Here is a 72089-nt window from a genome sequence, read left to right on the forward strand (position 1 = left end):
TATATGATCTCTGAATTCCTAAAACTGAGACTAAAGCTCTCCTTTGGCAGGTAAGAGGCCCCTGGCAGCCTCAGAGGAACAGGGCTTGTGGGCATTTGCCTTGGGAAGAAGGAAAGCTCCGAGGGTGTTGGCAGACAGTCACAGACAGTGTAGGTTCTCTGTGCAAAGTATTTTATGTGTGCTCCCAGGTGCCTGTGAACCTGGTGGCTGGGTTGTAAAATGAGTTCTGAGGGTAAAAAGGAAATCACAGGAGTAAGAATCTTTACTAAGATCATTTCCTCCATCCACATGCCCCCTTATATCCCCAGATGCTCAGGGCACAGCCATCCTTCCAGGCATGGACCAAATACTGCCTAAAGGTTCTGTTTTTCCTCCCTGGTATTTACAACTTTGTCATCTTATAGAAGCAATACTACCCTCCACGAGAGATAAGTCATATGTAGGGTTATAAAACGAGACATGAAAATGGTTCACCAGAGTCCTGATCCCCTTTCACCACTCTCCCTACTCACTTTCCTTTAGGTGAAGCAGTTCAAGGTGCATACTTCTGGGTTGTCTTGGTGCATCTTTATTAGCTAGGGAGGGAAGTGTGCAACCCAAATGCCTAGAAGGACCAGGCAGTAATATAAATATGCTAAGCGGTTCATAGTCAAGACGACATGCCCTGTCTGCAGGGGCCAGTCACAGCCCTGCTCCCACAGATTGCTGCTTCCTAGCAATGCAGACTCCCAGCACTGCCAGATGCTTCAGTTTCTTAAGCCTAGCCCCAAATTCAGACATTCTAGTGAAAGCTTCTGACTTTAAGATGTTGGCAATGAATTCTAGATTTTTGGAAATTTTGCATAGGCTATCTAAGACATTGGTAAGCCAGATACAGCTCACAGGTTTACAATCTCTGATTTATGGACAGATATACATAAATGAGGGCATACTTTATGCATGTTCTATGATTTGCTTATTGTCTCCAACTCCATACTGTTGGCAGTGATCTTTCTATGTCAGCTCCTATGGATCATGTCATAAATTTTAATGGTTATATAGTATTTTCTGATATGAATGCATATTTGCATTCTCTTTGTTCTATTGATAGGCATATAAGTGTTTATACTTTCTGAATATCATAAGGTATTTCAACAAATCTCCTCTTCTATGTGCCTCTGAAATGTATATGTGTGAAGACTCCTTAGGCTGGATCACTAATTACTTTCTATACCAACATTTGCCATCCTGTCTTATTTCCTTGAATGGATGTAAAGATTAGGAATCACATTTTATTCCTTCATGTACTCTTCTCAGTATTTATTCAAGTGTACAACCCCTGAATGAATGACTAAATTAATGAGCTGAAACAATAGGTCACAAAAATAGAACTCAGAAAACTTGATTTTTACCTCTGATTTTTCTGAGTGATTTTAGATAAATTACTTTCCTTATCTGAGCCTCTATTACTCTATCTGTAAAATGGGCCTCATTCATTAATTAAACAAATTTTTAAAAAATTTCTATTGTCTTTTTAATTGATACATAATAGATTCACATATTTTCAGGGTACATGTGATATTTTGATATATTCATATAATGTGCAAAGATCAAATTAGGGTAATTGGGATATCTATCACCTTAAATATTGATCTTTATGCTAGGAATGTTTGAGTTATTCTCTTCTAGCTATATTGAAATGTACAATAGATTATTGTTAAGTGTAGTCTAATGCAACAAATTTCAAATATTCATTGAGTCTCTCATATGTGTTGGACATTGGGTTAAGTGAGGGATGCAGCAGTTACATGGAAGTCATCTTCTGAATCTGCTCTGAGTTCTTTCAGCTGTAACCTTTGATGCTTTGGTATCCTGCCATGCCTCTCCATCCCAAACCCTAAGCAGATTTGAAAATGGAAACAGGGTCACACTCTCCTAGCAGCAAGTGCTAAGAGCTCTCCACTGAACATGTATACCATGGGGATTATTAAATGCTATGTACTGACAACTGCTAAGGGCAAAATATTCATAAGCAGGTTTCACTGTCTAAATGTTAGGCTTTGGATAATTTCCTCTGTCCTGTGAAAACTCATTATGGACTCTTTTCAAAGAGCATGGCTTCTACCAGTTAAGGCGATGGTAATTGAAAGGCATCATCTCTTTTTTTTTCTGCCAACTGGAAAAGGGAGGGTGTCCCAGCTTTGCTAAACCTTATTCCCAGAGGTCAGAAGGGAGTGAAAATAGGAAAAGTGAAAACAAGTAGGACTAAATGCAATAGGGAATAAGGCAATAAACTCATTAGCTGTCAAGGAAGGGCACAGGGGTGTCAGCATCTAGTGGTATAAATAAAATCGCATTGAGAAAGAAGGCAGTACAGTTTGGGGGTTTAAATCGCTAACTCTGGAACCACATAAGCATCGATTTAATTTCTGTTCTAACAAAATTTGTATTAATTGTACAAATTTTAACCTGTAAGCTGTCCCAATTATCTGTAAAATGGTGATAATGCCACCTAATTAATTGGAATATTGGGTTCATTAAATGACTGTATCTATATATAGTTTAGCCTAACCTTGCCTATTAATCATCAATAAATTATTTTTATTATGATAGAAGATGCAAATGATCTACTGCCTAGTTTTGTTTCTAAGATGGACTAGTTTTATGGCCTTGGAAAAGACATTTTCTTTTTGGGGGCTTCTGTTTTATTATCTCTGAAAATGGGGATAAAACCTGCTGTAGCTACCTCTAAGAGCTATAGTGAGACCCCAAGAAAAGGGGTAAATGACTGTAAAAGAATTTTATAGCCTCAAAGATGAGTTGGCAATTAATGCAATGACCCAAGTTACACATTAAATAAAGTTACAGATTGGAGCATTTTCCCAACGTTTGAGATTGATAATCATCCCACAGTTTCTTTAGGGAATAAAATGTAGCAGCTGGGAACAGAGCACATGACAACTTAATTAGATTTGGTTTTTGGTCCATTCTTTTAAATATTTGAGCATCTACCAGGTAGCATTTAGGTGCTATGAAGTACAACAGTGAGCAATAGGGACTATGACTTAGTTCTCATGGAGACTAGAGTCAAATGGAGGATAAAGCTGCTGATTAAGTTATCACACATAATATTAATAGAAAGTGAAATAAGTGCTATGCTTAAAAAAAAAAAAAAGGAAATAAAAAAACCCCAAAACAAAAACAAAGCAGAAGAGAGACCTAATTTTGATTGAGGGTTCTGGGTGTGTGGAGGGTCATGGTATTGCAATGAGGTAAAGCTTGCATGTATGTGGTTTTTAATCCATCACCCATGCAACCCACACAACCACTGTCTCCTTTCTAATGGTGATTTCATTATTCAAGAAATTTCTATTTACAAGATGATACATGGAAAAGAGCTCTAATTTTCCATTTAGATTAGATGTCATTTACTGAGACTTTATTATGTACCAAGTGTTCAAAGCACTTTACAAGTATTAATGTTTACTTCCCCCAAAATTCTATTTTTAATCTCCATTTTGCAGATTAGGAAATAGAGGTACAGGTGGCACAAGTTCATGTCATAATTCTTCTTTTAGGGAGACTGAACCTTGGGAAATGACTCAGAGCCTCATTTCTCTTTTTCGTATAGTAAAGGTAAGAGTCCCAGCCAACATCTTAAGGTTGGCCCAAAGATCACATAGGATGATAAAGGTGCTTCTGTATACTGAATATTTTTTTTTAAAATGGGCTTATAAGGGGTCATTATTTGGGATGCTATGTCCTATGTATCCAGGACATAGGTTCACAGGTTCATGTTGGATACAGCAAAAATACTAACACCATTCCATTAATATTTGCAATAGTACCTTTTGCAATTTGTCAATTCTTTTTTCTTCTATTACTCTGTTTCTTTTTTCTATTTCTATATATTTATGCCATGGTAATCCTGGATCCCATTCACACTCTTTTCTGGGACATTTGAAACTGCATTGATAACTTGGTAGAGCATTTAGCATCATTGATTTTGTGCATGGAGGTGACTTTTATGGGGGATGTCTTATGTTACTGCACAACTGGAGTTGTATAGTGACATGATTCAATGAACAGTGATTCAATTCTTTACAAAATACCCCACATATAACTTCAGCCCATATCATAGGTGAAAAATAAAGGTAATGAGGATTCACAGTGATGACTGCGCAGGAAAAACCTCAGCTAGGGGCTGAAGCAATAGTCCTTTCACCGATGGCAATAGAACTAAATCCATACCTCCTTAGAAATGGAGCAGAATACAAAATGATAGCATCACTGGTAATATAATTTGTGCCATCACCAGTGATTTTTCAGGCCCCCTTCTGAGACAGCATGAAGACCTTCAAGTCAGACATTCCCCAAATCATCCCAGCCTCTCCCATGAGGTGGCATAAGGAAGGTAGTGTTAGCTGTAGGTTCCCAATCTCAAATTTGCTGAGAGAGCAAACAAAGGTGCCTTCCTCTGGGTCACACTGCTTGTCACTATGGTTCTTCTAACTGATCAAGTGGTATGGCAGAATAACTTCCGTGTCCTAATTCCTGGAACCTGAGAATATGGAAACTTAGATGGCAGAAGGGACTTTGCAGATGTGATTTAGTTAAGGATCCTGGGATAGGTTACTCTGGATTATTTGAGGGAGGCAAGTGGGTCAGAGTAAGAGGAGGAAATGTGACAACATAAGCAGCATCTGGAGTGATGCATCCTTAAGCCAAAAAATGTGGGCAGCTTCTAGAGGCTGGAAAAGACAAGGAATGGATTCTCCTCTCGTGCCTTTGGAAGGAATTTAGCTTTGCCAACCTCTTTTATCAAGCCCTATAAAACTCATTTCAGACTTCTGACCTCCAGAACTATAATATAATAAATTGTGTTGTTGTTTTAAGCCACTAAGTTCATGATAATTTGTTACAGCAGTAATAAAAAACCCATGCAGCTGGTGTGCAGTTACTCAGTCTGAATCTGAGAGAATTGGGCAGGTGAGTGCAGAGGGAGCTCATCTGTTATTCAGAGAGGTGGGAAAACAGGACTTAACTCCAACAGTGTTTACAGACTGTGATGCTGCCATCCCTAGGTATGAAAGATCCAAGGAGATGTCTGTGTACATTGCCTGGCCTGCGTTTCTGCCAATTTACACACTACAAGCTGGTTCTGATCTGCCAATCAGCTCTTCTCCTGGTGTTCTAACTGCTGAAATCAGCAGGTTTCCCCTACACATGGCAGTAATTTATAAGCATTAGATTTCTCATCAAGACTTTTCCTTGGATTTCTAGCAGTTGCAACTTTCTGGATAGGCAGAACTCCAACTAAATCAAACTTAGGAAGAGGATTGGGATCCTCTTGAATCCTCTTCATTTTTTTCCCCTTAAAACTTTAAGGTTTTTTTTTTTTTTTTTAATTTACAGAAGGCATTTCTATTCTTGCAAAAGTTTTAAACACAAATACATAAAATAAAACATGAAACATCCACTTTCATACTCCCTCACCCGTTTCACTTTTCACATATATTATCTATTTTTGGTACATATATCCTGCCTTCTTTTTTCTTTAAATTTGTTGGTACATACAAATCTTCTCATTACCACTGGTTTTATCTAATCCATGAAGTGAATTGAATGTACCCTGATTTACTTAGTTCCCTATGAGGGACTTGCAAGTTGCTTCTGATATTTCACTACTATTTGCAATGAATCACTTATAAACATCTCTGAATCTTACAAGAGTACTTCAGTGGAACAGAGCCCTATAAGTAGGATTTCTTGGTCAAAAGGTTTTATTTTTCTTAATGATAGATTTTGCCAAAGGCTTTCCTAATTTACATTCCCATTAACACTATTTGAAAGCACCATTTCTCTGTACCCTAAAGTTTATATTTTGTGTATGATTCATTTTTTTAATATTTTTCAATGACAAATACACTCTGTTGCTTTTATTTGCATTTCGCTGGTTAGTAATGAGCTTAAGTATCTCCATATATGCCCATGGACCATTTATTTTTCCTTCTGTGTGAATGGGATCCATTTTCAGTGGGTTCAGCAACAAAAAGGTGGTGGCAATAAATTGTCAGATAGTGTCTGAACTGGAAATCAAAGCACTGCAGCCCAAGGCTTAGACCCCAACACTTCCCTGTGACGTTTATACCACAACCAAGAGTAGCATGCATACCTGAGAAAATGCTGGGTCTATTTCACACCCTCCAGGAGAGAGAAAACATCAATTTCATTGGCATTCTTGTTCTTATACCACACTATCACTTTGTAATCTTTGGCACATGCCTTATCTCTCATTCTCAGTTTCTTCCTTTATACAAAGAAAAGACTAGAGAAGGGAACAGATGTGGTTTATTTTGCTCTCAAATTTGAAGGTTCTAAAAACATTCAGAATGAGCACCAATCTCCTCTAAGAGCCAACCTTTGGCAAAATTATCAAGTCAGCTTCATTGAGTTTTCATAAGTCTCTGACAAAGACCTAGATAGAAAGGAAAAAATACTATTCAAGGCAGAGCAGCCCCATGGAAGATGGGATGTGGGGCATGGGAGGAACAGAACTACAGCAAGGGCACGACCCATCAAGAGTCACATAGAACAGAGCTGGAGGGGACAGCCAGGGCCAGAACACAGAGGCCTTTTGGACCATGTTACAGACTTCATTCTCTTCCCACAGGGTAAAGAGCCACTAAGTAGGTAGGGCATTTTAAATAAAGGCAATGATTAACTCAATTTGCCTTGCAGGGATGTCACCTGGCTGAGAAATGACTTGGTTGGTGACCCAAGAAGATTTAGCAAGACCAGTTAGAAGGCTACTGTTAACCAGACAAGAGAGGGTGGTTGCGTGGATCAGGGGGGCCGTGTTGGAAATGGAGAGGAGATATTTGGACATAAGAGATATTTGCCCTTTGTAAGTTTCTTAAACTGACTGGGGAGGCAGATACAAATGAAAAGAGAGCACAAATTGCCTTGCACTCTTAAAGCAAACATCTCTGATGGCTATCTTCTTCTTTCAACTCTCATCCCCCAAATACGGGGGATATTTCTAGCAACTGGCCCAGGGTGGGTATACAGCAGACATCTATTCAGTAAGTGGATTATATGGCTAAAAGAAGGGTACAGGGCAGCAAGGAATCACTGCTCCTCAGTGAAGTTTCATGGAAGAGATGAGACTGAAAATGGTCTTGAAGAGGTGATAAGAACACGATCACCATCTCTCCTGATCCTCTTCCACATAATCTAGCTCTGAAAGGCACTTACTGCTAGTTTGAAAAATTTATCCCTACTTTAATTTCCTAAACTAACAGAGGGGCTAAATGACATTCAAAATTGAAAAATACATACATGACAGAACGGTTATTTGAATCCACGTCTAATGGCAAAGCCCTCAACTCAAATGGCTCCGTGACCTGACTTAAGAGCCAAGGGAATCGTAGAAGAAAAAGTGCAATTAGCTTGACTGAGGCCTGCCTCAATATCCTTGTATCCATAGTGTGTTTTGTATTTTTTATTTCTTCTATATATGTGGTATGGCATACGTGTTCCTCTCCCAACTACAAGGACCCAAATGCTTCCTCCTCTGTCTGGAGACAGCACAGCATAGTGGTTAAGAACACAATAGGAATCTGATCTGAGTTTTTCTATTCCTACCTCTGTGACCTCCTTGGGCAAGTTATTTAATGTTTTTATCCTTGAGTTTCAACATTTGCAAATTGAAGATAATAGCAAAACATCCTTCATAAAGTTGTGAAGAGTTGAGCACCTGGCACAGGGTAGGCATTCAGTACATGTTAATCATTCTTCTCTTTCTCCAGGCTGACCCTATGGCCATCATTTGAAAGATATTTATTGAATGTCTACTATATTCCGAACATGTGTTAGGTATTGCCAATAGAAGGGTGTTCTGATGATCTATTATGGCATAACAAACTATCCCTAAGACTAATGGCTTAAAATCACAGCATTTTATTATAATTCATGATTTGGAGGGTCAGGAATTTGGGCAGGGTGTGGCTGGGCAATTCTTCTGGTATTCAGTTGGCAGCTGGGTTATTCTGAAGGGTCCAAGATGATTTTATTCACATGCCTAGATCCTTGGTGAGGGCAGCTGGAGGACTGGGCTTAGCAAGACTTTCTCTCTCTGTCTGTCTCTGTCTCTGTCTCTCTCTGAAGTAGTCTCAAGGCTTCATATACAGAAAAACTGCAAGATAAGATAACACATGGCTGGGAGGTGGTAGAACCAGAAATTAAACTCAAGATGGATGAATCCAGAAACCACTACTCTGTATTTGCAACTTAGCTGCACTATTTTAAGATTAATGCCTTTCTGGGACTATTTTCTCTGTTTGAATATCATCCTAAGGTCTTCTTAACAGGGGTATATTAGTAGTAGAATGAGGAAACCTCAGTCTGAATGCACTTCAGTGACTTCCAAGCCACAAGGTCTTGGGTTAGCCACTTCCCTTCTCAGCTCTCATTGTCTTCATTTATTAAAAAAAGGCATCTTCTCCCCTGCCCATTTCTTAGGTTCACTTGGAAGGCTATATTTGTAGCAAAGAGATCATAGAGAATCAGGAGACCCTGTCTCTAGTCCTGATTTACCTTAACTTACTATGTACTGTTGTACAATTCTTTCTCCATTTATGGAACACAGATTTACCAGTTCATGAAATAAGCTTTATAGGTTCCTTCAACTCAGATTTCAAAAAGGATATTGACAAAACATCATGAACAAATGGAGTCCATGAAGCTGAAAGAGTGCATTTTTAAGATTACATGAGATAAATTGTGCTAAGTGTGTCTTTGAAAAGGGCTGACCCACCTTCCCTTAACATGAACATCCTGTGACTGGCCAGAGCCAGGGACAGCACCCATGGCCTGAATTCGAATAAACCCAAGTGTCCCATATAGGACTGACTACATTGGTGACCTTAGCCTTGTACCAAGGTATAATCAGCCAACCTGTTAACCACTAATCATCTCCACATACGACTTGACATCACAAATACCAACCTTTTAAAATCATTGTCTGACCCATCTGAGTAACATATTTAAAAGTAATCAGAGAAGTCCAAGGCTTTAAGCTAGATAATGAATGGCGAAAAGCATTTAAATCCATTATAATAAATAAAGGACTCATCTGTTTATCTACTTCAGTGTCCTTGGCATTTAGAACAGGGCCTAGCACATAGTAAGCACTCAGAGATATTTGACTGAATAAAATGATTAATGTTTAATGGAAATATCACTGAGTTCTACCCATTATCCATGTAATGGGCCTCTTTAAATCCGTGCTTAATAGCACCAACTGCCAATTACAAAAAGACTCACTTCAAATTATTTTGTCTGCTTAATTAGTTATGCTTAATTGATCCTTAATTAAAGGAGGTATCATATAAAGAATTTAGATTCTAGGAAAACTGAGGCCATGAGCCAAGAAGGGCCCATCAAAGGTTTATTGCCCATGAGAGGCAGCCCACAGAGATGCTGGGTGACCTTGGATTCATTTCACCTTTTTGGTCCTCAGGTGCTACATCTGTGGAATTGGAATAAATTTAAAGTTCACTGAAGTTCTAAAAGTCTATGATCTTAAGAAACATCTTATTTTGCTGACATACAACATTATGTGACAAAGATTAAGTGAGATCCTTCTGCTTGAAATATGAAGTCTGACATAACAATGAAAAAAGATATTAGCCTTGGGTTGTCACACTCAAGTTTTAGATTTAGTTCTCCCATTTGTTTATAATACCTTAGGCAAGTTGCTTTACCTCTCTAGGCTTTATTTTTCTCATTTGTCAAATCACCCACTTATGCTAAAGGTTCCTGGGAAGATAAAATTAAATAAGAGAACCATCAGTGTCTTCTGCCTGGAACAGTGTCTGGCTGTATGGCCCCTTAGAGGTGAGTTTTCTGAGTCTTCTCACGTTCCTGATGAAGAAACTAAAACCTAGGAAAGGGGAAGTGATTTATGCAGTGTGAAATGGGAAGTTCATGAAGACCTGGGGAAGATGTCTTAGTTTTTGATTCATTTGATGCATTTGTTCATCGAGCATCTTAATAACAACAGCTAACATTTGAGGACTTATTATAGGATAGACACTGTACTAACAAATTTATATGAATTATTATGTAATTCTCAACATAACCCAAGGAGGTGGGTCCTATTATTATTCTTGTTTCACAGATGAGGAAACTGAGGTTTGGAGGGGTTAAATGGCTTTCCCAAATTTACACAGCTAATAATTGATAGAGCCAAGAATTAAACACATGGAATTTACTACCTTCACCACTAACTTATCCTGATCTCTAACACCATGCTAAGTGCTGGAGGTGCAAATTAAGACACAATTTGGCATATTTCACAAATTGCTCATCTTATATGAGCCTCAGTTATACACAAAGAAGCAGTTATGTGATAAAAGGGCTCCATGTTGTCTGAGATCATGGGGAAGGGAGTAAGAGCCTACGTCATGTAGACTTCCAAGAAGTTCTGTCTAGGTTGTGGCTTAAAAATGCAGGGAAGAGAGTGGGAATGGGAGAAAAGGGTGTTCCGGGCAGAAGGAACAGCGTGTGTGAAGACCTGGAGAGGAGAAAGAGCACAGCTTGTCTAAGGAAGTGCACGAAATAAAGTCAGGATGAGCCAGACGACAGGCTGGAGAACAGCAGGGGCTGTGAGGAGGAGGCCTCGTGAGCCCTGGTTTGAGGCTTAGACATCACTGAGGGCAGGAGGAAGATACGGAGGGTTTCAGATGGAGCAGTGGGCAGTGACACAGTGTGACTCATGCTTTTGAACCATCCCTGTGACTGCAGTGAGGAGAATGGAAGATGGGTGTAAGACCAGAGACTGGGAGAGAGGTTGAGTGTGCTCTTTCTCAAATTTCCTACACAAAAAGGGGCTTTGACCTTGGTATCTACTGACATCTGCCTGAAAATCTGTTGCTCTGGGCCCACTAGGAACCCAGTAATCATAAATCCATACCCAGATAATTTCACCAGTGTTTACTGAGACAATATTAGAGCCCCACTTTTTTTGTTGCTCCCTATTTGCCCACAGATGTGAGAGCTGCCTGAGCCCATGCAATGATTTGTTGTGAAGCCATTGGCCAGGTGGCAGTGTCTTTATTCCATGCTATGTCCCCTGTATTGTAGACAAAAGGAAAACTTCAGGATGAGCCTCTTTGGAAGCTGACAGATAGGAGACCAGACCCTGTTTGGAGGCATTTAAACTTATTTCACAGTTAATACAGCATTTGGGGCACATTTTCCTACTTTTATGCCAATTTTATGTGTTTCTGCCACACGGTTGGAAGCCAGGATCATAAAAAAGGAGGAAAATGGTACAAAAAATAAAAGTAAATAAGCACATTCTGCTTTAATGCTCCCAGGAGCACCAAGTCCGGCAAGTTTATGAGATAGAGAAAAAGAAAACTATGCCACTGTATGTAAAGGAAAGAAAATACCATCCCTTTGTCTTAGAGAACATCAAGCAAAAATGGAGAGGAAGTTCTGGCTTGAGAGCAGGCAGAGCAGTGTTTAGTCCAGAATCTATCACTGTTTGTTCAGGTGGTTTGCTGTCAATCACACCACTATAGATCTGCTTCTCACTTATAACATACAGAGTTTGTACCGAATGTTCTTCAAAAGTCTTAGTTCTACAATTATGTTCATCATCGACTGTGCTAAGCACAGGGGATCTGGGAAGATACGTGAGACCTGTTTCTTATTTTTTTTTTAATTTCACAATATTATGGGGGTACTAATGCTTTGATTACATAAATGACCTTTGCACTACCCGAGTCACAGCTACAAGTATGCCCATCCCCCAGACAGTGTGCACCCCACCCATTAGGTGTGAATTTACCCATCCCCTCCTCCCCGCTCACACCTGCCCAACACCGGAGCAGCTGGAAAGGAAGACCTGATTTCTGATCTCAGTGAACTGAAGTACACTGTATAAACAAGACTAACTTTACCTTATCACTTTTGGAGCAGGGATGTCTCTAACTACACTGCTGTGAAACAGACTAAAGCCTTTCTTAAAAATTGAATAATGTGATTTTACTTCAATTTGTAGACTACCAGAGAAGATACCCTCTATACATCTGTTTATACCATATAAATTAATTTAAAATGTTATTTGATTTAGCAGAAAATGAAATATGGCTATTTGGGTTTAATATAACATTTTTATGGTTTTCCATAATACACTTTTAAGTAGGCAAAAACTGCTGTGTTCTATTTGAATTTGGGCTTAGGTTCTACCACCCTGGCTGTGAGTCTTTAAGAAAATTTATTCTCAGAAAAATATTTTTTTAACTACAAAATGGGAGCAATTATACTACTCACCTCATGTATTTGTTGTGGGGATTAAATCCAATAAAGACATAAAACATTTAGCACAGTGTTCAGGAAAATAAGTGCAACACAAATAGGTAATGGATGCATAGTGTGAAAAATTAAGTCAAAGAGTTTGAACTGGGCCTTGAAGGAGGAGGAAGATCTAAACAAAAATAAGGAAACAAAAATTCCAATCAGTAGTTAACGCAGATGGATTGCTAACTCGGTCCCAACCGGCCACCACCTCTTGGATTCATACTCTTTGTAATATGACTTTATATTTCTTCTCATGAAGAGATAAGTCTATTTCCCCACCTCTGGAGTATAGCTGGCTTTGTGATTTGCTTTGGCAAATTGAATGTGGCAGAAATAATGTTGTGCCAGTTTCATGCCTAGGCTTTACACACATCTGCCCATCCCTTTGGAACCCTCTCTCCACTGTAAAAAGTCTAGGCTGTCAGCCAGAGGACAAGGGTTACGTGCAACAGAGATGAGTGAGCCAAGCCGTGTAAGATGAGGTCCCAGGCATCTGAGAGGCCCAGCTAGAACCACCTCGCTGACTTTACTAACCTCAGTCACATGAGGTTGTGAGCCCTGCCAGCCAAGCTCAGCGCAGCAGAACCACCCTGGAATCCCACAGACTTCTGAGCAATAAGAAATGATTGTTGTTTTAAGCCATGTGGGATTATGTTAGTTTGTCACACAGCAATATCTAACAGTCACTGTGTTGATGACGGTGGCGGTAATAGAGGAATGGGAACATGGTTTCAACCATAGGAGGAGGTTAAGCTGAATAAAGCGGATGTCACACATCTCTGAGCTAGAGAATATTATTTAATAGGTTTTGTGACAGAAATAAAGACAAGTTATAAAGTATATTAAAGTTCACACAAAAAGAAACAAAGAGCCATTTATTATAATTTGTATGGAAGCAAAAAAAAAAAACTATAAATGAAAACACCATATAGTAGAGTATAAGGAAAAGAACAAGTGATGTTTATGACAAATGGCACTAAAGATGAATACCTTTAATATGTAGAATTCAAAGACACCTATCAAGAATGAATGAAGATGGTGCTTGATCCTAGCTCTAATAGAAATAACATCTATGATCAGTAATAATACTGTATTTAGAGTCAGTATAGTTTAGAAGTTGAGAATATGGGTTCTAGAATAAAAGAGATAGTTCTAACTAATCTTGGGTCCATCATTTATTAACATTGTGGACAAAACCTAATAATTCAACCTCCCTGACCCCTGTGGCTTCATCTGTAATGGTGATAGTACATTAATCAATAAATGTCTGGGTTGTAGGAGTTAGTCATTTGTCTCACTTTCAACTTACTCATTGCTCTTTGAAGATGCAGTAGCACCTGTTGACATTTCAAATTCCCAATTTGTTTTCTCTATTTTTTTGTGCCCTAAATGGCTGAGGAGGGAGACTGTTCTATTCTGTGTATTAATGTGTTTAAATGAAACTTAGAACCGCCATGGGCAACAATGAATAAGGTCCTATTCTGTGTGTGTGTGTGTGTGTGTGTGTGTGTGTGTGTGTGTGTGTGAGCGTGCGCCCACCCGCATGCATTTCTGCTACAGTTTCCTTTGTTCTGAGCTACTTTTGTTTTCACAAGTAAGAGTACACTTGAACACAAAGTATCCTTCCCTGTAAAAAAAAAAAAAAGAGATAAGCAAAACCAGAAAACAAGCAAAATATTAATAGTTGGCAGGATATAATAACTGATAGGTTTAATGGACTATGTGGCATATCTACCTTCTTGACAAAAGACAAGGCTAAGTCACTAAAAATAGACCAAAAAATGAGATGTTTTTGGATATTAGGGTTATAAAACTAACATCTTTAAAAAAAATCTTTCTGGAGCCTAGTTTTATATAGAAATGAACTTGAGGTTAGGCATTAAGATATTTAGCTATCACTATTTCACTGTTTCCAAGTTTTTGTGATATAGTTTGCATTTCATTGACTTTAGGAAGAAAGTGTTATGTAATTCATGGTCAACAATCCTCAATAGTTTAATTTTTGGCTCCCTTTTTTGTTTGTTTTATGTTTTACTTTTTGTTTATCAGAGAGCTTAAATCCTATGGTAAACATTAAATACCATTGTATACCAATTGGGAATTACCTGAACTGTTTAATAGTTTTAAAACAAACTTTTTGTTTTGGCATAATTTTCAATTTACAGAAAAATTGCAAAGATAGGACCAAAAATATCCCGTACCCATTTTCCCTTACTATTAATGTTTTATATTACCATGGGATATCTGTCAAAACTAAGAAATTATCATTCACTATTAACTAAACTCCAGACTTCATTTGGATTTCACTGTTTTTGCATTGGTGTTGTTTTTCTATTCCAGCATCCAACCCAGGGTACCACATCACATCTGGTTTTCGTGTCTCCTGCTTTACTTTGGTCTATGGCAGTTCCCCAGTCTTTTCCTCTTTTTCATGACTTTAATAGTCTTGAGGAATACTGGCTAGGTATTCTATAAAATATCCCTCAATCTGAGTTTTCCTCATGCTTTTCTCATGATTAGACCAAGGTTATGGGTTTATGAAAAGAATAGCACAGAAGAAAAGCATCCTTTTTAATCACTTATCAGAGGGTTCATGATATCCAGAAAACATAATCGATGATGCCCATCTCCATTACCTTGTTAAGGTAGGATTTGTCAGATTTATCTACTACAAAGTTACTGCTTTTCCATTTCTCTGTTCTCCTTTGTGGAAGTGAGTCACATTCCAGGGGGAGCCGGACTTATGCTCAGCTCCTGTAGGAGGAAGTATCTATATATTATTTGTAATTATTCTACAGCAAAGATTTATCTCTTTTCTCCCATCATTCATTTATTCAATAATTTATTTAGTATAGACTCATGAATATTTTATACTTTGGGCTATAATCCAATATTACATTATTTGCTCAAATTGTTGAAGATTTGGGTATTGGGAGCTCTTTCAGGTTGGTTCCTGAGCCCCTTTGACATGCCCTATACTTTTATTTATTAAGTACATATTTACTTTCTAGTACTATAAGATACTTGCGGCTTATCTTATATTTTACCTGTCCTAGCATTAGAATTAGAATTTTTGGGTTTTAAATAAGCTTTCCTTGGCGTGCCTTGATTTACACCATTCATTCGTACCATTTAAGTGATTACCACGGATGTCAGGTGCTAACCATAGAGAGATGCTTGTCCCCAAGCAAACTCTCACTGCCATCTCTCTCTACTCCCAATGAAATGGTCAGACTAAAAGTACTACTTAAGAACAATTCTAATAAAAACAATAAAATTATGGTGGGCCTAAGCCAGGAACTAGCTTCTCACAAAGCTCTGTTTCTAAATAACTGTAGGCCTTGAAGCTTGGGTAAGTCTTCATTCTGTAGCTACAACTAGCCAATTTTAAATATGCACCAATAACTGCAAAAGAAATAGGATGTTAGAGAGATTACAGTGCAATATACAACAGTGGGTAGTAGATGATTTGCCATTTAATTGATCATAGGCCTTATCTGGGATTAGCAAAGTGGTCTGACAGAAGAAGGAAAGCTGAAAAGGTACACTGTTAACCACCCCTTTGTTCCCTTTGATCTCTCATTACCTCTCCCACTCTTCTGATCCCCTAAAGATTCAGGCTGTACCAAAGCCATGGAAACACTAATGATGCTGAGTCATCCGTGCTCTCCATCAGGACTCTGTTCTCTCTGCTCACCAAGAGCCATTTGAGAAAATGTTCTGAGCCAGCTTTATCTACCTGCATCTAATGATGTCAGCAAAGCCGGGGGTTCCTTTAGCCTGTCCCAGGCCCCCCATGGCATAATTCAGAGAACGTACATTTCAAGCCACCCCTCTCCTCATTTCTGTACATTTAGTCAAATATAGGGCAGGGTTTGGGCACTTTTGTCACAATGAAAGGCTTCACCATGGCTGCAAAGTACCCTGGGAAAACTGGTACCTGCTCTTTATTTTTAATCAAAAGACATAGACTTAATCCTTTTGTTGCCATTTAAAAAAAAAGAAAAAAGAAAGGAAAAGAAAGAAGAGGAAAAGTCCTGGCTTTGTGTCAAGAGACCTCAGTTCTAGGCAAGAGTCAGCCCTTAGACCATGAACGTTATAGTATATGTGGGCCCAGTTCCCTCATCCATAAAGTAGAGATAATTATATTTGTCTTGACAACCCTACAGCTTGTGGGAAGAATAACTAAAAGATGAAAAAGTACTTTTTGTGGGGATGAATGTTATCACATTGAAAATTTATCTGTTACTAGAAAAAATTGCCCAATCCCACAGATTCATGGGCTTAGACTGAATAGATACTGATGTTGAAGACCCACAGCTTTCTCATACAGAGAACTGATTAAGAGGAGGAAGTGAGGCTCACAGAGGATTATGCCCCAGGATTCCAGCTGTCAAAGTCAGGTGATGACTAGCTGTCAAAGGGCGGCACCATGGAGTCAGAATCTTTGCAGACTATTGCTGAAGCCCCCAGTTGGTCCCCTGTTTTCTTAAGTCCCTGTCCACATCACCTCAAAGACTCATTCACATTTTCTCCCAAATCCTGTAGCGCAGTTTCTCAAACTTCCTAGGGTATGAGTTTCTGGAATTCAGTAGGACTGAGACCTTCACTCTAAACAAGCAATTCGGGTTGGGTAGGTGGTTTGAGAACCACCTAGAACATAGCTGGGCTGTAAGATGAAGTCCAGGCTCCGTATCCTGGCGTTTAAGGCTTCTCCAAATATGATGTCAATGTAGCTTTTTTTCCTCCTGTTATTTATTCCTCATTCCAATTAGCTTGGCAGCTAGTAAGGATGCAGAGCTCTCTTCTTTAGAATGCCTGAATACATTATTCTAGCCTGACTGTAGTCCCTACCCACCCAATATGTACCCCTAGTCCGTGCCAGCCCATAGCAGTATCTTCCCTCTGCTGAACTTTCATTATGTGAAAATTAGTGAATCAAATTTTGGGGAATGTGAAGCGAATGGGAATGAGAGAAGTTTTCCTAGAAGTACCATCATTTGAGTTGAGATTACAGAGAAGGAAAACATTTCTCACCAGGAGAGTTCATACCTAAGTGAGGAGAGACATTTTAGGTGGAAACACAGCACAAGCAAAGTCAGGTTCTGTGCACATTAAAAAAATGTTACGTCTAAATCATGGAAGTTGAAGATTAGGTCAAGGTCAGGTCATAGGGGGGAATTTACATGCCCTTCAAAACATTATGGATTTTGTTCCAGGCAGAGAGTGGTTGCAGATTAGGGGGCTGTTATGATTCTGGCCTACGAAGCACTCATCTCATATAAACTCAGGAAAGGTAAGGAAGCCTGCTCAGGTTTCAGTGTCAACTAGTCCATTTCTTAACTGATTTTGGACGAATTATTTTACTTCCTTGAGCCTATTTTCTCCCCTGGATTATAGCAGAAGTAATAGATCTCAATATATAGTGTTCTTGCATTCATATAACAAAGAAAGAAGCCCTTAATAATTATATAATAATAAATATTTAATACCCATATAGCATAAGGAAAATGAATATTATCACTCCTTCCAAAAATGAAAATAGTCTCTGGAGATTCTAACTTGCCTATAGTAACATAGCTAATAAGAACAAAATTGGGCAGTATTTTGCCCTACGTAAAAGCCAGATGGGACTTAAATGACCATTTATTTCAACTATCGCATTTTATAGTAAAGAAATTTGAAGGTCAGAGTGGTGAAGTAACTTAGCCAATGTCACACAGCAAGCACTATGAGCACATCATATAAAGATCAGCAAGACAGTCTCTGCCTATAAAGAACTTCCAGACTAGCCAGGAAGATAGCAGCTTTGGGAAACAAGCCTGAACAGGAGGAGTCACAGGGTCCGAGATGGCCAGGAGGATGTAGGTTGCATCTGGGCCTTGAAATTTGGGCCCACTGACCAAATGGCAGATGATGGAAGGCCCGAGAAAGCAACATTGGAGCAGCGACAGCCTTTTAAAATTACTGTCTATAATTACGTTTGCTAAAAAAACCAAAAATTGGAGCAGCAGGGAACAGACCCTGTAGTTAGTCCCAAATCCTCCCCCCACAATTCCCCAGTGCACATGCAGTGACAGCTGTCATTCCCCAAGCAGCTTAAAATCCCGAAGTGGCCTTGAAGCAGAGACTAGAGCCAGGGAAGCTGCCTCCGCCCCCGCCCCCACCCCCGGGGTGGCCGCACACAGTGTGCTGGCAGCGGCCTTTGAAGCATGGCACACAACCTACAGGCACCGCAGGCCTCAGCGGCTCTGCTCTTTCCCCTGACAGGCAACTGCTGTGCTTCAGTTTGGGCCCCTCTCCTAGCTGACAAACTCCAAGATAGATCTGAGGGCTGGAATCCCTCTCCAGAGCCTCGTGGGGCCACCTGCATCGCTAATCACTCCCATGTCCGCATGGGGGAGCAGGGACGGCACAGAGGACTGGTCATTAAGAAGAGACCTTGCTGAGATCGGGTTTCTGGGGCTGAACACCTTTGCTTTGGTTCCGGGAGCTGCAATCCAATTGTACATTTCAAGAGATCCTTAGTTGTACGTTGAAAGAGACTGGCATAGGTTAAATGTATAACTCAAAGAGGAAAGGCTAAGTAACCCCATGGAAATCAGAGTTTTTGTTGATGAGAAAGAAATCCTCCCTACCCCTTATGTTTACTGTCTTGCCTGGAATTCTACCACTAGGGGCATGAGCCTGGCTCCTTTGGGTCTTAAAGGTATTCTGGGAAGGATAGCCTTTGAGGCAAGCTCTGATTATCAGCTAAATCACAAAGAGAAATGTCCCTTAGGCTCTTTTCCAAAATCTGACCACTAGTTGAGAAGGAACTAGCCACACTGAATGCCACTGGGGCTTGGGGATTGCATTAAAACATAGAGCGGGGCAGGTGACAGGTACCTTGGTTACATTTTGCCATGACCATCAATGGGTCCTATGTCCCTGTTCCTAGAACTGGTGCCGGCTTCTCCAACTCAACAGGAATCAGAAAGGTTTTAATCACACCCAGGCTTTATCCATCTCTTCCACTGGCTACACTGTCACCTCAGCAAGGTGGTTAATTATTGTTTGTTGACAATGTAGGGAATGAGCGTCCATATTGTTGTTTCTAGAGCACATTCTGACCCTTAATCCTATACACCCTTTGAAGTCCTGCCGCAGTGCCGCCTCTCCCAGGGAACCATCTCTTCCCTTCAGCAGCTGCACAGAACTTTCTCATCCAAAATACTACAGCGATTTGTATCACTCCTAGAAATCTAATAAAAGTTAGATTTCTTTTTGCAAGTATGAGGGCTCCTCCTTAGCTGAATATTTACTGCAGTGTTTTTACTCTTGGAAGTTAATATGAAAGCAAAGTTCATGAACCCAAAACTTTTACTCATTAATTAAACCCTTGTCAAGTCAATGTCCATGCAACCATCTCTATTCGCTCAAAACTAACATCCCTGCAGACTAGGAATTGACAATTTTTTTTTTCTGTGGACAGTCATATAGCAAATATTTTGGATTTTGTGGGCCATATGATCTCTTTCAAAACTACTCTGCTATTGTAGCATGAAAGCAGCCATAGACTATATGTACACCAGTGGGCATGGCTGTGTGCCGATAAAACTTTATTTACAAGAACAGTCACTGGGCCAGATGTGCTCCTTGGGCTGCAGTTTGCTAACTCTGATGTAGACATAATGTCTCCTTCATTGACAGTTTTCTGTTGGTTATCAAAAGTTTAGAGTTATAACAGAATATAAAGCAGCTACAAAGTCAATCTGCAAACTGCAAGACTTCATGATGTCTGTGAAAGTGATATTGGATAATTGCTTGAACTATCCTTAAGCTGTGGACAAATGAGATTCTGGCAAATTTAGACCAATGAAAGAGGAAATCAAAATCAATAAATATCACAACAGCAGAGGAGCTTTAAGTGAGGACTCAGTAGCAAAGAATGAAGAAAAGCCCTTGAGAAAATGATGAACTATCAAATACTTTTTGTGAAAATTACTCCATTTTGTGATGATGGTTTAAGAATCCAAGCTAAAGAAAAGGGTGATATATTTTGCCACCACAAAATTAAAGAAACATTACGCCCACAGATAATTTAGTTCATACTTTATTCACCTATGAATTAGGACATTGTTGCAATTTTAAATTAAATGCTGATTAATGTAAAAATAAGCCTGGTTTTATATTTTCATTCCATTTTTCAAGATCAGTTCCTGGTCAAATGTTTTCCATCTATATTTACTATAAAAATTTGGTTCCTATTGTGAATGTTTATTTTAAAAGGACACATATTTTGTGAATTATCCTTATGCGATAATTTACTTCCTTTACATAAAATGCTCATCTTCTTAAAGACTTTGAAGTCCTTGAGGTTAACAATCACATTGCATTCCTTCTTTTTCACAGCTGCTAGAATCATATTTTGTAGCCAGTAGACACTACACGAATACATACTTCCTTTGTGAGTCATTTCACCTATTTTCTCTCTTTTAAAAGGGGTGTGTGTGTATGTATGTGTGTGTGTAGTCTTTGCTTTAGGTGGTAGTATGAGATTATGAAATTACTACACAAACTTTACACAAAGCAGTTTTAATCACTAGTGCAATAATTACAATTGTTCTATGACCTTTAAATTTTTTTGTCAAAACTTTAAAAGCTCTCTTGCTGTTGGTTATAGATATATAAGGAAATAAAAATAATAATAAAACTAATATCCACTTGGTCCACTGGAATTAAGATATTAGAAACATTGGGAATCAAAGTGTTTCATATCTTTATTAAAGAAAGTATTGGTAGTTTGAACAGTGCTCACCTTCTGCTTGCCATGTCGCTTACCATACAGAGCAAACGTTTTCCATGCTTCAGTGAATTGTATCCCCTTTTCTAAGTTTTGATTAGCTTTTAACGTTTGATCCTTTTCTATTTTAATGTCATGAATTAGCTCCAAGAGTTACTTTAATATGAAGTGTTTTGCTGGTGTCACTTTCTCAGGGATGTCTTTACTAACAAAGTTTTTGTCAAAAACACTTTTCTCACGTGAATAATCTTATATTCTCTAAGTTCCTTTAGTTGCATATTTAGAGTCAAGGCAATGCCAACATTCCCATGCTCAGCTATTTCTTCTATTAACTCCATTATGTCTGATTCAAATTTTATTTCTAGCATTATCACTCTTATTCTAGCATTGCTGGACTTTCATCTTTGTTGGCCAATTCACTCTTTTGATCATCCATTTTTGTAAAATGTCACATGGTTTTATCACTGGAAGATAGGAAGGCAACATGACTACATGCTTTGCTGTCTGTGAATAACTGATATGCAGTGACCAATTACCAGCAGACTTTGCAAGAAGTGACATGATTGCTCACTGATCATGACACACATAGGCCATTTATTTAGTGGGCAGGGGACTGAAGAACTAGCAGAAAAAAATGTGCACTCTATCCAGTTATCCACAATCAATACACTGTGGTAACTGAAATATAAACTGGGTTGTTTGGGAACTGGAATTACCTAAACTGTCACAACTAAATGTGTGCATGCTGGAACTGGGCAAAGTGGGGACATTCTGTAATTATTATTATATAAAATGATATATATTACCATAAAATTTAGTTTTTAACCACATAAATGTATTATCAGTTCAAAAGCTCAAAGAAGTTTTTAAACTTTATCACTTTCTACACCCCAGACAACCTCATGGTGCTATGAAGTTTCTGTGCATTTTTCATCCAATAAAATAAAATCTGCTTTTTGGCCAATGATTCATCCTATGCTTCACAATGGGGAACACAGCTGTCCTTGTGCATGAGCAGATGGCCCTGCTCCACCTTCTGGTGATCCAGAACACAGGGAACCTGCCTACACCTCCCTCCCGGGCACACACCCCGGGTGAGATGTCTGGTGGTGCAGGAGAGTGAAATGCTGGGAGTGGTGCTGGGACCTGGTGGAGACCAGCACTGGGCTTGGGTGGGAAACAGACCTTGCAGAAAGTGGAGCAGACTTTGCGGTAGCTCACATATTATGATTTGAAACATGATCAAAACAGCCCTTTAACCTTTTGTACCATTTCAATGACTTTACATAATAACAATATCCAGGATTGTTTCTTTCTGTAGGACTCCACAGATCAGACCCACACGTCTCCTGACCCTAAAGACTTTTCCAATGTAATAACACCACTCTACAGCTTGCAGATGTAACTCTTTAATTTTTTTTATAACAAACCAGAAAGGGAAGGTACATACTGTTTTATTAAATATATTCTTTTTCTTTCCGAAGAGGGAACTGAGATCCGGAGTGGTAGGCTGCACACCTGAAGTCCCACTGAAATCTCACCGTGGGTCCATGGCAGATGGAGTCACAGATGCCCTGGAAATAAGCTAAAAGGCAAGACCTTTCCTAGGGTAGAGATGATGCTTCCCATAGGTTCACAGAAGAGATTCAGCGATAGAACTATGCAGCACAGTGGAAGCTCCCTGGAAGAAGGAGAAATGTAGTATTAAACAGTAGTCTCCAAAGAATGTTCCTCTGGTCCCCAGTTTCTAGAGATGAGAGTTTTGATAACTACTATAATTTCTGCAACATGTTAATTTTCAGTAATGATAGATAAAAATGGGAATATAGAACAGAGCTGTAAGCCCCTATCCTAGAGGACCAATCATTTACTTACTCATGGATAAGTTCTCATACATGAATCATTCCCTCCCTGGAGGAGCTTCTAAGAGCAGACAGTTCTAGGGAAAAGCCTTTAGCAATGGGTCTCAAAATTCTGAGGTTGAGGTATTTGCTGTAGAATCAAAAGTAGGCACTAGTTGGGGAGGCTGATGCCCCAGGTGGTACAGAGGTGGGGAATGGTATTAAAATATTGGTTTAGGGTAAAGAGACATTTACCCCTGAGGGAGCTGCCTTTTTTTCTGCAGTAGACCTCTTTCCCTGTGTCCAGCACAGCGGATGTTCTTCTTTCTTCTGTAATAGCATTTATTTTGTGTTTTAAAAGTAATTTATTTGTATTGATGCATAATAGCTGTACATATTTTCATGGTACATATGTGATAATTTGTTACATTCACATAATCAAATCAGGGTAATTGGGATATTACCACCTTAAATATTTATCATTTCTTTAAGCTATGAAAATTCAAATTATTTTCTTCTAGCTTCATACCATCTTAATTTCCCTTTTGGAGAATCCTCTCACCTCTCAGTCTCATTTCATGTAGTCCCAATGACCACGGGGGCTCCAGGGATGGTGACAATTGAGCCATAGCTAAATCAACTCATTGTCCAGGCCATGTGACTGTTCGGGAACAGGGCCATGATGCAAGACAGAAAGTAATGTTTAAATCTAGGATGTGTGCTGGAAATGGTGAAACAGAATATTTTCTCTCCCTACCACGATTGGACATGGGAAAAATGTATGTCTTTAGCTGCTAGGCTCTGCTATGCAGAAAGCCTACCAGAGGAAAAGTAGAGTCAAGATACGGAAAGTGCCCAGAGTGCTGACAATACTGTTGAAGCCCTCAGAGCCAACCATGCCTGTTTCCCCACATGGACTTGCCAGTTACATGATCCAATAATATTCCTATTGGGGGAGATTTAAGTACAGAAAAGAGAAGAGTCTTACTCAAAATCATATGGCTGGTGTGTAGTGGAATTAAAATAACAACTTAGGTCTTTGGACTCTAAGTTCAGGGCTCATTTTACTCTCATGATACAGGGATAAGGTTTTATGAAAACATGTAAAAGATAAGGTTAGCAGAGCTAGAGTCCAGGGTAGGAGACAAAAGCAGCAACAGGAACACACAGAGGTACCCCAAACCATATAACAATAAAACCGTAGCACAAGGCAGAAATCTTGCACGGTAATTTTGGTCATTCAAACATAACCAAACAATGCAGCTGATGAAGCATACATTTCTGGCTTCAGGAAGCTAGAGCAAAGGTTTCATAGCTTATTCAAAAATCACAAAGTGAGATAATGAGGGATTTTAAATGTAGGCGTTTAGATTTTTCATTGTTCAGCGCAAATGGTAACCTAAGCAAAAAATTCCTAATTTGCTGAATTTTGAGTGTGTGCCAATGTTATGATGTTGAGCACAGGCTTTGCCTGATGGACGGAAGGACTGGCTGGAGGAACCCAGACTCTGATTCAGGCAGCCCACAGCACCACCTTTCAGACTTTGCAATGACTTACTTTCCATTGGTTCTCAAATCCTTTATGTTTGTCCTTGTTCCCAAGCCTTCAAGAAATTCTTACAGGTCATTTTATTTTTCTTTGGATTATTACCTTGTAAAAGACAAGTCCCAGCAAATTACACAGAAATGAGATAGTTAGGGATGTGCTAAAAATGGTTCCTTGATATAAACACACGGTTCTACCAAGAAAGTCAGAGTTAAGCACATTTTTCCCTTTTATGGGCTCGCTTGTCCTCAGTATTTCCTCCAAACAACGCCACACGAAAGCAGTGCAGTAGCTTGAGTGTGCCCTTATCACTCGGGGATGTATCTGTGTCTTATCTGTCATTTTGTTTTCAAGACAATTCTATATGATATGATGAGGTCGAGTGGCAACAAAACATTTATATTTTTCTTCAGAGCAAAAAAAAAAATCTAGAAAATGATTGCATGTGTTCAATGACAATAACAGCCAATTCCATCCATGATTTTTCTTTACTTTGCTGACAATAAGAGTAATCCTTACAAATGAAATGGTAGAATGGCTTTTGTTAATGGAGAATGGAAGCTCAATATATAAGAGGGATGGTAAGAATTACTTTCAAAATGTTCAATTCTTCTGTCTTAGAAGAAACATATTGTGAGAATTGTTCAATAAGATAACTGAACCCCTGACTAGTTTTTGAAGAACCTCGTTGTAATAGAAAGTATCATAGATGATTGGAGATAGACAAGATGATTCAATCAGTTCTTGACCAATGAGCATATTGTCGATTTTGGAGAAAAACTTAGAATAAAATATTTGAAGATGTGGCTTGTGACCCCTTTAATAAGTTGTAATAAATAAAGAGAATACTTTCTGTTAATGGTGGATATTATAAGGAAAATATACATTAAGCTTATGACATAGTCATTTAAATTAGCTTCCTTTATTTTTTGAAATGATATTATCAGTCTTGAGTAATCTTAAGTAAGTGGTTCTTAACTAGGGACAGTTTTGCCTCCCTCTCATCCGGGACATTTAGGATTATATGGAGACATTTTTGGTTGTCACAGATTGTGAACAAGAGTGTTACTTGCATCTGGTGGGCAGAGGCCAGGGATGTTTCTAAACATCCTACAATGCACAGGACATCTCTTCCCCCTCAAAACAAAGAATTATTTGGCCCAAAATATCAATAATGCTGAAATTGAGAAATTCTGGTCCAGAGCATGCATTCTCAACTAGAGTATTATTGCCTCTAGGGAACAAAAATTGGTTTTTAGAGAAAAAAATTGAGCTGAGAAATCCTATTTTTATGTATAAAGCACAAATATAAATATAGTGCATAAACAGATATAATGATGTATTTGCAGTATTAAAATTTCACAGGACAGAGTAATTAGGAAAAGCAAAGTCTCAAAAGGCTCCTTGTGGGAACAATAATGGAAAAAACGTTTGGGAACCTTTATCTAGAGTAGGGCTTAGCAGATTTTTACTGCATAGGGCCAGATAGTAAATATTTTTCCCTTTGTGACCGTAATAGTCTTTCTGGCAACTACTCAACTCTGCCATTATAGCACAAAAGCAGCCACAAGCAAACAATAGATAAACAAATGGGGATGGCTATGTTCCAATAAAACTTTATTGGGAAAAAAAAACAAAAACAAAAGCAAGGCTATATTTGGCTCACGGGCCAGAGTTTACAGAACCTTGGTTTGGGGATCAGTATGAAAACTATAAAAACCAATATAAATGACTTATTAATGTGCAGATCCATTAAGATGATTGTATATGCGAACATTAAAAAAAGACTCGGTTATATGAATGAGCAATTAAGGGGAATTTCCCTTGGGTAAACTTAAACACTTGTTCCCCCAAATCTGATGAATATGGATGGACATTAAACTTGAGGGAAATACGTGAGGATATACCACAATGTGGTATGCATGGCATTTCAGTTAAAAGCATAAATTTAAATGAATTCATAAGGCATACGTATCACATAATAAAAGGTTGGCTGTGAGGACGGAGAAAATTTACAATCCAGGACAGATTAGGGCTCACAACACAGAGGGATAGGGATTGGATTGGGATGAAGAAATATAATGAGGTTTTAATATTAAAGTGCTACTGCAAAGAGTGGCTGGTGTCTGCCTTTGCAGATATCATAGGGTATAATAACAGCCACCAGCTTCAGTTTGCAATGTTTACACTTTATCTATTCCCCAAATGCTAAATCAGTGATGTAAATTCTAGGTATTTTTTATCTACTGAACTTCATCTCTGGCACCAGAATATAGGGACCTGGCGCTATTAGTAGACTGCAAATCTAGATGCATGTCATAGTTTCAACTCAACAGTGGCTTAAATAGGGTACACACATTGCCCAATCAAGTAATTGTCTGAAGGTAAACAGTCTAAAGTTGGCAGAACTCCTCTACTCTTTAAGATTATCCCAAGAACCTGGGTTCCTTCTTAATTTGTTGTCCTGCCATTCCTAAGATGTGGCCACTCGTCAGCATGGTCTAAAATGGTTTGCCACCACCTCCATAATCCAGGAAGCAAGATGAGAAGGGGAAGAGAGAACAGCTCCCTTTAGGATCTTGACTCAGAAATTGTACACATCACTTTTGTTCACATTGTATTATCTAGAATAGCTACATAGTTATAACTGATACAAGGAAGGCTGGGAAATGTCATCTTTAACTGGGGGTGGGGGATGTGCCTACATTCTATAGGAAATGATATGTGGATATTGAGGGTAACTGGAAGTCTCTGCCACAGAATTTAAATAAAAACAAGCAAGTTATTGAATAGCTCAATTAGGGTGATCAGTGTGTTACAGGGACTTGAAATCATGCCATAGAAGGAAGGAAACAAAATTTTGGATTATAAAAGAAAAGACAGTGGGAAATCATGAAACCAGCCTTCAAGTGCTTAGAAAAGAGGAAAAATTTTTCTTTATATAACCTATGAGGCCAGTCTTGGGATCAATGGCTAGAAGAAGTCATAAGGAAGAAATTAGGAAAACAGATATCATGCCAGGTATTATTATTATTATTACTTTTTGCTAAAGACACAAAGATGAATAGAACAGTTATGACCTCTGTCCTACTGGATACTGGATAATAATGAATAGTAGAGAGGCATGTTGGAATAAACTGGCAGAAATACTTGGAAATCCATGTATAATATTAGAGATTTCCATGGACTCTTAAGCTGTTATATGTCAGAGGTATGATTCTGTCAAATATGATGTTTTTCATTTTGAAGTTCCACCAACCAGTTGCCTTAGGATCAAAAGCAAGAAATAGTTTAAAAGGTGGTGGCTTTTAGAAAAAATCAGATATTTAAAATAAAGCAAACTTTGTTTGTTTTAAGGTCTCTAAATTAAATATAGTGTTGAGGGAGTCTAATTGGTGGTTGTATTTATTTGTAAGTCTTGGCCCTTTTCATCCCTATAGAAAACTATAATCCTCATGCTGGAGCACTCTGCAATCTGTCACTGGGGAGTTCTGATGCCCAGTGGGGAGCAATTTAAATGCTCGGGTGCCCTGGCAGGAGCAATCCCATGCCCACAAGCATTGCCCAGGTCTCTATATGAATATATTCTTTCAGCTCATGAAGAAATCAGAACTTATTTGCAGAAATAAAAGCAAGAGATGTTTTTCCATGAGTGGGAGGAGATACATCCATGGCAGCAAGATGAGAACTGGCCAGGGATAAAATAGGGCCTGGGTTCCATGTAAAACCCCACCGCTCAGAAACTGCATGACCCTGCAAGCTTCTCTGGGTTCCAGTGGCCTCACCGATAAACTGGGAACTTATGATCCCAATCAATTCTGCCAACATAAGTTATTTGGCTTATCTCTGTGTTTTTAAAAATTGGCTGGAAAACCTATAGACAGGGTGTGACCTATATAGTATACTGCAGTCCCCACCTTTCCCTAATGCAATGCCTAGGGCCACTGTCCTCCTGTATGTCACTTTCTAGTCCTGCTAGGCAGATGAGTTTGAAACCTAAACACATTGTAATTGAGTTCTTTCTACATGCCAGGCATTTTTATACATTACCTCCCTGAATCCTCACAGCAATCCTCTGAGAGGGGTGAATTTTATAGACTAAAAACTGAGCTCAGAGAGTTTAAGTAACTTCCTCAAGTTTATGCAGCTAGGAATTAATTGAGACAAGGTTAAGATCTAGGCATTTTGTCCTCAGAACCTGTACTCTTAACCACTATGTTCTGTTGTCTATAAAATTTCCAAGGTCACAAGAACCACTAGCCATGAGGGAAGGATTAAAGAGCTTGAAGCGTAAAAAGTGTGAATCCAAATCCAGGTTCTACCACTACTCACCTTCATACCTTGTAGGGTTGTTGTGACATTTAAATAAGCCAAAACATGTAAAACACTCAGCACAGAGAAATTACTCAAAAAGTAGCCATTACCATGCTAGAAATGTTTCTATAATGTAGACATATGAATACTTGTTGAATAAAAAAAATATCATGTTATTGGTCCAAAAACAGTGGCCCAAAGCTGAGGTTTCCTTATAAGCTGGTTATTGGCAGACTCTGTAGTGGTGTTCTTGGTTCAGTTTCTCTCATCAGAGGAGCATACTCTGAGGAACATACCAGCCCTCAATTAGAGTCTGAACTGGACATAACATTTGGCAATGTCTAGTGACATTTTTGGTTGTCAAACTTTGTGGCAGGGGAGTTGCTATAGAAAAATAAAACATAGGGACCAGGGATGCTGCTAAACATCCTTCAATGCACAGAACAAACCTCCGCAACAAAGAATCATCCGGCACTAAATGTCAAGGCTGAGAAACCCTGATTTGGATTAGTGTAAAAATCCTCTAAAAGTCTTTAATCTAGTTCAATAAAGCAGATGTTAAAAAATGTTTTAAAAAATCTAAAAGAGGTCATCCTATGTACAGTGTTGCATTCTACTTGCCTCTCAGCCTGAACCTGGGTGGAGCCCACAGTATGCTGCTTCTAGTGTAGAGAATTGTACTAACCATCTGGCACATTCTAAGTGCTCTTGAAGGAAAGGAGTGACTCTGGGTGGGGCAGTATTCTCCAGCTTCCAGGAAGAAACTGGAAGCAGGTTGGCTTTTCTTGTTTTGAGATAGACTAAATAATAATTAAATCCTCATTCAAGCTATAACTGTGTTACCTATTTTATAATGAGCACTGTGCTATGCACACAGGGAAATTTCAATCCATGGGAGAGATGGTTGAGAAATTATATCATCCAAAAATAGGCATACAACACTCACTTGATGCACCCATCTGGCCTCTATCTTAAGTACTCAAACCTCATTATCCAGATCTAAGAAAACTAGCATTTTTTAAAGTACTCTTTCTTCTACTTCAGAGATGGAAATTTCCTTGCTATTTGTTCATTTCCCCCTTTCCTGTATTTTCCTGAATTAAGAGCCCTATAAAGTTTGTAACTCCAAAGTGGTCTTTTGAGATAAGAACCAGAGCTTCCGAAAAGCCAGAGAAATATTCCCGTTTACTGTGCTACCCATACGAAGACCAACCTCAGATTTCTTTTATCACTTGGTGAATTTGATTCACAGCTTATTTCATTTAAAATAAAATAACATAAAAACCTCAGCAAATTTAATCCCAATGGCCTCACAGAGCAGTTTGGAATAGCTGTAAGTTGGTTAACCAGATGAAAGATTATATGTTTTATTCTGGTACTATAAACCTCAAAATGTCCCTGGCAAAAAACATTAAAGTACCATTATGGACATAAAAAAGATTCCGTTAAAGTGGTATCCTGGTGTTTCATATTTATTCTTTCATTGTGTAGTGTTTGAAGTCAATTTCACTTTTTTGAAGTTTAAGCAGTTTTCTCTCTAATCGGTAATATGGTGCATTGTGAGACTCCAGGAACAGTAGGGTGGAGGGTGGAGGACACTATGCAATCACCTGATTCATCTTGTGATTTTACAGATGAGGAAGTTGGAAGCCGAGATAAAAATAGTATCTTGTTCTAGGCAGTGGCAAAAATGAACAATAGATCCCAATCCTGAGGCAAGAACACTTCCTTTCCTATCAAGTTTTCTCCAGTAGAAGAAATTCAAGGTGCTGCGAGTCATCTTAGTGCAATTGACTCCTCATCACATTTTGGTTGGTTGTCCTTGGAATTTAACTGAAAGAGAGAGTAAACTTGTAGCATCCTAAACCCGGGGATGTTATTGATACAAAATAGAATTCTCATCATTCAACTCTATTGTTCATTCAACTATCTACTGTTGTACACCTACTATGTTCTTGTAACTGCACGCCAAAGGGATATAGGCATGCATAGGACCAGCAAGGTCCCCATTCTCAGGAAGCTCTCATTCTACTGAAGAAATAGATCAAATGAGCAACGCAAACATTATAATTGTGTTTAATAAAGGCTGTGAAAGAAAACCTTGTTCTGTGAAAAAGATGATCTGGAGATGGGAGGGCTGTGTGGTCAGAGGAGACAGAGCTCTTTCAGAACAGGGGGTCAGAGATGCCCTCTGAGAAGGTGGTATCTGAGGTTAGGCCAGAAGGATGAGAAGTTTTTCTTTCTAGGGGAAGAAAACTCCAGAGAGAGAGAGAGAGAGAGAGAGAGAGAGAGAGGGAGAGAATACCAAACACAAAGGCTTTGATGAGGCAACGTTAGGAGGTTTCAGGTAGAGCAGTGGTTCATGGTGAGCCAGGTAAGAGACCCCTTAGAAGAAAGCAGGGGATCAGATCACACAGGGCCTTGTAAGCCGTGATAAAGACTTCTGATTCTATAAATCTATCTAATCTATATAAACATTGACAGATATAGAACAAACATAAAAATGATTTGTGACATTAGACAAAATAGTGAAGGACTTCAGAAAACCCTGTTGTCTACAAAAGCAACAAGAACATCACTAAAATTGTCAGAGTAAACTTTTTAAAAACTCTGGAAATTAACCAAAGACCTATAGACAGCTCAGGAGTATTATTCAAGAAAACTGGCAGAATATTGGTAAGAATAGCAAGTTCTGTGGCATTTTAATTTGTCCTGTTCCACCCCCACCCTCAGCTCTGCGCTAGACTTGAAAACGCACAGACTGCAACAGTGAAAAGCAGCAACCTGGCAGCCACTGCAGTGGGCAAAGCAGCATCCAACTCCTTCAAAGCCTCATTCTAAGCGGATTATGATCATCTCACCTGTCTCACGGTTTCTTGAAAGAACTGACTCCCACGACTGCCTTTACTAAACTGATAAGAACAGATGCTACACTTGATCTTAGCCAAGAGGCTGAGGAGTGATAGACTGCTTTTGTTAGACCTAGATCTGGAGCTTACTCCGTGTGAACAGCCTTTTTCCTGAGAGTCTTTGTTAAGAATGATCAGAGGTAATTTTTTTTATCAATGTAGCAGCTTGAGGTAGTGGATAATAGTTGGGGCAAACAAGGGGCTAACCAAAAATTTTACAAAGAAAGCTGAGGAATGAAATGTCCGTAGGAGATTTTGAAAGTGTTTGACATATTTCAGGGAATCTAGAAGGCTGTGCACATGCATAGAGTTGCTGGGTCACTGTGTTGAAAAGGATTCTGATGCTCAGTCTAGGCTTTACAAGGGAATTGGTAACGACTGCCACTGGATTGCACCCGTGTTGTAGTGTTACTGCTTCCATAAGTCATTCTGTGACTTAGGAAAAATATCTTCAAAATATTTGGCAAAAAGAGTTGATCTGAATCTTTAAGCATCTGAATGATCTTTAAGCATCGTTTAATTTTTAAAGCTTTGTGATTGTATGATGTAATGATACCATTGCCACATCTTTAAAAAAATATGATTTGTAAAGTTTTCAGGAAAGGATTTTAAAAAATAAGCAATGTAAGTAACAAGTGTATACAGTATGAAATATTTGAGCTGGAGGAGTATACAAACAGCTGTGGTTGACGGTCTTGCCTTGCTCTTTTCTAAATGTAGTGCTTCTCAGTGCTAGCATTTAATTATGCACTGTACTTGGATAAAAATGTACATTAGTGGAACGATAAGCTTTTATGATGGGATGTTGGGTCCTAAATATGGTTTAAATCTTTGCTACTGCAATTGGAAAAACCAACAACCCATGGATGAATGCTCATTTCTTATGGACGTGCAGTGGGATATATTTGCTCTTGCATTATTTGAAGACAGATTTGTATGCAATCAGTACAGACTTTAACACATGACAAGCTAGATGTTGCAATCTTTTAAGAGGTCTCTATTTTCAGCCAAAATGTCCCACAAATAAGTCCAACTGAATGCTTGGAATGACAACTTCCAAGTTCTCTTCTTCCTCAACACATGGGACAGATGATACTCAGATGGGTGACACACTCACATCAGGGTATTGTAGGGTATACACACATTTACATGGGGATAGATTTAAGGATTGCTCCAATTCAAGGATAATGACAATGATAATAGTAATGGTAATTGCTAATATTTGCATAGCACTTAGTATATGTCAGATGGTCTTGTGAGAACTTTGTGTATATTAACTTAATTCATAAAATCTCTGAGACAGTATGATTATTATCAGTCAAAATTCTACAAGGCACAATTGAGGAGGCACAGAGAGTTTAAAGAACTTGCTCAAGATTACATATCTAGTAGGTGGCAAATTGGAGATTCAAATCCAGGCTGTCTGTTCAGGGAACCATCTTCCTAACCAATAGGTTATAGAGTCTTTGGGATGCATGCTAGTGAAAAGGGTGTTACAGGAATGACTACGAATCCAGCTTGGTGCATACAAAAAGGAATTACTTTATAAACCAGGGTAGTTTACCTGCTGGCACAATGAATTATTTGAGATGTGCCTCTCAAACTCCCTTACAAAGGCCTGTGACTCCAGTGTGCCATGGCATTGTGGTTGAGAGCCAGGGCCTTAAGCATTGACTCTTATGTTTCTGTCCTAGAAATCCAAGTACTCCCCTGGCCAGTATTTCTTCTTTTGTATGGTGTTCTGTACCCTCTCTTGTCCCTTGTGTCATTGAGTCCTCTAACTTAAATAAGAATGGATTTTCTTCTTATCCCAACCATACTCATGAGTATTCTGTTTTATTCCAGAGATTTTTTGTTTTCATTCTTAGTTTAAGTGGATTTAAGGAGTGCAAGTGGATTTTTGTTACTTGGATGAATTGCATAGTAGAGAAGTCTAGGCTTTCAACCTACCCATTACCTGAATAGTATACATTGTACCCGATAGGTAATTTTTCATGCCACACCCTCCTCACCCCCATTCTAAGCCTCCAGTGTCCATTAAGTCACTTTGTATAACCATGTATACCCACTGTTTAGCTCCCACTTACAGGTGAGAACATGCAATATTTGGGGTTTTGTTCCTGCATTACTTCACTTAGAATAATGGCCTCCAGTTGAATTCCAGTTACTACAAAAGACATAATTTCATTATTTCTCATAGTTGAGTAGTGTTTGATGGTAGTGTGTATTACATATACCACATTTTCTTTATCCATCCATCAGTTGATGGCACTTAGGTCAGTTCCCTATCTCTGCCATAATGCATTGTGCTGTGATAAGCATATGAGTTCAGGTGTCTTTTTGATATAATGACTTCTTTTCCTTTGAGTAGATCCCCAGTAGTGGGATTGCTGGGTCTAATGGTAGATTTACTTTTAGTTCTTTGGGAAATTTCCATACTATTGACTATAGAGGAAGTACTAATTTACATTCCTACCAACAATGTATAAGTGTTTTGTTTTTACTGTGTATGAACCAACATGTGTAGTTTTTTTTTTTTTACATTTTAATAATGGCCATTCTAGCTGGGGCAATGTAGTATCTCATAATTGTTTTAATTTGCATTTCCCTGATGATTAGTGAGGTTGAGCAACTTTTCATATGTTGGACATGTGTATATATTTGTTTAAAAAAATCTGTTCATGGCTTTTGCCCCCTTTTTATTGGGGTTATTTTTATTTTTGTTGATTTGTTTGAGTTTCTTGTAGATTCTGGATATTAGTCCTTTGTCACATGTATAGTTTGCAAATATTTGCTCCCATTCTGTAGGTTGTCTATTTACTCTCTTGATTATTTCTTTTGCTGTGCAGAAAATTTTTAGTTTAGTTAAGTCCCATTTATTTTTGTTTTTGTTATATTTGCTTTTGGGATCTTAGTCACAAATTCTTTGCCTAGACCAATGTCCAGAACAGTTTGTTCTAAGTTTTCTTCTAGAATTTTTATGGTCTTTAATCCATCTTGAGTTCATTTTTGTATATGGTGAGAGATAGACATCAAGTTTCATTCTTCTGCATATGGCTCTCCAATTCTCCCAGCACAATTCATTGAATAGGGTTTTTATTCCGTAGTGTATTTTTTTATCTTTGTTGAAGATCACTCAGTTGTAGATGCATGGTTTTATTTCTGAATTTTCTATCCTGTTACACTGATCTATGTGTCTGCTTTCATACAAGTACCATGTGGTTTTGGTTACTGTATCTTTGCAATATAATTCAAAGTCAGGTAATATGATGCCTCCAGATTTGTTCTTTTTGCTTAGTATTATTTTGGCTATTTGGGCTCTTTTTTGATACCATATAAAATTTAGTATTGCTTTTTTTTATTTCTGTGAAAAATGACATTGGTTTTTTGATGAGAATTGTATAGATTCTGTATATCATTTTGGGAAGTGTAGACATTTGAAATTTTAAAAACATAGATTCTTCCAATCCATGGGCATAAAAAGTTTTTCCACTTTTTGGTGTTATCAATGATTTCTTTCATCAGTGTGTTGTAGTTATCTTTGTAGAGATCTTTAACCTCCTTGGTTAAGTATATTCCTAGGTATTTTGCTTTTTTGCAGCTATTCTAAATAGAACTGAGTTCTTTATTTGATTCTCAGAATGGCTGTTATTAGTGTATAGAAATGCTACTGATTTGTGTACATTAATTTTGTAACCTGAGATTTTACTGAATTCCTTTATCAATTCTAAGAGTCTTTTGGAGAATATTATGGCTCATTAGGCTTAGGGCTTATTAGATGTCAGATCATATCATTGACAAAAAGGTATAGTTTGACCTCATTTTTTCCACCTTGGATGCCCTTTATTTCTTTCTCTTGTCTGATTTTTTTGACTAGGATGTCCGGTACTATGTTGAATAGAAGTGGTAAAAGTGGGCATTCTTATCTTGTTCCAGTTCTTAGGGAGAATGCCTTCAACTTTACCCTGTTCTGCATGATGTTGGCTGGGAGGTTGTCATATATGGCTTTTGTTATTTTGAGTTATGTTCCTTTGATGCTTAGTTTGTTAAGGGTTTTTATCACGAAGAGGTGCTGGATTTTATTGAATGTTTTTTCTGCATCTATTGAGATGATCATATGTTTTTTGTTTTTAATTCTCTTTATGTGATAAATCACCTTTATTGATTTACATATGTTGAACCATCTTTGCATCTGGGATGAAACCCACTTGGTCATGGTGACTTATATTTTTGATGTGCTTTTGGATTCAGCTTGCTAGTATTTTGTTCTTGATTTTTGCATTTGTGTTCATGAGGGATATTGGTCTGTAGCTTTCTTCTTTTGTTGTGTCCTTTCCTGGCTTTGGAATCAATGTGATACTGGCTTCATAGAATGTGTTAGGGAGGATTCCCACCTTCGCAATATTATGCAGCAGTTTCAGTAGGATAGGCATCATCAGTTCTTCTTTGCCAGTTTGGTAGAATTCAACTGTGAACCTGTCCAGATTTAGGCTTTTTTATTGTTGGGAGGTTTTATATTACTGATTCAATATCACTAATTGATATTGGTTTGTTTAGGATATCTTTCTTTTCCTGACTCAAGCTTGGGAGGTTATGTGTTTTTAAAAATGTATCAATTTCCTCTAGATATTCTAGCTTGTGTGCATAAAGGTGTTGGTAATAGTCTCAGATGAACTTTGTATTTCTGTCGTATCAGTTACAATGTCTCCTTGCATTTCTATTTGAGCTCATTTGAATCCTTTCTCTTCTTTCTTGGTTATTCTAGGTAGTGGTCTGTAAATCTTGTTTATTTTTCTCAAGGAATCAACTTGTTGTTTCATTGATCATTTGTATTATTTTGTTTGTTTAACCTTCATTTGGTATTGCTCTGATCTTTGTTATTTCTTGTTTTCTGCTAGCTTTGGGTTTGTTCTTATTTTTCTAGTCGCCTGAGATATGACATTACGTTGTTAGTGTGTGATATTTCTGTCTTTTTGATGTAGGCGTTCAGTGCTATGAATTTCCCTCTTCATAGTGCTTTATTGTCTCCCAGAGACTTGGGTAGCTTGTGTTGACTTTGCCATTTAATTCTAAAATGTTTTTGATTTCCATCTTGATTTCATCATTGACCCAAGGAACGTTCAGAAGCAGGTTGTTTAACTTTCATGTATTTGTATGGTTTTAAGAATTTCTCTTGGCATTGATACCTACCTTTATTCCATGTGGTCTGAGGAGATACAGGTATGATTTTGGCTTTTTAAATTTTACTGTGACTAAATGTTGTGGCCTAACATATGGTCTATCTTGGAGAATGTTCCATGTACCGATGAGAAGAATGTATATTCTGCGGTTTTGGGGTAGAATGTTCCATAAATGTCTATTAGGTCCATTTGTTGCAGAGTCCTATTTAAGTTCAATGTCTCTTTGTTGATTTTCTGCCTCAATGATCTGTCTAGTTCTATTAGTGGCATATTGAATTCCCCCACTATTAATATGTTGCTGTTTATTTTATTTCTTAGATCTAGTATTAATAGTATTTGTTTCATGAGTCTGGGAGATCCAGTGTTGGGTGCATAAACGTTTAGGGTTGTTATATCTTCTTGTTGAATTGATCCTTTTATCATTATATAATGACCATCATTGTCTTTTTTCCCTGTTGTTGATTTAAAGTCTGATTTATCTGATAAAAGAATAGCTAGTCCTACTTGCTTTTGGTTTCCATTTGTGTGATATATTTTTATTCCACCCCTTTACATTGAGTCTATGTGACTCTTTACAAGTTAAATGGGTTTCTTAGAGATAGTAGATATTTGGGTTACATTTTATTTTTTTGTCCATTATTTCAATCTATATCTTTTAAGTGGTGCATTTAGACCATTTACATTCAGTTTTAATATTGATAAGTATTGTTGCAGTCGTAATGTTGATTGTTATCTGTTTGCTTTGTATTCTTCCTTGTTTTTCTATTTTATAGGAGCTTTAAGTTTTTACTTTAAAGAATTTTTACACTGGTGCATATTGACGATCATCTTTGGTGTTTAGAGCATTTTTGGCCATTTTCTGTAGGGGAGGTTGAGTGGCAACAAATTCCCTTATAGTTTTCTTATCTGGGCACAATTTCATTTTTCCTTTATTTATGAAGCTTAGTTTTGCAGAATACATAATTCTTGGCTGACCATTATTCTGTTTAAGAATACAAAAAGTGGGACCCTGTACCCTTCTGGCTCGTATGGTTTCTGTGGAGAAGTCTGTAGTCTGATGGGTTTTCTCTTGCAAATTACTTGATGCTTTCATCTTGCAGTGTGTAAGATTTTCTCCTTCACTTTGACTTTGCTGAACTAATGACTATATATCTTGGTGATGTCCTGTTTGCAATAAATCTTCAAGGAGTTCATTGGCCTTCTTATACCTGGATGTCTAAATCTCTAGCAAGACCAGGGAAGTATTCCTTCATTATTCCCTCAGATAGGTTTTCCATGCTTTTTTGCTTTTTTTCTTCTCCCTCAGGCATACTTATGACTCTTATATTTGTGCATTTCACATAATCCCGTATTTCTCAGAGGCTTTCTTGATTTTTCTTGATTCTTTTTTCTTCACTTATAACTGCCTGGGTTAATTCAAAAGCCTTGTCTGTCTTCAAGCTCTGAAATTCTTTCTTCTGCTTGGTCTAGTCTGCTATTGAAAGTTCTATTGTATGAAGGCTGTCCAGAAAGTAACCAGCCATGTAATATGTTCTCATTATATTAATAATGGCTGGATACTTTCTGGACAGCCCTCATATATTGACACTCCCTAGATGATTTTTTGATTTCCAGTATGTCTTTTTTTTTTAAACTATATATCTCTTCAGTGAATTTTTCATTCATGATTTGAATTATTTTTTTAGTTTCTTTGTGTTGGTTTTCGACTTTCTCATCAATCCCATTGAGCTTACTTGCAATTCATGTTTTGATTCCATATCTGACATTTCAGAAGTTGCCTTTTGGTTGATGTTCATTGTTAGGGAGTTAGATCCTTTTGGGGTGTTGAAGGAACCTATTTTTTCATATTGCCAGCATTCTTATGCTGGTTTCTTCTCATATGGAATCTTTTCTCTTGGCTCAAAACTTACAGCTCTGTGGTACACCTGTTCTCTGTTGCACAGAGCTGAGGAGGAGAGGTACGCTGCCTTTCAGCTCATGCTGGTAGGTACTCACTGCAGTGTTGCTGGAATTTTGGGTCAGTTGGAACTCAGACCCCTGGGAGGGTGTTCAGGTGCCAGTAGTGGCGGACTAGGCTTGGTAATACCTAGTTTCCAGGCCCCTGGATGGCATGCTTGAGTCTTCCTCTGGGGAAATGCTCAGGTGGGATTGGGGTCATGCACTCTAGCTCTGTAACTCTGCTGCTCTCCTGCATCACCCCTTTCCTGTGGTTGACACAGACCACACAGGTGCTGGGGGATGTTTATGTGGAGGGGCAGGCTGGTCCCCAGGCTGCTGCTGAAAGCTTGGGTGGGGGAAGAGTGGGCCTTTCTCCATGTGGCAGTGGAGGCAGGTGACTGTGGGGATTTGCTGGCACCTGTTTACATGGTGGCAGCAGTGGTAGGTGGGGCCTGCTCAGTGGGGTGAGAAGGGGTGGGTGGCCCTGTTCATCTGTTCTCACCCAGGTCCTTGGCAGCAGAAGCTGTCGCAGCAGGGAGAGGCCCACTTGGTAGCATCAGCAAGGATAGGTGGCCTTGTTTGTTTCCTCTGCCCAGGCCTCCAACAGCAGCAGCAGTGGCGCTATGGCAACACTTGACCCCAGGGGGCTTCCCCCGCTCCCTTCCTGGTCTGGCAGCAACAATGGGGAGGTGGCAGTGGCAGAGTTGGTCCATGAACAAATGCAGCACTCTGGGACTGGGCTCCCAGAATGACACTGACTGCAGTCCTTGAAGTCCCTGGGACCCCACTGTGCTCCCTCTCCAGAGCAATGCTACTGCACAGTTCCCAGGCCACTCCCTACGTCAGCACAGAGGCCTGCAGGGGTAAAGAGGCCTCTTGTAGCTTGACTTGCAAAGTCCACAATGGTAGTGAGAGGTACTAGGGGTTTCTCACCTGCTATTTCCCCACATGGGGGCATCTCTTTCAGCTACTACCGATTCGGCTGGATTAGTCACCCTACATCCCTCTTCCTGATTTTGGTGCCTCCTGTCACTTCTCTGTTGAATCTTAATGCTCTGTCCCCAATGATACATCTGAAGTTGGATATTTAATCACCTCTTTGAATGCTCTCCATGGGAGTGGCATGTGTTGGCTGCTTCTAGTCCACCAGTTCGCTTGTTCCAGAGATCTCATCCCTGATCTTCTTACCATATTTATGATATGAGATGCACTGATCTGACTACCAGAAAGCCATTTCTGTTCATTTTATGCTAGTCCAAACACAACAGGGACATCACATCCAGCTGAGATGGCAGAAGTTGCTTATTATTTCCTGTGCCTACAAGGCTACCTTCATTTTAAAGTTATGTACTCCTGCTCTCTCATAAGCCTCCATTCAGTGTGCTTCTAGCCACAGAGTTGCACACATGATGCATCTGGGCATGCTAAAGTGTTCCTGGTCACAGTGGTTTAGGGATAGGAATAGGAACATAATCTAAGTTAGACCAATTGCAATTCTCTGAGATTTTTTTTTTAATTGGAACTATCTGGCAGGGGTGAACTGTGATCTCTGGCTATATAGCTCTGAGTATAAAAGCCAGAAAAAAAATTAAACTTTTCTGGGGACAGAAGATTTGAGAATGAAGCTAAACCTAGGATAAAGAGTAGGAAAGAGAGATAAAGAGGTCATGTGTCATTTACGTCCCTAGTTCCAGCTGTGTCTAGGGCTAGATCCTCCTCCTCCCTTGCAGAAATTTGATTACATGAGACAACATATCCCCCACTTTTATGCATGAACTGGCTGAATGTGGGTTTCTGTCACTTTCAAAAAAGAGAATTAACTAATACAGACTGACACTAAAAAGGATATTGACATAGAGGTAGGGTAACATAATACAGCAAAAAAGCAGAAAACCAGATTACACAAAGAAATAAATCAAAGGAGAGTGTTTATTAGAATAGAAGCTTGGGAATATCTATCTTTAAATATCTAAAGGGCTAAGTGCTAGATTTCTGTGCTGTGTAACAAATTATCCCAAAACTGATGGCTTTAAACAATCAAGATGTATTATCTTAGACAGTTTCTGAATGTCAGGAATCTGTAAACAGCGTATCTGGGTGTTTCTGGCTCAGGGTCTCTCATGAAATTGCAGTCAAAATGTTGGCTGCAGGTGCCATCATCAGAAGGCTTGGCTGGCAGTGGGAGACTCACTTCCAAAATAGCTTACTCACATGACTGTTGGCAGGAGGACTCAGTTTGTCACATAGCTGTCTCCACAGGGCTTCTTGGGTGTCCTCACGACATGGCAGTTGTTTTCCCCCCGAGTGAGTAATCTAAGAGAAGAAGATGGAAACTACGAAAACTTTTTATGACCTAGTCTTGGAAGTGTCATTCTGTCATTTCCATAATATTCTATTGGACACCTAGGTTAGTCCTATTCCGTGTGAAAGGAAACTAGACAAGGGCATACATACCAGGAGTCAGGGATCACTGGGGCCCATCTCAGAGGCTGGCTCTGCAGGCTGTCATCTAGAAGAGACTTTGAATATAATTTGTGTAGATCCAAACGGAAGTTGGCCCTTAGATTCTGACTTCATATAAATGAAATCAGTAATGTCTAGGGATGACCTTGAAGCCAAAAACAACACAAAAACAAAACAGCCCCCCCAACATCTGCATGCAATGTACTCCCTAACATTGAAGGGAATAGCAGAGACCACTATTTGAAGTGATAGTAAGAGGGGATATTAACTTTTCATGGGTTGCAGAAAAAGGAGTTGTAACAGTAGGTGACTTCTGGGATCCCTTTTATTTCTAAAATTTTATGGTCCAACAATACTTTAGTCCACAGATATATTTTTCTTCATTTAACTCCTGAAACACCTTTTAGCAGATATTTTAAAATACTGCCATATCCCTTTGGCCTACTGTGGGGGTTACTGGGGGTAGGTAATTTTCATATATGATTCCTGCATCTTTCTACCTGAGGTTTGTTTATGGCCAATAGAAACCTTTGGCTGATGAGGGATGGGAGTTAGAAGAGAAGTTCCACAGCTTCCTTGCCCCTGTGGTGAGAAAACTCTGAGCCATGAGGTCCCCAATATTGTGCCCTAATTGTGTAATTGTCTACAGTGATGTCCCTCTAGTTCACACATTGGTTGCTAATGTACCCCTTTCCTGCCTACTCCCCATTCCCTCGCAGGGCTCCCTAGCTGGCATCCCTAGCAAACTGAACTATTCGTGTCTGCATGCTTCTCTCAGTTCTCCTCTTGGGGAAACACACCCTTCTATCCTATAACTGAGCACTCTATTGTATCAATCTGGTTATTTAGACATAAATACACTTCATATATAAATCTCTTACTCTTTTTTTTAAATTTCAGAATATTACAGGGGTAAAAATGCTTCAGTTACATATATTGCCTTTGCACTGCCCAACCCAGAGCTACAGCATACCCAACCCCCAGACATCATGCACTATACCCATTAGGTGTGAATTTACCCATCCCCTTCTCCCCGCTCCCACCTGCCTGACTCCCTATGAATGTTACTTCCATATATGCATGTAAGTGTTGGTCAGTTAGTACCAATTTAATGGTGAGTACATGTGGTGCTTGTTTTTCCATTTTTGTGATACTTCACTTAGAAGAATGGGCTCCAGCTCCATCCAGGGTAGAACAAGGAGTATTAGTTCATCTTTTTATGGCTGAGTAGTACTCCATGGTATACATATACCACATTTTATTAATCTACTCATGTATTATGGACACTTGGGTTGTTTCCTTCCACATCTTTGTAATTGTGAATTGTGCTGCTATGAACGTCCAAGTGAAAATGTCTTTTTTATAGAATGTTTTTTTTATCTTTGAGTAAATATCCAGTAGTGGGATTGGTGGATCAAATGGTAGCTCTACTTCGAGTTTTTGAGGTATCTCTATATTAATTTCCATAAGGGTTATACTAGTTTGCAGTCCCACCAGCAGTGTAAGAGTGTTCCCATCTTTCCACATCAATGCCAACATTTGTTATTTTGGGTCTTTTTGATAAAAGCCATTCTCACTGGAGTTAGGTGATATCTAATTGTGGTTTTGATTGGCATTTCCCTGATGATTAGAGATGTTGAGCATTTTTTCATATGTTTGTTTGCCATTAGTCTGTCTTCTTTTGAAACGTTTCTGTTCATGTCATTTGTCCACTTTTTAATGGGTTTGTTTGATTTTTTTCTTGTTTATTTTCCTAAGTTCCATATAGATTCTAGTTATCAGCCTTTTATTGGATGTGTAGCATGCAAATATTTTCTCCCATTCTATAGGTTGTCACTATTACTCCGTCAACTATCACTCTGTTGATAGTTTCCTTGGCTGTGCAGAAGCTTTTGAATTTGATCAGGTCCCATTTATGTATTTTCGTTGTTGCTGTGATTGCCTTTGCGGTCGTCTTCATAAATTCTTTGTCTAGGCCAATGTCTGTAAGAGTTTTTCCAACATTTTCTTCTAGTATTCTTATGGTTTCATGCCTTAGGCTTAAGTCTGTTATCCATTGTGAGTTGATTTTTGTGAGAGGTGAAAGGTGTGGATCCTGTTTCAGTCTTCTACATGTGGCTATCCAGTTTTCCCAGCACCATTTATTGAATAGGGATTCTTTTCCCCAGTGTATGTTTTTGTTTGCTTTGTCAAAAATCAGATGGCTATATGAGGATGGTTTTATATCTGGGTTCTCAGTTCTGGTCCGTTGGTCTATGTGTCTGTTCTTGTGCTAGTACCATGCTGTTGTGGTTACTGTAGCCTCCTACTCTTGAGCAGCCTATTTTGTGTTTTTTTGTTTGTTTTGTTTTATCACATGCCAGTTACAGGCTCAAACTCAAACATAGCCAGATAGGAAATCCTATTGTGGTTGGTAGCTTGGGAGCAGCATGCTAGCCCTGGACTAGGATTTAGACCTGGTGCAGCGGTTCTGCTTTTCCCTAGCCGTGTGATCATACTAAGTCACTTGACAACTCTGTGCTCACCAGTATGTTCACCTGTAAAATCAGGAATCCTTAAACATTTTGAGCCCTTTAAAAATAGTGATGAACATTTTCCACTCTCTAGAAAAAAACTAATGAAAACAGTGTTTAGACATGAACATAAGTGAATCTGTGTATAATCTCTGGCTATTAATGAGGGCACTGAGGCCTACCCCTGGCCTCGAGATAGAGCTCTATGGCCTCAGGTTATAATTTCCTGGTCTAGATGCTCTTTTACTTCCCTATAAATTTCAACACTTTGTGATTCAGTGAGTAATTGATTACAGAAATAATGATTTGTTTTAGACTGAGATTTCTCAATAAAGCAACCTTCTGGATAAAATTCTACTGCTTTATTAAACCTGACATTAGATTCAGCATTCAATCTATTGGAAATTCATGCTTGCTCTCCCAGATTGTGTAGTTTCCCTGGAAAAGAGCAGGGAGTCATCCGCTGAGAGAGAGACTAGCAAGAATATTTCTCAGGCCAAATTCATATCAACAGTTGGTATTTTTCTTAAGTTGATGGACTACTTCCAGAAAACATATGATTTCCTAAAATAAACTTCTTCACTTGGCCAAACTGCTCAGAAGGGCAGGAAATTCAATCCCACTTCTCAGGAGTAGAACATCTCTGGATATTGCTGAAATCTTCTCTCTGCTATCACAAAGAAAGAAGGATTTTAAATAAGGGCCTAAAATAGTATAGGATGGAATGATGTTTTAGGCCTCACAAGACACCACATTTCAAGCACCACATGGCTTTCTGGGTAGCTTTTTCCACAATCTTCTTGTTTGCTATTGCAAGTGAGCATATATGAGTTGCAGGATTTATTGTAATTGGGTCCCTGGAAGAAGTCAAAACAAAATTCTCTGGACAACTTAAAATCTTAACTAAGAAAATACAAGCCATTTTTTTCCTTTCAATATTATTTAGGCTTCTTCTCCCACAGAAGAAATAGTAATTCATATTCTCATGAAACTAACCTGCAGAGCTGCAGAGAATAAAAAGCTAGTTGCAGAGGTTTGAAAAGATATTTAGCAGCAGGTTCATCAGCCATGAATCCTTGTCTCATCTAGTTAGAAGATCACTCAACTTAAGCTGTACCTAAATATTTAATATGATTCGAAAGGAAACAAAACAAGCTTGCTTTTATGCAAAAAAAGATGTGGTAGTAATTGTTACTAACCAGTCATTTTTAAAGAACTGGCTCATTGCTGTGAAGGAGTGAAGATGTCAATAGGCAGTGTTGGCTTAAACTTTCAAAGTAACGAGTTGCCAATTCGCTTGGCCTAATTGCTTCAACTAGGGACAATAAGCATAACATCAGAATAGCATAGAGGTTCCAAACTTGAGTTTAGAGTAAAGAAAACCTGAAATCAAACATTCAATTATATATATATATATGCTATTTATATGAGTTTGGATTAGTTACTTAGCATCCATGATTATCAGTTTTCTCACCTGGGGATACTTTGCATTGCAGGGTTGTGAAAGGATTAAATGAGATGATTTAACATCCTTAACATCCTGGAGCACAGCAAGAATTCAAGTAGTAAATGTTACTGTATTTATTTAAAACATGCAACAAATTTAGTGTATGTTTACACATATGCACACCTGCACCCACACACTCATATATGGGGGAGGAGAGAGAGAGAGAATGAAGTTCCTAAGAAAGATGTAGCAAAGTGCTTATTTCCACTTTGGAAAAGTTCTGGCCCTGGGTGGTTGATGTAGGGGCTCAGCTGCTCTGGCCCAAGTCTGAGCATGTTGTTTGTAGAGCAGGGATATGCAGATGACGAGAACAGGTGTTGGCAACTATCCTATTGTAGCAAAGAAATATTCAACAACACAGTGTACAACTAAAGTAGTTTAAAAGGAACCCCTGGACAATAAAGAGACAACTAGAGCAATACTGAGCATAGGCAATTAGGCAACTCTGAACCACAGAGCTCTACCTCAAGCACAGAGAACATTAAGCTTAAATATGGAATCTGCAGACCCCTTCTCAGTGGAGGAATCCTGGGTAAGAGGTGTGTGTGTGTCGGGGGGACTTTAGCACGAGGCTACATGATAATCACCTGTTTAGGAGGTTTTATGTGAGGCTTCTCAGTTGAACTAAATCCTACACACATATGTAGGATTTAGTTCAACTGAGAAATCTACAGTCCTGCACCCCTCCACCCAGGGTTACTTGCTGCCCTCTCTGCTCACATAGCATTTTCTACCTCTCCGTTTACCACTCATCCCAGTGGATTTAAAGGTCCACTTACCCAAACATCTTCTTTCTTAGACGGTGAATGGCAGAATCAGTGACTGTGCTGGTTGTGTTATTCACCTCCCTTTTAGCCCATTGGTGAGGGAAGGATTCCCACCCTAGGGTTATGGGGATGGCCAGACACGTGACACATGACACGTGACACTGGACAGACGCAGTTGACAGCAGTCACGTAAGTTCTCAGCCTGGGAAAGGAGGGTGCTGCACAGAGGGCCACACAGGGGTTTCACCCAGGAGCAGAGTGAACAACCAGGAACTGCGGGAGACAGGCCTTGTAGTACTAAGAGAATGAGGTGCCTTCTGATTTCCATGAGAGGCTATGATTGGCCTGTTTAAGTAATTCTGAGGCCCAGCGAGAAATTGCAACTTGCTACTCAGGGATAAGCAGGAATGATGCCTAGTCCTCTTGTTAATGAGGAGATCTTATGTGGGAGCAGAATCAAGGAGGAGAACTTACGGTTAGGCCATTTGAGGCCTTCCCAGTTCTGTAAGATGCAGAACTGTCAAGGCAGCACATGATATTAAATCTTAATTTCAGGATTTATACCATACTTGTTTCCCTTTGGGTTTCCTAAAATTGAAAATCTGGCTGGAACTCAATAAACAGCTAAATGTGGTATGTACCTCTGTGTTCATAGAGCAAATAGAGTAGATGAAACTAGCGATGACAATGATGATGATGATGACGATAGCAGCAACATTGTATCATTAATGACTGTCACCACCATTTGTAGAGGACTCACCATGTGTCAGACACTGTGTTCTTCTCTTTGCACTCATTGTCTTATTTAATTCTTATAACCACTCCTTGATGCCTAAACCCTGGGCGTAGGCATTATTTGCCTGATTTTACAGGTATTAAAAACGAGACTTAGAGGATAATTTCCCCATGTCACATAGCTAGTAAGTGGTAGAATTGGGTTTGGAATCCAGGTCTTTATACTCCAAAGCCCAATATCATTACAATTTTTGCATAGACAGTTATTATTCTCATGCAGTGGGTGAATACTCTGAAGGCAAACTTTTATTATCACCTTACAGATAATGCACAGAACCATGATTTAAATCCAAGGTCTTGAGAAAGAGCCCAATGGCCTGTTTTACCATAGCTAATCGTTCTTTACCAGCTCTTGGGACAATACATGAGTAAAAATGCTGTGATTTTACTCCCATGGCAGCAATTGGGCACAGACACCTATAGGATGAGACGAACATGAACATGACAAGGTATGAAGGCGGGGCCGGGGAAGTCTGTCCAAATACCTAGAATGTAGCTGATGACACCACACAGAGCGGGAAGTGAGCATGTTTAAGCTGATCTAAGGAATTCAGAAATCACAATATCACCATGCAGATGGTATCTAAGAAAAGGCAAAGGCCCTATGCAAGACAAAGAAGAAAACTCTGGAAGAATAATAATAGTTTTAAAAAATGCTATAGAAAACAAAAAGCCAGGGAACCTGAATCTAGGGATGTCTCTGGGTTCTGATGGTCAGGAACAAATCCCAGCATAGCTCAGCTAAGTCCTGCAGGTGGAATCAGATAATGTATCAGGCGGCTGAGGTGGTGAACAGAGGCAAAGAATGAAGAGATCCAGCTGTAGGACAGCAGAGCCTGGCGACATCCCTAGGCCACTGTTACACACAAAAACGTGATCCCCAGCACCTACCACAGAATCATCTGTGGTCCTGTTGGAAGTGCACGGTTCTTCCTGGTGCATTTACCAATCCTGCTAAATCAGATTCTCTTGGAAGTAATGCAGGGGAAGCACTCCATTTACAAAGAATCAATCTTTTTTTATTTCAGAATATTATGAGAGTACAGATGTTTAGGTGACTTATAATTACCTGGGCCCCGCCTGCGTCAGAACTTCAAGCATGTCCATCCCCCAAATGATGCGCACCGCACCCGTTAGGTGTGAATACACCTATCCCCTCCTCCCCCTCCCACCTGCCCAACACCCGATGAATGTTACTACTATGTGGGCACATTAAGTGTTGATCAGTTAGTACCAATTTGTTGGTGAGTACATGTGGTGTTTGTTTTTCCATTCTTGTGATACTTCACCTAGTAGAATGGGCTCTAGATTTAATATTTTATTAAGCTCCACAGGTGATTCTTTTGCACACTGAATTTTGAGAGCCACTGCCCTGGGTATATCCCAGAGGCAGAGAATTGAGGTTCAGTGAACAGGTTCTAGGGCTGCAGCTACTCCCCTGCAAAAGTGGAATGAACTAAGCTGGCTCAGTACTGTCGGATCAGAGACCACAGCAGGTTTGTTGTCCTTTGTAACTGTGCCCTCCCTACCCTGGTTTTCAGTCTAGTTTCTCCCTCCCTTCTGTCTCTCTCTTTCCTCTCTCATTCTTTCTTTTCTCTTTGCCACTATTCTTTACTGATCTTTACTGCTCCCCCCCTTTCTCTTCCTTCTTTCCTTGTCTTCATCTAGGCGTTTATTAGAATCTCTGTGTTGGCATTGCACTAACTAATATGGGGGATACAAAGATGTCACATATTAATTCCTATGTTCTAGGGACTTATAATCTACAGACGGTAATAATACTAGGACCTCAACAGCTATAGTCCAAGGTGAACTGTTTCCAGAGCTCCAAGGGAAATGCACGCGAAGCACTTTGAGGATTTAGAGAATAAAGGAATTCCATCCAACTGAAACAAAATGAAGGAATCAAGGAAGACTTCCTGGAAGAAGAACATAGGATTAAATCCTTAAATGCATGCAAAATTTGGATATGGGGAAAGGGTGTTCAGAGTAGAAGGAACAACATAAACAAAGGCAGGGAACTTGGAGGGTGAGGGCCAGGTCGGACAAATTCTACTTGGCTCTAGTAGGAATGTCGAAGGGAAATAGTGAGCCTAGAGTGTGAAAAAGGTTGACACTTCCAAGCACTCACTAGGATTCAAGGAGAATCTGTTTCATTCGTTGCCCTAAAATGTCCTAGAGCTTTGTTCAATAATACTCCACTGAGAGGAAAAAATTAGAAATACAGAAAAGCTAGCCAATACTTATTAAGCTGAGGTGGAAAGATTGTGCTGTACTGAGTTTTAGCAAATTAAAAAAAAAATGGTTTGAGGAAAGAGTAGCAATGACATTTATATTAGTTGTAGCTAATGTACATTGATTGGATTAAAATATGACATTATGAATAAAAAAAAGCCTCTGTTGGAAAGTGAAATGCCATTGCTTTCAGAGAGGGGGTGGGAAATGTAATAAGCAACCTAGATTCCGTTTTGCCTGATGCTCTGGGTTTAGTGGGTGTAGGGTCATTGATTTAAGCTCTTTTTCTGAGAATGCATTATTAAAACAGTTTTAAAGTTAAATAGAACCCATCTGGGACTTTTTTTCCCAAGGATGCATTATTTGTACATGCATAATGCATACATCTACAATGCCCACCTTAATTAATTTTAAAAGTACAGTTTCTATGCAAAATAATTTATTACATTGCACAATTGAAAAATGTCTGCTTATTTGTATAAGGAGCCACATTCTGTGGATCAATATAGGTAATAAACTGCAATCACTGTCACTTTCAAAGCCACAAGGCTTGGTCCCAACCTATGCTAGGGATGCAGATGGACTGAGTGTCACTGTCTTGGGGCTGGTGGTTGGCTGGCTAAAGAACCCCAGGTTTTGCAGGGGACTAACAGTTTCTTCTTGGGCTCAGAGTGCTGTGGCTAGCTGCTAAATTCTGGGCTTGTAGCTCCAAAGGCAAAAGAAATCCCTGATCATAAAAATCCTGCTATAAGGTGAAAAATACACATGCTCTCTACACTAGATAAACATTTTCCTGAGCTGAAGACTCAGATAAACATAAAAGTTTAAAAGGAAACCTGCTTGAATGTTTTTTCTTCTTCCTAATTATGTAAATATGCATTACTCACTCCCTCTTTTTCTTCCCAGCTGCTGGCAGCTCGTACACTTGAGAAGGTATGTTTTATTCAGAAGAACAAAACAGGCAGGGACCTGAGACTTTGGTGAATAATAAATTGATTTTGACTTGGCCTTTTAGCTCATTATGAATCTTTAAAACGGTGGAATATGCTTCTTTTTCCTCTCTGCTGAACTCCCCAGTCATATGCTGGGATGAAGGGTTTAGAGCTAGGGGGTTTAATATCCGGAAGGGAAAGCTGAGTTTGAAAGGAGATCTTGAGCTTGGATTCAAAAAGATAATGATGTTATGCTTCTGTCTACGATACATCCATCCATCCAAACATCCTTCCTACCATCCTTCCTTCCTTCCTTTGTAATGGTTAAGATCATGGGCTTTGGAGCCAGCCAGCCAGCCAAAGTTCAAAATCTGGCTCTTCAGTTTAAGTTTGGTGTAATCTTGGGAAATTCCTTATCCCCTTTAAGACTCAGTGTTTTCATCTGTAAAACGGGTAAAATTAATAATCTACTTTTCGAGTTGTGAGGAATTAATTAGATATGTATGTAAACAGCTTAGGCTTTGTGCAGTGGTTGACACTAATGATCTGTTAATATATGGTAGCTATCATTTTTTAGCTCGATGCTTTTTAATAATCTCCTTGGTGCCACATACTAAACTGAAAGTAATGTGACTCTGATATAGAGTTTTCATTCAAGAGATTTATAGTTTAATACAGAGGATAAGCTATGCATGCATGTGACTTCAGAGTAAGGCTGGAAATGATGAGAGTGAAAAAAAATGATTCGATATAGGGCTATGTTGGTTCCGAAGGGGTAGACCTTACTTCCAGCTATGGGGAAATGGTGAGGCTCTGTGGAAAAGATGTTACGGAAGCTGGGTTTAAAGGATATGTACGGTTTATAAAGGAAGTGTTTAGCAGGGGAAAGATTCTAGCATGCATTGTCTACGTATTATAAATCTGCTACTCAAGTAGAACTTCACATACTTTATTTCCTTTAATCCTCAGTCTCATACCATTATTGAGTGTACCACGGTGATCAGACTTACGCTACTTTGCTGCAGCTTAGACAGAATGAATAGTACAACCAAGGTTACTATTCTTAGAGTTTACCTAAAGATATCTAAGGATAGAACAGCACCCTTCTTGGAAGAGGGCTGTGTTGATTAAATGAGATAATGCACCAGAGCACCTAGGATGATGTAAGTGCACAATAAATAGTAGCCAGAATATTGTTTTGGGGATGAAGATGATAATGACCATTGTAAAGCTGATACTGATGTGGTGAGGTCACAAGCCTAATTCAATTTTGTCTGATGATCTTGAACCCTATATTCTTTCCATGGTCTTTTAAAATAAAGATTACTATGAAATGATTGGTTGAGAGGGGGTATAAAATCTTGGAGGAACTACTCTTTGTTATAGGGGTTGCCTATTGTGTCCCAGGACAGGAAATTGCCTTTAGCTCAAGATTAGGCAGAGGTCTTTCATACAATCTCAAAATCTGAGCATCAGGGAATGCCTCAGAGATTATCCAACTTTATCATTTTCAGGTAGCAATTTGAGATTCAGAGTGGTTAAGTCACTTGCCTAAAGTGACACAGCCAGTTAGAACAGACCTTGGTTGAGAACCTTGTCTTTGAGTCTTAGACCTACAGAGAGGCTTCTCCTAAATTATAAATTCTCAGGGTTCTTTAACCTTTAAGCTCAATCTTAAACCTCCCTCCCTATTAATTGTTTCTCTAACATAATTTTGTTCCATAGAAGAAGTGCAATCTACAAAATCCATTACCTATGTTTGAGCCACATAGGTAATTTAAAATTTTTCAGTAGCCACCTCATAAAAAGTAATAGGGAATATTAATTTGACTAATGTTTTATTTAGCTCAATATATCCAAAGTATTGTCAATATAAATTATTAATGAGATTAATTAGATATTTTACATTTCTTTTTTCATGCTAAGTTTTGGAAATCTGGTGTCTTAGTCCACTTCATGCTGCTGTAACAAAATACCTAAGACTTGGTAATTTATAATGAACCAAAATTTATCACCTCACAGTTCTGGAGACTGAGAAGTCCAAGATTGAGAGGACAACATATGATGAGAGCCTTCTTGCTATGTTGTTCCTTGGTGGAAGGGCAAAGAGAGGGCAAAAGAGCAAGAGGGACCCAGACTTATTTTTTATAAGGAAACTACTCCCACAATAATGGCATTAATCCGTTCATAAAAGCAGCGCCCCATGACCTAATATCTCCCATTAAGCCCCACCTCCAACACCGCCATATTGGATCAAGTTTCCAACACATGAACTTTGGGGGACATATTTAAACCATAGCACCTGGTGTGTATTTTACACTTACAGCACATCCCAATTTGGACTAGCCACATTTCAAGTGCTCAGTGGCCACTCGTAGCTATTCAACTGGACAGGACCATTCTAACCCATCTTTAGACATTCAGTGACCGACATGACAAGGCTTCCAATCTGTGGAAACTTTTGGTCTCTAGAAACAGTTTTCTCTTACTAACCTGTAATTTTATCCCCTATAATGTGTTCATATTTTGCCCATTTCCACCCCTTGGAGTCACACTGTATAATGCTTTTTTCTCTTCCATGGCCCAACCTCTTAGAGGGTAGTCATGTCTGTGTGAATCATTTTCTTTCAACACCCTTAGTTCCTTCAGTCATTTCTCAAGGACAGGGCTTTGGACCCCTTCTTCATTCTATATTCTCCTCTAAAGGCTCTGAATGTGCTCTGTTTTTTTGTTTGTTTGTTTGTTTTTTCTCCCAGCCCTGAATAAATCTGACACTCCAAGGGAGGCCTGGCCCATATAGATAGGCCACCATCTTCCCAATGTAAATATCCCATTACTTCTAATGCACATTTAAAAGAATTAACTTCTCTGTTGTCAGCCTCATCATGTTTATACAGCATTTATTACCCATTAAATCTCCCTAAGTATATTCACATAAGCCATTTCTAAGTTCCCTATCTCCCACCCTGTATTTATGCCATTGGTATTTGGCCCTCAGGGTACGATTTTACATTTTTTTTTTCATTTCATCAAGCTATATTCAGTTCACAATTTTGACATATTAAGATATGAGGATACTGCTTCTATCATTCTATGAATTCTTTATCCGTTTCTGCTTGGCATTCTTAAGTGTGATAAGTGTACCTTCTATAGAATCATTCAAAGAATTAATTAATACTCCATTTGGAGGAGGATATGGTCCAAGAAGTTTCTTTCTGTGGCTTCTGTGTTAATATTTCTTTCCACTTCACTCTTTCCTATCCTTGGTTCCCTGTCTATTCTCTAATGAGACAGAGGTAAACAGGATAGTTGAGCCAGGGCTATGTATCAGAAACCACATGAATAATCCCATTGGTCAGTCCTTAACCATTGATAAATTCTGGTCTCACGGTTCCTTTACCTCCTCCCATCCATTAAATTCTGCCTTCCCTCTAGCTCAGCATCACAGTTTCTTGGTATCTTCCCTTCTTCTATCTCTAATATCTTAAGTGCTAAACACTTCTCCAACTGAAACCCCTCATTCTTGTGGATCACTGGGTCCCTCTTCAAATTCATTAAAATCTTTGGGCCTGAGTCTTTCTGTTCATAAAAACTATGTAGGAAATTTAAAACTTGTATAAAAGTAGAAAAGAGTGTATGAACCATGTGCACCTGTCACATCTACTCAGAGTAAATCTTGTTTCATCTTACTTCCATCCACTCTCCCCTCCATTAACTTTGAAGAAAATCCAGATACCATATTATTTTATGCTTAAGTATTTTCAAATGTATTTATAAATCATAAGAACTTGTGAAAAATATAACTGCACCACATCATAGTAATTACTCATATCATCAAATACCTTGGGCTGTTTCTCACACATCCAGCCAGATTTCTGAGAGCAGGGTACGCTACGGAGGATATTTCATTGACCATAGCCTTGCCAGATCTTATACAAGACTATCCACTAAGTAGAATAACATAATGTAAAAAATCTAGAAATCTATAGCTGTTTTAAAATGTACTGCCTTGGCCATTTATCCGTGCAGCTTGAAAGCGGAAGAAGGCAAGGGGGAGTAGAAAGGGAAGGATGTTTGAAAGTTTCATTTGTTCCTTTGGGAACACCCAGTATGTTCTATTAGCGAAGTGTGTTATAGCCCTAGAAATATACAAGCTCTGCTTGGACCAACTCCTGGAAAATGTACGTGTGAATTGATAGCTTTTTGTGAAATCTTTCCCAAACATCTCATATTTTCCCAGTAGGAATAGAAATGTGTAGTTACTTACCAAGAAGAGCAATTTGCCTTGGGCTGTCCAACCACTGAATTAGCGAATGTGGGGTGGGGGGGGGAAAGAGCAAGAGGGCAAAGATCCACTTGGAAATAACTTTCTTGGGTAATTATACCCTACATGACCATGGAGTTGAGTGCAATCACAGATGTTTCTTCTTCTTCTTGTTTTTAAGAATTTTCCTCCACTGTTCCTCTGGCAGGCAGCAATGTGAATTGAATAAATTGAATTTAGCTCTTCAGTACAGCTTTACCACTGTGGCCCTCATGACCCAACATTCTGTGAAGTCACTTTTGCCAGGAGCCATATGAATCCAGGTGTCCAAAAACTTGTAACAATTTTATAAGTCACTGAGTTCATAATTTACTAGTGCCATCTGGAAGGGAAGGATGACTATATACATTGTCCTTGGTCATTGGTCCATAGGTAGACTTGAGACATACTTTGTGACATGCTCAAATCTCTCATTTACCCCAGAAAATGATCTTATGTAATGCCAGTTGGAATTAATCTCTCATTCTCTGTTCTGCCATTATGTGTGGCCCTTCTATTATAATAGTTTTAATAGCCTACCTTGAATTAGTTATTTTATGGATCTGTCTCCTCCACTTATGTCCTTGTAAAAATAGGGACTCTATCTTACACATCCATGCATCTGTGCCCTGCGTATAATAAGCATTAACAAACATTTGTTGAAATGAAATCCTGAAATGCACATCTGATGATATACAAGAGATAAAATTAACACACAAATCCCAACTATAGAGGCTTTGAAAATTCGATTCGATAAGTATTTGTTGATTATTTACTATAAAAATGAAATTTATTGAGTTTACTATGTGTCCAATACTATGCTAAGAACTTGGTGCATCATCATATTTAATTCTCAAAATAACTCTATGAGTTAGGAACCACAGTTATCTCCACCTTACAGAGCAACAAATTGAAGTGGGAGAAATTAAACACCTGCAGCACTAAAGTGGCAAAGTGAGTGTTGGACAACTGGCCTGTCCTCATCCCAAGACAGTGTCAGAGCCCTGGCTGTTAGGTCCTGTGATAGCTCTTAGTTTTAGATAGGAGATTCTGTTAGAATATAGTTTATATAAGGAAGTTCTTGAGTTTAAGAGCTGAAAGAGATCTGAGAAAGAATATAGTCTAAATTCCTTTTGCACATATATAGAATCGAAAGTAAAGCAACTTCAATTAAGAGTTGCAGATTAAGCCAAAACTCTTAAGGGTCTGCCATACTGAAATCCTCACTGCCCATCTTACTTTCTTGTCTGTGCTTTGCTCACTGCACACTGATTTGCCTCGCTTGTGCTTCTTGGACACGTCCCCTCATGGTCTTAATCTTTGTCTCAGTGCTCTTCGCTCTGTCTGCTAGCTGACTTCTCACTTCTTTTAAGTCTTGGCTCAAATTTCACTTCCTCAGTGAGTAGTGTCTATAACGCTGTGACCTTCCCTGTCCCCACCCCAGCACTGTATTCACCCTTCCATGCTTAAGTGAGTGATAGTACTCATTACCTCCTAACATCCTACATAATTTACTTTGCTATGTTCTTTTTATTTGGTCAGTGTTCCCTACTCAAAACACATTCGTAAATTCCACGAAGGCAGGGGATTTTTGTCTGTTTTTGCCTCTAATATATTTTCAGGCGCTGAGAATAGTGTCGGGGTGTCAAACAATAGCTGATGAATGAATGGCCCACATAAGGTTGCACAGCTAGTCTGGGCCAGACTCTGACCTAGACCTAGGTAGATTCCCAGTCCAGGGTTCTTTCTGTTCCACTCTGCTAAAGGTTGAGGTGAGAGAGGTGACCCAGCAGAGAGCCACTTAATTTCTCTATTAACCTTTGGAGAGAAAAAGTTCTGACATATCAGTGAAAAGAGAATGGAGATCCCAGTCAAAAAGGAAGCTAACATTTGTTGAGAACCTCCTATCAGCCAAGGCTATACAATGCCCTTCATATAACTAATCTCATTTAATCTTTATAAAACATTATTCACACTGTACAGATGAGGAAACTGAGGCTCAGAGAGTTAGGTAACTCTTCTCTGGCTATAGTGTTAATATCTAGATTCTGATATAAGGAAGGTCCACTAAGACCCTTAGGCCCCTGACATTTCTGTAGTACTCAGTGCTACGGCTTTAACATTCCACATGGGGGTAGAATAGTTTTTATTTTGTTTTATTTTTTTGCTTATTAAGATATAGGAATATGTATTTACAGCAGTTATCTAAGCAAAGAGAGATATTTTCATATCCATTTAACACGCAATGAATTATTGAGTTCCTGCCACATTCAAAAGGCTGTGCCAGGAAGTTACATGTAACTGTTCATCAATTAAATATGTATTAGTACCTAGCATGTGCTTAGTATTGGGATAGGGACTAAGGATGCTGAAATTGAAAAGAAAAAAACATGATGCCTACTTTCAAGTAGTTCATAGTCAAGGTCAGCTTCTCAATGGTAAAGGATTACCATTGAAATAAAAATTAAAAGGCTCTCATGAGTTAAGGGAGGCATGGGTTACCAACTCCATGCCTTTTATAGATGGGGAGACAGACTTAGGCATAGTGCTAGAACACAATTCCTTAGATTCCTGGCCCAGAAGGCTTTTTATTATAGCAAAGTCAGAAGACAGGTCAGTGAGACCATATATCCAGCCATAGGATTGATCTGCACAAGGGGAAGCTTAATTGCCCTTTGCCTGGTTTCAGACTGCCCCACTTATACTCCAGTCCCTCCCTGAGTTGTTTCGCAAACATATTCCTGATGCTAGGGGAGGGTCAGGAAAATGTACAGATGTTTCACTGAAGTGTATATCTGCTCAGGAAAAATCCAGATAATGGTGGTGAGTCACTAATCATATCTGGAACCTGCTCTAATCTATACCCCACCAAGTTCTCTCAGTAAATTGCTTGTCTAATTCCTACTCAGTAGTCAAGATTCAGCTCAAGTAGCACCTCCTCTGTGAGGCCTTCCCTGGCTCTCCTGTTAACTTAATGACCAGCTTTTCCTGTGTTGAAAGAAACTGATTCATACATCCAATGCAGCACTTGTTACATTGCATTATAATTGCCTGCACTTTCCCAGCCTGGCCATTCCATTTGGGAATGGACCAACAGAGTCACATTAACTTATTTTTCAGTCTTATTACTTCAGGACTCCCAGCTCCCTTAGATCTTTAAGAGAGTGGGGCATCTATCTTGTACCCATGAATGAGTCCAGCCATGTTTTGCCTAAGTGCCATCCACTTCCTCTGTGGTTCCATCCCCATTTGGCCATCTCCACTTGTTGGGGTCCCCACTCCTTGTGTTACAATGGGAAACTATTTTCCCTCTGACTCTATAGTCTGGTTGCAGGTCGAGTCTAAGAAGTAGATGATGAGATGAAGTTGGGAGTATGAGAAGTTCATTGAGAGTAAGACTGTGAAAGAAAAAGAATAGATACAGGAGTGGGCAGGAAGGATATCAGACTGTGATTCTGACCTGACAGTTTTTGCAAGACCAAAGGGGAACTTTGGAGCAAAGACTGCCTATCAGAAAGTCCCGTATTGGCAGAAATGGCTGGGGTTGTACCATTATTGCTCATTCATTGGCTGGGGTTCACGCCGTGAAGAGCATAATGTTGGCTTGAAAACTGAGGCAGACCCTTAGGGTTCTTAACAAACTATACTCCTCACAGTTGTGAGTGAGTCTTTTTCAAAGGGGGTCTGGGTAGCGTATCTCCATGTCTACCACTTCAGCAGCGTGCTAGAGTCCGTTCATACTGGAGCTCACTGTTAAGTTTCTAGGAATTTTGCAAGCTAATTGTTAAACAAAATCCTTATTAAAAATAAAATAATATGAATTCACAAATAAATATATTAAACACAAAGATACAAGTACTCGAAAGTCATCATTGCCTGTTTTGCTACATTTCACTATAATCTATGCCCCTGAGGTTGTGCATGTTGATTTTATCTGCGTAACTACGCTATATAATGGTGTGTGACGTGCACCTCAACTCCACAGTCAGGGACACTCTGTTGGTAGCTTGGAATTGGCCATATCGGGAGTATTTACATAATGGAAACCAAAAAACTCTACGAATTAGGCCTTGATTTATTGTTTCATTGATTGTCTAGACTTAAGAATGTGATAGAGAAAATGTCAATAAAGAAAATGTCACTAATGCAGGTTATATTTACATGTGTAGCAAGTCTGTAGCCATTACGTTGTGAGTAGAATAAAAATTTGAGGAAACATTTTTTCCAGTATTTAAAACCCATTATCTAATTCAGCAAGGAAATCATTACCGACAAATGAGGGAAGTTCTAACTGTCATGTTCTGTCTTGCTTGTTTCACTTTCATCTTACTCATTAGCATAAGGAAAATATTAACTAACATTCAGTCATAACTATACTCGTTTGTCACCTACAACCATAGATTGGTGGCTGATACAAGAGTTCTGCAGAAATCAGACCAAAGCATTCTGTGAGGATGGATTGGCTATATGGAATTTGTAATAAAGAATATTGTGTATTTTGTTATTAAATGCAAATTGTATGTGACACATTCTTAATATCAGCAAAATTTACGTGAAATTTCTGTTTACTTATATACACATACACATTTTATTTTCTTGGAGAGCCAGTTTTTAAACACTTACCAGCACACCACTGCTCACGGGCCTTTTGCCTGGTATCATTACCCCAAGTCATTGCTGTGTACCTTGGTGCTCTAGCTCCCTGGAAGTGCCAGTGGGTTGTGATCTCTGCTACTCTGGATGTGCTGAGCCAAGCAATGGCTCAGGTAGAGAGGGCTTCTATGGTACTTTAGTGACATGGGTGCAAAGGCAATATTGCCTTGCACCTAAATTGCTTACGGAGCTCTAGTGAACACTCTTCTTTGTGTTGACTCATGACATTCCCCCCGCCCCCTTCCCGCCTCCAAGGAGTCAGGCATGGGTCCACTGTGGGTTGGATGAGAGATCAAAGTTGGAGGAGGTGGTTATGTTAAGAATTTGCCACTCTCCTCTACTGCCTGAGGCTTTGCTGTTTGTTGTTTATTGGAATCTCTCTTTCCCAGGAGACTTGTCAGTACTTTACATTAAGATATCCTGGTGATTTTAAATAACTAATTTGTCAGTTCTATCCCAACTTTCTTTCTTGACCCCTGCTGTGGCCATAGCTTGCCGGGCTTCCCTTGCTTCACATGTCTATCATCCAAGGATACTATGACCTTCCCGAGGGAAGTGACCTCATGTTTGCATCTCTGGAACCCACATGTGGCCTAGAGGGCAAATAATTGTCTGATGAATGAGGGGAACAGAGCAGGTATATTAACTTCAAATCATGGAATTTCGTTAGTCCAAACTAAGGGACATACTCTGCCATCACCAAGATCTTTTTGTCTGGGCCATTTTCATGCAAGACATGGCTGTAATTGAGTCAGATGTGTTCTGTCCTGATTGCAGGTCATGGGAGCGAGAGCAATGTGAGTCTTCCTGTTTGCTGTCTCCTACGTTATCTTTGGTCCCTCAGAACCATTTAAAGGCCTGCCTTTCTGGCTTTTTAAGCTGCTGTGCCCTTTGCCTGGAAATAGTGATGTTCCTTTGCTCTGACATTTAAAAATCTGCCTGGCCTTTCATGTGAATGTAGGTCCTCATGCCTTGGCCTGATTTTCATGATATCTTTTGCAATATCTTTTAAGGTCTTGGTGTCAGTGGGGCCCTGTCTTATCCCTCCCATTAACAGGAGTCACATTTTGACCCAAATGTCCTCAGTTGGGGAAGGCAAACTTCTCAGAAGCTGTTTGGGTCATCAATGTTTTGGATGATACTAAGGCTGACAAAAATCACCTTTAAGATGCAGGTGCTATGGATATCAAACTCCCTAAAGAGAAAGAGTCCCTTGTCCTTCCCAAACTGGAAAAACGCATTTCCTACAGGTGAAGCCCCAACACATTTTTCCTGGCTTTCACATAAATTATCATTTTGACCTCGATTTTCTCATAAATGAACAATATGTTAATAAACTCCTATTCTGAACTAGCCATTGTACTAGAATCTTTCAAAAAATTGGTGAACAAAACAGATAAGATTCTTGCCTTCTTGGGATTTATAATCCAAGAAGAAAAATGAATTAAAGTAAGATGAGTACAATGAAATACAAAACAAAGTGAGTTCACAGAATCGGGGCCCAGCCTAACCCTGGGTCTTAGAGAAGGCTCCTTTGTGGACATACATCTACTTCAGCATTCTGATGGTGGGTAGAATTCAGCTGCAATAATTACTAAAAACACTCATACAGCCCTTTCTATGTTGAACATTGATATTTTCCTTGCTATATGCTCATTTAAGCTTCAATTACATGAGGTAGGTACAAGAATAACAAAATGGTGACAGAATCTAAGTAACTTTTTAAAGCTCACGCAGGTGGTAAATATCAGAACCAGGTTTCAATTCAGCAGTTTGGCTCCATAATCCTTATTCTTAATGGCTATTTTAAACCTGCATTTCTAGTGCATAAGATTCACCCAATTAATTATTATTCCTTGAATAATGGATAAACGAAGGAGGTAGAAGGGAAGACAGAGAATGCTAGAAAGAGAGAAAGAGAAACAGAGGGAGAGAGAGAACATTGCCGGCAGAGAAATGAGCAAGTGCAAATGCCCTGTGGCCAGAAAGAACAGGATGCATTGTATCAACCGGAAGACATTCATTGTGGCTGGAGCTTAGAGAACAGAGCCCACTTAGAGATGATCTTTTTCAAGGACATTCAGATTTGACTTTTTCAAAGATCACCTAGGCTGCAGGTGTGACAAATGGGTTGCAATGCAAGGGAGGCTGTGGGGAGATCAGCTAGGAGGCTGCTGCAATGGTCCAGGTGAAAGATGAAAGAGCCGGAGTGGTGGCAGTGGAGGAGGCAGGAAATGGAAGGGTTCAAGCTACATTTAGAAGGTAAAATTGCCAAACACCCTCCCCTCCAGCCAGATGTGTTCCCTCAGCACACCGTGCACACTCCTGCTTCTGCTACTTGGCTCATGTTGTTTGTGGCACCTGGGATGCCCTCTCCCTCCTCCTGCCAGTCTGACCTCCTTATTCTCTGATGACCCCAGCCCAGGACTACTTCAGTTCTGTCCATATAAACCTGATCTTTTCGTTTTTAGTTATCATTGTATCTGAATCTATCTTATCTCCCCAATTCAATAAATTTCTAGAGTGTCAGACAAGCCACTGAGCCATATGTTTCTCTGTAGCACGACAGCTACACTCACTCTGCTTTGCGTGGTGTGGGGAGGTAACTGCAGTGTTGTGCAGAGCACTGGACTGAGTCAGAAGCCCCGTCCTCACTAGTTACATAACCAATAGCAAATCATTTTTCTGCATCTCTGTTTTTTCATCTCGAAAATGGGTACAATTCCCTCTACATTAACTACTTCCAAGGAAGGAATTGAGGATTGTTATGATGATCCAATCAGACAATAAATGTGAAATTACTTTTTAAACTAAAGAGTGTTGACAATTTTGTGGGGTTATGAATTATAAAATTGTATAAGTCAGTACCCTTGAGAGAAACTCAGTTTGAACTCACTTAGAGAAAATATGGACTTTATGGGAAGAATACTGGTATATATCACACAGTCAGAGGAATCAGGGAAACTTTGTATCCTCAGTGATCGGAAACAGGGACTGAAATGCCAACAACATTCTCTCTCAAGTTCTATCTCTCTCTGTTTCCACCCTCCTTTCTCTGCCTCTTTCTTGCTCATGCTCTTATTCTATTTCTGTTTCAGCTGGTTGTCTTGTATGACCCTTGGCCTCTTTTCTCTGCCCTTCTGTGTTGGCTTTATTATCAGCACTACAGATGGCCCTTGTCCATATGGCTAGGGGTATGGCCAAAGGAAATACTGGGCTAATGTCACTTTATTTTAGAAAGGTGAGAGGAGAAGGGACCCTCTTTGTCAGCTTCACTTGGACAATTCCCCAAACATTGGTCTGACTTGTGTAGTGGGCCCACCCTGAACTGTGACCAGGAAGCAAGACTGACGTAGTTGGTAATTTTTTCTTTTCTTTTTTTTAATGCCTGTTTCTATGACCAAAGGTATAGAGTACTCTGATCTTCAGCCAAACCATAACTTTATGGTTGGAATATCCAATGGAATACAATTACTGTTAACAGAATAAGGGGGAGTAATGCCAGGCACCCAAACAACTCATACACTCTACAATTCATAATAAGAACTATTGGTGGGATTGACTGGAGTAGGCAAAGCTAGTTGACATGATAGAAAGGAGGCAAGCAGCTTTGTTAAACATTAGCAGTATACTGCAAAATTAAATTACATGCACAGATGATATGCTCAGAATAAATGAGCAGAGATGACCTACAAATTTCATCCAAAGACACCTGGATTGATAGCAACTCACAACAAAAGATAGGATTTTGCTGAAGGAAATCAAGACAGATTGAACCATATAAACGGGTGAGGGGTAGCATGTTAGAAAATGACAAAAAAGCACAAATAAATCAACACATGCAAGGTGCAAGACTATTAATGTCCTTCCCCTGATGGAGATGGGTTCTAATTACAAACAGAGTTCAGTGGATTGTGTGCAGATTTTATTTACGATCAGTTCTGATTAGACAAATGATGACAAATGAGAAATGGTTGTAAATTGCCCAGTGATAAACTCGGTGTTGCTAGGTAACTAAGCAATATGATTCCTGGTGGAATCAAAGAAAAGATAGGAAGTAGGGAAACAAAATATTTCCTGGATCTCTATTTTTATTCATTTTGGGAGTCTTCTCCAGTGTGCTAACTTTTTAGGATTTCCACCTCGGTTCTTACATCTCATTCAAAGTGAAGTATCAGCTTAGTTTCAGTTCTGTGACTACAACTTTCTCAAAAAGAACCTAGGTTGAGTGAATAGGAAATGAGGAGACTTAGAAAACAACATAATAGCTCTTTTCAAATATGTTAATTCAACTCATTGAAGTTCGCTTAGCTTCTCCTATGTGGAGGGGATAGCTCTAGACACTGGAAGGTATGGAAAAAGTACACCTGCCCTTGTGATGTGTAGGGGTTGGGACAATCCTACACATCTGAGCTGAACTTGGTTCCAGGCTGTAGGTTTGATTCAGGCCTGCTTGGGATGTCTCTCATTCTTTTGGGGCCATTGGGCTATCTCAAATGTATTTTTCTCATGGCAATGGGAGAAGCCCAGCCCGAGCAAACCTAACTGCACAAGCACATTGCAAACTCTTGCCTGTGTCATGTCTGCCAACAGGCCATTGGCCAAAGCTTGTTAGATGACCAAGCCCAAATTCAAGAGGTGAGAAAGTACACTCCTCCCACGTGGGGTTCTCTCAAGGGTTGGGGTTTGAGATACTTGTACATGTAGCAAAAAAAATATGAGCAATAATTCCATCTACCACACACTTAGTATAGCATTCAAACTTCTTATCTTGGTCTGGAGACCCTAAGTAATTTTGCTCTTGAGTATGCCAATGTCATCCGGTGCCACTTCCTGCCTCTTCCATTGCATTTCACACACACTCACCTTTCTTTTCACCAAATATGCCAAGCTCATTGCTGCCCTAGGACCTTGAATCTGTTTTCATTGTGCATGGAATGCTCTTCCCTAATCCAGATCTATAAAAGGCTGGCTCTTGCTGTCTTTGTACTTAATATTACCTCCATGAAAGGCCTGACCCTCAGTTTAAAGAAGTCTCCCTTGCCCCATCTATTCCTTATTGGCTCAACTTGTTTTATTTTTTACAAAACATTTATCTCTGCCTAATACATTGTTGTTTATGCATTTGTTGGTTGGATAATTGTCTGCTTCCTGCACTGAAAAGTAAATTCCATGAGATAAGGCACCTTGTTTGTCTTGTTCAATTTTGCATTTTTAGCATCTAGGAAAGTGATTGGCACCTAGTTTTTGAATGATTAAGAATATGTACACAAAGAAATTCTCCCCAGGAAATATCTCCCAAAGCAGAGTAAATAACTACTCAATATGACAACATTTCTGCTCTTCTCCTCCTCATTTTTCCATTTACTTACACAAATAATATACTTTCATTTTAAGGGAAAAAAAACCAAGAAAATGAGTATACAAAATGATCATTAAATCACCAGAAATTACCACTAAGAGAGAGTTAGTGTATATCCTTCCAAACTTTTTTCTGTGCAAATATATGCATATGCAATTATTTTTCTATGCCCCATAATGTTTTTATGTTGTGTTTGCCATCTTTTCATGTCAATAATCATGGCTCTACATCATCTTTTATTGACGGCATATTATTTCTTGCACAGCTGGGCATGAACATCTTTGTGCTTAAGGCTTTATGCGTGTCTCATTGGTTCCTTAGGTTACCTTCTAGAAGCTGAATTACTGGGGAAAAGGGCATTTGTACCATTTCAAGGCTTTTGGAACACATAGCCAAATGATCAAGGTGTATCGATTTCTACATCAACCAGCAGTGTATGAGAATGCTATGGCTTTGCTATTTAACATCTCAACGGCCACTTTTAGTCTAAATCAACGAAAAACAAAGTTAGCATTGTCAGCAAGTCTGACATTTCATGAGTGCTGAAGGTCTGCAGAGCCTTGCACTACACATTGAGAAGTGTTGTTCCAGGCAAAAGTTTCTTTTCCGTGCAACCCTGATGTATCCTTAGGTATAATTCCAGGGGCCTGTGAACTTAAGTGGCAAAAAAATTGCAGTTTTATTTTTACTAATCTCTAACTGAAATTTAGATTTCTTTCAATTGTGAATATAAACAGGCCATAGTAGTACTGACAATAATTGTGACTTTGTCACTAATAGAAATCACAGATATTTTCATATCATAGTGCAGTTGTTGCAGATAGCTCAAAATCTCTTCTATGCTCAATGCTACTTTGAAATGACAGCAGGTATAGACATGCTGCTAGATCTTGCCAATTAATTCAGTAATAAAGCAGCACATCTATTACTTTCAAATTTATTATTTTCAATATTTTAAAGCTACATTTCAATATATTTTGTTTTCATTGTAATCATGTCTTTTAATTGAGATGTTATAAATGTTACTCTGAGAAGGGGTCCATAAGTTTCATTATCCTGCCAGACAGATCCACAGCACAGAACAGCTTAAGAACACCTGTGGGTAAATGGGGCTGGTGTTCCTTAGCTTGGGGATTTGGTCTACAGCCAGATGTAGGGCTGCCTGGATGCTGGGACAGGTGAATTGCGTGAGGAAAGGCCAGCGTTGGCCATGGGGAACATGTGACAGCAGAGTCAGCAGAACCAACAGACCTGGGTCGGGAAGCCCAGCCAAAGCGATGGCAAGTGGCAGGCCTCTAGGCAGGAGTTTCAAATTGGTGATTCAGAAGCAAAATTCAGCAAATGTGTCTTGCTTGTTGTCCACACATTTTTAAAAATATGAATTTGGATGCCATCCAATGGGGAAAGTCCTCTGTTTCTCCACAATGCCTAATATCTTCTTTCATTTTACCCTGAGCCTCCTTCATTCATTTATGCTACGCCATGCCCTGTAGGCACTTGAGTTTGCAGCCTCTGAGGGGCGTTGGCCACAGAGTTTGTTGGAGAATGCAGTGAGCATCAGGATGGTGAGGGCCTGTGTACTTGTCCATGACTGTACGAGATTAAAAGCTCCACAAGGGTGGCAATTCTGTCTGTGTTGTAAACTCTTGGGGCACCAGTGTCTTGCATACTGCAAGTACTCCATGAATGTCTGCCAACAGCTTGTAGGGCCAGGGCCAAATCTCCAGTGTCCACAATGACAGGAATCCCCAGTACCTGGAGTACTGAGGCCTCAGGTATAGGAGGAAGGACAGGGACTTGGGAGCCAGGAAAAAGGTCTAAGCTGGATCTCCACTTCCAGAAAATGCAGACACTGAGATGGAAGGTTGCAAGTGCAAGTTCAGAAAAGGAAAGAAACCCATCTAAAACAGAATTGGCCAAATACCTGCTTTGTCTTTAATGTCCCCTCTTAAGAATATTGGTTCCAGAGCCTGGGGCAAGACAGAACTTGCACATGGGGCCAAGAGCAGAGGCGAAGGAGTGAGGCAGAGGTGACAGCCATACTAGAGTGGACTTGTCTGGCTGGCACGTGCTATGGTAAAAGGACAGCGTAACCATCTGTATCTGTAGGATAATGGCTACACTGGATTAAGCGTTCCTTAGCCACTGCTCCTTTGTGTGGATTCTGCTGTATCAGAGATCGCAAAAATCGAATGCCCGCAGAAGCCAGTTAGGGCACATAAAGAAGTGAAGTGGTAGCTATAGAGGTGGTGTTGCCCGTGGCAAGTTGTCCCTGCCCCATCCAAAAGGGGGTGGCAGCCCCTCAGCTCTACCCAATTGGTGTCATAAGGGGCCTATTGAAAAAAAATTAAGATTTTTCACTATTAGGCTTAATTTTTTTATGCTAAATGTTAAACCTCCCTACTTTAAAATGAATCACTACTACTGATTGTATATGTCCTCCTGACCATCAAGTTTCAGTATTTGCCCAAATATAGGGTGAAATGAGTGAGGCACTTCCCTTAGGTATCAAATTTAAGGTGGCAACAGAGAGCCCTCCATAATCAAGATCAATAATGTTTTGAAGTGATATTTAAAAAATAATAATCAGCCTAGGATGGTGGCTCACACCTGTAATCCTACAACTGTGGGAGGCCAAGGCAGGAGAATTGCTTGTGGCCAGGAGTTCAAGACCAGCCTGGGCAATAGCAAGACCCGGTCTCTATAAAAAGCAGAAAAATGAGACATGTTGGTGTGTGCCTATGGTCCCAGCTACTTAGGAGGCTGAAGCAAGAGGATTGTTTGAGCCCAGGAGTTTGAGGCTACTGTGAGCTATGATGATGCCACTGCACTCTAGCTCAGACAACCGAGTGTGACCCTGTCTCAAAAAAAAAAAAAAAAGGTTAAAAATAAATAAATAAAAATAATCAGTGATAGTACCAGGCTGAGCCCTCTGGAAGCCTGAGATAAAAGAAAAAAACTCAGTGATACTGATCCATCTTTATTTAAAACTGGTAGTTTATTCATCATGGATTTTGGGCATTAATTTTGATTTTTTGAATTACTGCATTAAAATATTATTTACTCTGATTACTGAGGTTTTTGGCACACCTTAAATTTTTAGCCTGGTGCTGAGTGTGTCACTCTTTCTTTATCCTAGTCTCTGTCCTGCTATGTTTATTTCCTCCTCCTAGGAATTAAGGAGCTTCCTAAACCTGTCTAATGACCAAAATGGCCCAGGGGGCTTCATAAAATTATAAAATTTCTGCATCTGATCCCGGGAGAATCTGACTTATTAGGCCTGGTGGGTTCTGGGAAAAAAATCTGTGTCTAAAAGGGCCAAGTAATTCTGATAATTGAGTCTGTTTGGGAATTACTGAGTTAGATCATTTTTAGGCTCCTTGCAGCTTTAATGTCATAGAATTTTATCTTATGTTCTTTTACTGTTTTTATTGTAAATACCCCTGGGATCATAGACCATTAAATCAGTAGCATCTTCATGTGAGTTAATTTAATAGCTTGTTTTTCTCCTGATAGGAAGGACCCTGGATGCAGGAGGTCCTCGGGGAGGAGGGTGTTGGGAGGGGAGTGCGGAGGGGACCAGGTACGTAGGTTTTAGGGTTCTCTCCCTTCAAGGAAATTTCACTGAATCGAGGGGGACCAGGAATGCATCTTGTTTCAACTATGAACAACAGGAAATTGCTTTTAATCAATCTGAAAATAAATGGAAGTGCATGCCAAAGCACCCTCTCTTTGAGGAGATGTCAGGAACACTTTCAATCTTTTATCTTCCCGAAAACAGCGGGAGGAACACCACTGGAATCAGCCCTGTAATTTCTACTCAGTAATTATACCTGTCACCACTTCCGACAGAGCAGATATAAATAGCCAGTTATCTTACTTTTTCTGCTTTTCTTTGTATTATTCTTTCTCCAACCACAGACTTCGGTGCCTGATGTTAACAGCCGTACAGGACACGAAGCGTTCACAGAGAGTGCTCTGCTAGACATTAGACCAGCATTCCAAAAAGCCACATGCAATGGATTGAGAGAATCTCATTTGTCCTCGGAACTGTGGTCGCTAAGATTTATGACAGGTGACAGGGAAAGACAGGCACCAAGAGAAGGGGCTTTGCTTTCCATTTCTATTTTCATTTCACTCTCAGTAGGGGTGTGCACATGTATGCATGCCTGCTGCACTGTGTGTGTTATTACACCCACGTACCTGGTCTCCTCGGTGCTGAGTGACTCACTGGGAGGAAGTCAGGGCTTCTGGGAGGTGGATTAACCCTTACCGGTTTCTGAGAAGCCATGTTGAGATGCCACTGTCCTCGGGACCAGGCACAACAGAAATATGCCAAGAAGAATTCCTTGTGATGGTGGCTATTACTGTTGCTATTGATGATACCGTCACAAAATCACATTGTACTTTGACTTGTTTTTCAGAGGGATTTGACATAAATTATTTTGGAACCTCCCACGAGAAGAAATGTGCTATTGTGGATGGAAGATGGGTTTTGAAGTCAGATGTTCCAGAATTCAAATCCTGGCTCTTCCACTTGCTTACTGTGCTAATCTTAGACGAAATGATGCCTCCGTGTGTCAGTCTCCAATTCTGTTAAATGGGGATAGTAATAATCATGCCTACCTCGAAGACTTTCTCTTAGAGAATTATATAGGATAGCAAATGTAGAGACCTGCCGCTCTCTTTTAAAATAATTCTCAAACTCAAGCATCCTCAAACTTGCCCGTAGGTCTTGTGAAAACATGGAATCTGGGCTCCACTCCCAGAGTTTCTGACTTGGTAGCGTAGAGCCTGGGAATTTACATTTCTAAATAGCTCCCAGATGCTGCTGCTGGACCGCACTTTGCAAACCACTGATTTGTAATCAATACCTGTTAGGTTTTCCTGTTTTATTTATTTAATAAAAGCCTATTTTTTTCATGTTGTTTATTTTTTTTACTTATTTTTATATTTTTTCTGGTTTTTTAATTTTTTATCATTTTTATGTTTTTATGTCAGCATATTACATACTAAACAAGTACAAATGTTTAGGTTACGTATATTGCCTCCCCCCCCTCCCCGAGTCAGAGCTACAAACAAGTCCATCCCCTAGACGGTGCCCTCCACATTCCAGGCAATGTACTTGATACAAAGTAGGGCCAGACAGATACGTCTTTTACTCTATAAAATGCACTCCAATGGGGACGACGCTCCCCCACCCCCCTTCCCCCATCTCCCAACCAAAAGAAAAAACATGGCATATTTTAGGAACTAAGAGCAAGGCAGTCAGGGCTGAGTGAAATGATCTCGGTTGGAGAGGGAGGCAAGTGAAATGCTGACACCCACCACACTTATTATGGTCTATGCTGTAAATTCCATAAACTATATTCAGATGAATACCTAGAGATGGAGCCAGGCTTTGTGGGGTCTACAGCTTACACATTTAGGGGAAATGGATACAAAATTATGAGTACAAAATTAGGGATAGAGCCTTAAAAGGGGCCCATACAAGAGAGAGGCCTTGAAACTTTAATTATTAATAACTTCATTAGCTTCCTGCAAATCCTCGTCCCCACGTACCTTAACATGTATGTACAATAGAGCTCACTGATATCAAGGAGTCTGGAGCATCGCTGGCAAGCTGGATCTGGCATACCTGACCTAGAGCCGGGAGCAACTGCAAAGAATTAGAGTCATAGAGCAGAGGGTGAGAGAGTGGCTAGGCAAAGGGATCTTGACTGTCACAACTGAGTGGGCCGGTGCCACTGGCGTCTAATGGCTAGAGGTCAGAGATGCTGCTAAACATCTTACCATGCACAGGGCAAGCCCCCACCAGAAAGAATTATCTGCTCTAAATGTCAATAGTGCCAAGATTGGAAAACCCTATTATAGGGCAGAAACGCTCTCCAGGTAGGAGATCCAAGTAGGAGATGACTGCAGCACTATTATTTTGAGAGACACCTTACTACTTTCCCCTACGACAGTGCCCCTGCTTTCTCCCTGCTGTGTGTAGAATGCTTCTCTGCAGATACCTGCCTGGTTAGCTCCCTCAGTGTGGTCAGGCCTCTGCTCAGGGGTCAGCTCCTGGAATGTCTGTTCTGGCCACTCACGCAATCTAAGCTAGCCCTGCCCTGTCTATGCCTCTGAACCACTTTCTCTGCTGTAGTTTTGTAACCTCTTCCTACCTTATATCATAGTATGTTATTTGACTGTTTACTGTTGGTGTCCCTCTTTCAAATGTAAATCTCACCACGCAAGGATTTTTGGGGTGTTTATTTCTCTAACCTCAGAACCTTGTAGTGTGCTTGGCATACAGCAGGTGCTTAATAAGTATCTACTGAATGGATATAGAAAAATGTTTTATTGACATGCTAGGATTGTTGAATAAGTGCTCAACAGATACAGCTTATTATTACTAGCATGGTAATTGGGGTTATTGTGTCCTACTTACACTGCAATGTGAGACTGACCAGAGGATTCTCATTATCTCAGCCTTTGGGAGGAGGTTTCTGATTCTCTGGGAGCCCCCATGGCTTGGCACCAGCCTCAGAGTTCTCAGTATCTGCTTTGAGAATGAAGCTGACGGGCTCTGAAGGGACTGCCATCCATCACTCAGTCCTTCCGTCACCCGCTCTGCAAATGACAACCTCTGATGGGAAAGTGGGGGAGCTGACTCAGAATTAATGGCCTGCATCTGGAGGGAGGCAGGTTAGGACGGTGAATATTCAGGGAGCAAACCCAGACTGTCAGATGAACGACAGAGAGACAAACCCAGATGCCGTGGCTGAGCGCAGCCTTGCACCTGGACAACTGCTTTGGGTAAATGCACTTGAGTAAATGCAACTTGGATTTGTTTTTGTTTGTTTTCTGGTTGTTTTTTTTTTTTTTTTTTTTTTTTGTAGAAGGGAGAGAGAAGCCTGAGAATGGAAAATTTCCTGGATGGCTCATTTAGACATGATCCTGAGTGATGAGTGAAATGAACAAAGAATGAAATCAGTGTCATTTATTCAAAAAGACATTTACTGAGTGCTTGTCACATGCCAGGTCCTGTGAAGAAAGTTTTATCGTCATTTCCAGGAGTGAGAAAAACGAGGCCCAGAGAAATATAATAATTTACTTGAGGAAAATCAACCAGTGAGTGGCCATTTCTCAAACACTCGAGCTCGTCTTCCCCTCAGGGCCTTTGCACGAGCCGTTCTCTCTGCTGATTCCCTCTTCTCTAGGTTTCCATGTGACCGGCTGCTCCCCTCAGTCAGGATTCAGCTCTGCTGCCACCTCCTCCCAGAGGTCCTCCTTGACCTCACTATCCAAAGTTGCTTCTCCCTTCACTCTGTCATATGACTTTGCTTTATTGTTTTTGCCATTTATATGACTACTTGAAATTATCTAACTTAATCTCTCTGTTTCTCTTTCTCTCTCTTATCCTCCCAAAATAGCTTATCACCTCCATTACAGTAGGGTCTTCTCAGTTTGGTTCACAGTTTCCAGCACCCAAACTAGCACCAGCACATAGGAATTGCTTAATAAATAGTTACTGAATGAATACATCGGTGGAAATGGGCCTTAAACAAGATATGTCTGAAATGGAATTTCATTATATCTCAGTGCTATGTGGCTCCTGAAGAGCTGTGTTAATATCCTGACTCAACATTAAATAGCTGTGGAAACTTGTATGAGTCACTTTACCTTTGTGGGCCACAGTTTTCTCATCTG

At 39.5% G+C, this 72089-nt stretch overlaps 1 pseudogene; it reads right to left on the reverse strand.

Moving 5' to 3' along the window:
• Positions 1 to 31587: 31587 nt before the first annotated feature.
• Positions 31588 to 31801, reverse strand: LOC123638948 (annotated as a pseudogene).
• Positions 31802 to 72089: the final 40288 nt, after the last annotated feature.

This window comes from Lemur catta, chromosome 5 (genome assembly GCF_020740605.2).
Source record: "Lemur catta isolate mLemCat1 chromosome 5, mLemCat1.pri, whole genome shotgun sequence".
Taxonomy (NCBI): domain Eukaryota; kingdom Metazoa; phylum Chordata; class Mammalia; order Primates; family Lemuridae; genus Lemur; species Lemur catta.